Source organism: Phoxinus phoxinus, assembly GCF_949152265.1.
Source record: "Phoxinus phoxinus genome assembly, chromosome: 18".
In the NCBI taxonomy this organism is placed as follows: Eukaryota; Metazoa; Chordata; class Actinopteri; order Cypriniformes; family Leuciscidae; genus Phoxinus; species Phoxinus phoxinus.
In genome coordinates this window covers 28736198-28808286 of record NC_136893.1, presented here as the reverse complement: position 1 = coordinate 28808286, position 72089 = coordinate 28736198, and the positions used below count along the sequence as shown (strand labels likewise).

The 72089-nt window shown below is 40.3% G+C and overlaps 1 protein-coding gene across 1 annotated transcript; it reads right to left on the bottom strand.

Annotated features, from left to right (window-relative positions):
- Positions 1-21256: 21256 nt before the first annotated feature.
- On the bottom strand, positions 21257-25185 carry LOC306986306 (uncharacterized protein; the record flags this gene model as incomplete). Its single annotated transcript, XM_079589424.1, has 2 exons — positions 24731-25185; positions 21257-23812 (listed from the first exon to the last, which is right to left on the bottom strand). Exon 2 carries the CDS (start codon positions 23714-23716, stop codon positions 21257-21259), a length of 2460 nt encoding a protein of 819 aa, XP_079445550.1. The 5' UTR covers positions 23717-23812; positions 24731-25185.
- Between the last annotated feature and the right edge of the window lie 46904 nt (positions 25186-72089).

Sequence of the window (72089 nt, the reverse complement as noted above, 5' to 3'; positions counted from 1 at the left end):
GCGCTCCTCCGGCTCCTCCACCGGCCCGTCAGGCGAGGGTCTGCTGAGCGACGTCTGTGTGCCACGGGCCTGCTGTTGCTTTTGGCAACCCTCTCTAAACTCTGGCAGACCCTGTCAACGCCTGGAAGATCTGAAGAGCTGAGAGAGTGAGATACTATTTCACTTCTTGTTTTGGCTCTGTGCGCTCTCGCAAGTGGAAAGCAAGGGCTTGCCGTCCTCCCTGTGCTGAAGAGTGTCTGATCCAGCAAGATTTTCTCTTTGTCACTGCATTCATGCACAGCAATATGAAGCCCGCGCACCGCTCTGGCCACGGACCCATGCAGGACAAAGGCTTTAAAAGAGGGATAGGAGAAACTGTGCAGTGGATCATTGGGTGGACACAATGTGATTACTGTTCTTGTTCCCAATACTTTGATGCAATAACAGACATTTGGATATTTTTCACGGTGTATATCATATTTTTGGCATCGATTTTCATAGATCCTTTTTTTTTTTTTTTTTTTTTACAATTTCCTTCCACCCTCCACCCTTCTATCAGGCCCTGTTTACACGAGAACGCTCGCTGGTGAAAACGTAAAAATGTTTTATAGGATGTGCCTTTCGTTTACACGGCGACAGTGTTTTTGGGGCTTAAAAACACAAAAAAGTGAAACCACCCTCCAGAGTGGAAATCTTAAAAATGCTCCACCGTCGCGTTCCCGCCTAAAGGGGAAAAACGGTAAAAACGCAAAAGTCTGCTAGACAGTGAAGGCGTCGCGTACGTGTTTACGTCACAGGCATGCGCCAGTCCAGGAAAATAACAAAACATTATCAAACTAAAATATTGCATTCATTTTATTGACAAAAAAAAGTAAACAAAAAAAATCTGTCATTTTTGAGCGACGCACGAATAGCGCCGAGGGTTAAACAGCAGCTTTACCGTATTAAACATGACAAACTGTGTCAGCGTCTCTTTCACTTTCAGTGCTCCACATCGCCACCTAGCCGCCTGGAGTGCACACTACATCCAATCTCACACACTTTTGCGTCACCATATGCACACAGATTTCCCCCCATAACGCTCGTCTAAACGCAGAATAAAAAGTGATAACGCAACGCCACTTTTGCTTTTCTCTTCAGATCGTTTCCGTGTAAACATAGCCTGAATCTCTATCTCACTATTTTCCATCAGGATGCCTTATCCTGTCCAGTTCTTGATTTTTTATTTTCTTGTGTCAATATACTCAACACATATCTCCAAAGCCTAGTGCGCAACCTAGACAGTATCGTGGGCATCATAGACATACTTCCCCAACTCTACCAAAAGGCAGGAAGAAATGCCATGTTGTCGAGTGTCATATAAAACATTGTTCACTCACTACTTTCCTGTGATAAGGCTTTTAAACCCTTTTGCTGCATTTACAATGGCACTTCGCTTCTGACACAGATCCGAATTATCTTTGCACATGTGTAAACACAAACATCTGCACAAGATCCGATTTTTCACATCAATTCTGAGCCGCTTCCAAATGTGCTCTTAAATCAGACACATATGCGATATCTGGACATCTGATCGACGTCTAAAGGCGTTCACTCTGGGGATTTCAAGCCACCACAAGGTAAGGGCGACACATTTTCCCACAAAGTTCACTTTTTAGGGTGTGTTTACACGACAACGATATGCTTATAACGGAGAAGTTTTTCCTTTGAGTTTCCAGGTAAAGACGACTCCATTGTCAAAACGATCCCCATTCACACGGATCCGTGAAAACGACTAAAAGCGCTGTATTCTGCTGCCAGGCCAGTAGATGGCGATGAAACACTATAGACTGAACATGTGTAACGGAGTTTAAATAAATGCTGTTAAATTCATGCATTAATTGGCAAAACTCGACATTGGCTGTTGCGTCACTCGCATTTGTGTGTGTGATATTGCGGGCGGAGCTACGTCACCACCAGCAGTCTCACATCTCTCGCTGCTGGTAAGTCGCATCAATAAGAGCTGCGTCATAAAAACAGAGTTTAGATTGTTTTCAAGTGCAAGGTTGGACTTAATAAACTACACACAAGTTTACTTCATGTGTCTGTTAGTTCCTAGTTCTGTCAGTCGAGTCATATGTGTTATTTGCGATGATGAAATGGAGTGTGTGTGTGTGTATGTATTAACCTGCTTGTGAACTCTGTATCTCTCTGTTTATTTCATTTAAGAAATTCATGCAACGTGATGCACTGTCCTTTAACCAGCTATTGGTCGTGTTTGTCCCAGGTATGTTTTGTATTCGGATTTGTCATGTTCTATGTGGAAATGTATTAGCCGAGTTGGGTGTTAGCATTAACACACGTGCTACATGCTCGCACGTGCTGAACTGAGTAACTGCGCCATTTTAGGTCTGCGTTCATCTCTTTCTGTATTTCAAATATTCACTGTAAAAAAAAAAAATTACATCCCCAAGTCAAAATTTTCTAGTGACTGGTCACATCTACATTTTTCAATTAGTCTGCCATATTATTTCTCATTGAGCCAATGTTAATTGCAACAATTAATTCAATTTATTTTACAGAATTTCACTTGGGCCATTTAAAAAATGTAGATGTGACCAGTCACTAGAATATTTTGACTTGGAGAGGTTAATTTTTTTTTTACAGTGTACAAAATATGCAAAATGATGGTTGCTTAAGTTATAGTTTCTCTGTATGTGAAGTGATGAGAACAGAGACAAGATTTATATTTTATTTCTTTAATGTATGTTTTATTTAGAATTTTAATACACTATATGTTCACGATCACTTTGTAAAAATGTATATCCAGCAGAGTCTCACATCTCTCGCTGCTGAAATTCATGCAACGTGATGCACTGTCCGTTAACCAGCTATTGGTCGTGTTTGTCCCAGTCTGTCTTTCCCAGGCCCAGTAAAGGAGACCTTGAGAAACCATCCACCTGCTCTCGGTGTGATTGCGTCCACACAAACACACACAGTCACACATTTAACACCCATGTAGGCTACGTGACGTCATCGTCTTCAGAGATTCGTGTTTATGTTGTTTACACGGAGACCATTTTTAAAAACATGCACTTTGAAACCCTTTTTCAAAACTTTGTGTTTTCATGCACCCAAATGTAGTCATGCGTTTTGGCCATTCGTGTACATAAGAAGTGTTTAGACCAGAGCCGAGAGCTGAAGGTAATTTCTAGACTAATAGCTGAAAGCATGTCAGGATTAAATCTTTGTAAACCTATAAATCATGTAAAGTTTTAAACGCTAACTAAACTTTGACTTGATTGATGATGGATTCAGATGTATGGGTATGCCTGTATTTTTTATAAAATGTGCATGGTAAGTAAAATGCCATCGTTGATATATTTTATAGAAAAATAATTTATAGAGGTTTAAATTTCCCAGTCTTCTCCCTTTTGGCTGAGGTCATGGTTACGTTGGGATGCATTTAAAACTCACATGGAAGAAAAACAGACAGCTCTCTCGGTGTGACGGCCTGGTTGAGAGTTTTATATGAGAGCTGTGTGACTGGGCTGGAGAACTGGAGATCTTGGCTTCCAAAAAGCTGTCGGAAAAGCATTCGCCTGTTACTCTGTTTACATAACAGAGATTTGAGCAACTTCCTGGTTCCTTTGCTGACTCTCACACTCAGTGAGGAGTCGGACAGTATCAGAGCAGTATACAAACATCTTTCATGAAATGTTGAGGAAAGCGCAGCCTCTACTTTCATCTTTCCGTTGGCCTCGTTCATTAAATTCTCTTTCCTTGAAAAGATGGCCGCCAAGATAAGCGTTGTGATGCACCGGCTTAGCAAACAAACACATTTTACTTTTTGTGTATTGTGTTTTTATTTGTAAGTAATGCAGTGGACAGTGTGAGAGCCGAGAAATGCCAAAGACACTGGAAGGAGCTGCTGTTCACAAACAATAGTGACTTCAGCAGTATTCCCGCAGAGCTGGCAGCCAGCGGAGGCTCTGGATCACCACACCGGCCCGAAGGAGACGCAGGCGAGACGCTGGGAGAGAAAGCTAAACTGTTATTGCCTTAATGATTGGCTTTTAGATAAAGCAACATGCAGCATATCTTCAGTGTTTCTTGGTCTCGCACTATCACTGTATAACCGTATACTGTTGCTGCATCATTGGGTCTCATTCATGAAACACGAGCAGAACGAATGTTTGTGTAAATCGTGTGTAAAGTGGTTCTGGCGTAAATCTTCGGATTCATTAAAATGTTCATATTTTCCAAATGTTAGTTGGTACGAAAGAAATCTACACCTGCTCCCAGCCACGCGTACATATGCGTTTAACATCCGAACGCTTTGCTCATTAATAAGGCTGCATTTTAACTCACCGTAATCGGGGACATATTTACACAGCATTTTGAAAAAATATTATATATAGTAATTACATATGTTTTTTTTTTTTACTTTTACTATGAGAGCCAGTGATAGCATCTGCAAACTGAAGACTTTAATCAAATTATTAATTGCTTTCAATAGGGCTGGGCTATATTTTTTCAAAGTGAACTAATTCGTTTTTTGCAGTCGAGCTTCATGTCGAACCATTTTCTCTTCACTTCTGGGACTGTTCGATTAACAGATGAAACTCCAGTAACTGCGTCTGTAATATCTGCCAAGCTTCCCTTTTTTAGGACCTGATACGCCACTATGTACGCTTGAAAATAAAATGTGGCGTTTTGAATGAACTTCTGATAATAAAATATTATCTGATAATGAGAAATTTTTCTTTTCCATTTGCTTTTGAGAAGACATGTTGAAATCCTTCGTTTGGTGTCATAATATGATGCCCATATATGGTTGTCAGTCAGATTTAATGGGCGGGGTTTATGGTAATTGAGAATGAGCGTGCACGCGCGTCCCATTTACGACTGATTGGAATTCATTAACACACACACACACATTTCACTATCACATCTGACGTTTACGAAATATTTGTGAATCAGGAGAAGAGTTTTCGGGAAGGTCTCTTTACGCGCAGATCCCTCACATATTTACTCGTATATTTACGAATGTTTCATGAATGAGACCCAATGTGTGTACTGTTTACCCTTATAATATATGTTATACTGGTTTTATACTGGTTTTCTGTGAACATTTATTACAATTACAAAATATGTGTATTTTCCTACTTAGTGTCCCTTTAATATTGTTTATTCATATTCTTAATTTATCCTGTTTATCGTTGTTGTGTACGACTGTGTGCATACAATGACAACACAGATTCTTCCACGTGGACATCATTATGGTAGATATAATTACTCATCCTAATTTCTCTCTTCTTCCTCTGGTAACATTCATTCCACCAAAAACATTTAGCTTGTTTTCTTTCTAAGTTCTTTCTATTTTTTTTAAGGGAGAGATCTTGGAAAAAGGGGGTCTTGGTCTTTTCAAATCATTTATTGAAACATGCTGTTTCTAGAAACTTAAAACGTAAAATAGAAGAAAAATGGCAAGTTTAGGATATGACATGTTTTAAAGGGATAGTTCATAGTCTGTTATAATTTACTGACCTGTGTGATTTTCTGTCACATAATAAGTACGTGATCCTGTAGCGAATGCAACACTCCAACAAATGCTGGGTTGTTTCAACCCAAATTTGGGTCAAATATGGCCAAACCCATGAGTTGGGTTTAATTTTTAAATAAAATTTTAACCCAATGGTTGGGTTTGTCCATATTTGACCCAAATTTGGGTAAAAATAACTTTTTTTAGAGTGATGAGTTTATTTAAAGTACAAATAAACTCAGAAAACTCATATGGTCAGATGTTGCACCAGCAGGCGGTAGATGACAGACTTGGCAGCGACTCAACACAAGGTAAAGAGAGATAATGAGTGTCAGGTGAGGTTGGCCACTGACAGAAACACATCAAGGATGAACACACAGACCCATGAACCGTGACTTTTGCTTTCTTCTGCAGAACATACAATAGTTTTGGTGGCCATTGACTTCTATTGTATGGACACAAAAACAGACATTTCTCAAAATATATTTTATATTCCATAGAAGAAAGAAAGTGATACATGTTTGCATTTGGCATAAAGACACAAAATGTAATTACTTTTTTATGTTAACATGTTCACATAATAGTAAACTGTCAGTAAAATGAACCATATTTGTTTAATAAGTCACCAGATGAGCTACAGGAACACAATATTAATTCAGTATTAAATCAGAAGTTTCTCCTAAGGTTATTCTCTGCTGGTCTTATACGCTATACTTGTCCACATGTGTGTTTGCTTGTGCTGTATGAACGAGATGACCTCAGTGTTTACGGATGATGGGTGGAGTGATGCTGCTTCAGTTAACATGTAAACACTAGCATCTAGATAAAATCCAAAAACTCATCTCATTTCTACAACTGGAAATATTGAAAGAGAAGTGTTGTAAACGTATCTTCCGTCATGGACGATGTAGGGATAAACACTTCCACAATCCACTGGAAAGAATATACCATCCAGTCATCCGTTGACATACCCTTTCACAGTCTTGCATAATATTTAGTGCTAATAGAGCTAATATTTAGTGCTAATATGCTAATATTTATGGCAGGCTGGTAATGCTGCTTGTGGAGTTGTTGTATCGTCTCTGCGGAGATCTTTTATCTTCAGTTGATATCATCTAAGGCTGTGGCTGAAGTCAGCTGTAGTTCCTGAGTTTCTGCTCGTCTCTTTTTCTGTTCTCTTCTGTCCTTCAGTGATTCTGCTTGTTAACAGCAGGTGTTCATCACTAATGCTAAATCATCACTTAATTCATCACTGTATTATCTCATTAACTTTAATTCTGATTCAGAGTTACTTTAACACTCTTTAGAGAGGGACCAAATGTTCTCCGATCAGAGTTAATCTAACTCTGGGGATTTAGCTGTGTGGATTGTGTGCAAATTTAGACTCTTTTAAAGGTTACTTTATTTTTTTCCTAACATTCCTTCATTTTTGTACTTGATCCTCGGATCCTCAGACCAGATGGACGAGGGAGCCCAGAGGAGTCCTAGTGCAGACGGGCCGAGGTGGAGATGAGGGAACGCAGAGGCGGGGCGGAGCCGACGGGCCGAGGTGGAGATAAGGGAGCACAGAGCCGGGGCGGAGCCGACGGGCCGAGGTGGAGATGAGGGAACGCAGAGGCGGGGCGGAGCCGACGGGCCGAGGGGGAGATGAGGGAACGCAGAGCCGGGGCGGAGCCGACGGGCCGAGGTGGAGATGAGGGAGCACAGAGCCGGGGCAGAGCCGACGGGCCGAGGTGGAGATGAGGGAACGCAGAGGCGGGGCGGAGCCGACGGGCCGAGGTGGAGATGAGGGAACGCAGAGGCGGGGTGGAGCCGACGGGCCGAGGTGGACATGAGGGAGCGCAGAGCCGGGGCGGAGCCGACGGGCCGAGGTGGAGATGAGGGAACGCAGAGGCGGGGCGGAGCCGACGGGCCGAGGTGGAGATGAGGGAGCACAGAGCCGGGGCGGAGCCGACGGGCCGAGGTGGAGATGAGGGAGCGCAGAGCCGGGGCGGAGCCGACGGGCCGAGGTGGAGATGAGGGAACGCAGAGGCGGGGTGGAGCCGACGGGCCGAGGTGGACATGAGGGAGCGCAGAGCCGGGGCGGAGCCGACGGGCCGAGGTGGAGATGAGGGAACGCAGAGGCGGGGCGGAGCCGACGGGCCGAGGTGGAGATGAGGGAGCACAGAGCCGGGGCGGAGCCGACGGGCCGAGGTGGAGATGAGGGAGCGCAGAGCCGGGGCGGAGCCGACGGGCCGAGGTGGAGATGAGGGAACGCAGAGGCGGGGCGGAGCCGACGGGCCGAGGTGGAGATGAGGGAGCACAGAGCCGGGGCGGAGCCGACGGGCCGAGGTGGAGATGAGGGAGCACAGAGCCGGGGCGGAGCCGATGAGGGAGCACAGAGCCAGGGCGGAGCCGACGGGCCGAGGTGGAGATGAGGGAGCGCAGAGCCGGGGCGGAGCCGAGGAGCTAGACGACAACAGAGGTGGCGATGGATTCAGGGACGAACAGCACGGAGCTGGCGCCGGGGGCAGAGCTGAGGAGCTAGACGACAACAGAGGTGCCGATGGATTCAGGGACTGGCTGTAACCAGCAGGGGAGATGGGACCAGGAAATCAGGATCGAACATTGGCGGAAGAAGGTCATCTCTGGACAGGACCGGAGGGAGAAGACGAGGATTCGAGGATGGGGACTTGGGCTGGAACTGTATCCGGGGACCACAGATCTGTAAGGTTTAGGTCCGCTCCTGGCTCTGAGATGGACTGATCCGCATCCGTAGACTCCAGGGCTTCGATGTTATCTGGTTCAGGGATGACCTCGGTGGCTGCCATGGGGTCGCAGCCGTGTCGGAGCATCCAGATCAAATACCCTAACATGTTCCGGTTCTCGAGGAGGAGGAGACGCAGTGCTTTTGAGTGGCCGGTTATTCTGTAATGTCTTGGAGTTGCTGGAAACACGCACAAGAAGGGAATAATCAAAATGGACTTTAATAACGGACATAGGAGAACAGACTGGAGATAAACACATTACGAAATACAATAACCGACAGAGGACTGAACAGAACAGGGAGTATATATGAGGGAGATAATAGTGAACTAAATAAGACACAGCTGATAATCAGAAGTAACTGTAGAAACCAACAGGGCCATCAGAAACAAGTGTCCGGAATCTATTTGAGGGGACATCCATTTATAGTGGTGTCTGAAACCATAGTGGACGTTATTGAGTGCACTCATTCAATCCCACAATGAACCGCAATACTGAGTGTGAAACCGATGCACTCTCAACGGCTAGAGAATACCCATAATGCACTGTGGGTGATCGCCAGGAGATGGCGCCGCAGCTGAATCAAATCATCCATACATTTTCCAATCCGCGCTGGTCCAGCGTATTATAATACAGGTATAAATCCTTATTCAATTTGTTATTAAATTGTTTAATTAAGGTTTATATGCTAGTTTCCATGTCAGAGTTCAAGATTAATACTGGAGCTGACAGTTTGTACGTTTCAAATTATTATTATTAAACAGCAAGCACAAACTAAGCAAAAAAAGTTTTTTTTGCACACAAAAAGTATTCTCGTCGCTTGATAAACTTATGGTTGAGCCGCTGTAGTCACTTGGACTATTTTAAACATTGTCTTTACCAACTTTCTGGGCCGGCAAATTTCAATTACAATAGAAGCCTATGGAGGAGTGAGACACTCTCAGATTTAATCACTAATATCTTCATTTGTGTTCAGAAGATGAAGGAAAGTCTTACGGGGTTGGGGAACAACATGAGGGAGAGTAATTACTGACAGAGTTTTTATATTCTGGTGAACTAACCCTTTTAGTGACGAGAGTACCAATCACTACATTACTCAGCGTCTTTGGAGTGGCGAAAGTAAAAATCACTACATAGTCATACATTAAAGGGGTGGTAAAGTATGATTTCACTTTTCCAACTTTAGTTAGTGTGTAATGTTGCTGTTTGAGCATAAACAACATCTGCTAAGTTACAACGCTCAAAGTTCAAAGCAAAGGGAGATATTTGCTTTTAAAGAAATGCTTTTTTAAAGGGGGGGTAAAATACCAGGTTTCAGTCAATCTCATGTTAATCTTGAGTACCTATAGAGTAATAGCGCGTCCTTCATATCTCAAAAAAGTCTTTAGTTTCATCATATTTCTAAAATAAAAATACAGCTTTCCGATTTTATCCGGAAAAAGCCGAGGTCCTTGATTCTGGGCGTGGGCGGAGCTATAGAGTCAAGCGGGAGCATCCACAACATACAAACTGCATCCACTGTTCCAGTAACACTGGGTTCTTTGGGAAGCTGAACAAGGTAAACTTTCCCTCACATCCCAAAACACACTTTTTTGGAGACATTCTTGACATCAACCATTCCTATTTAGCGCTGCTGATGATGATTTCCGGTAGTAGCGCGTCGATGAGCGCGGTCTCTCCTCTGGTCGACGTGTGCGTGAACGCGCTTTTCCGAGAGCAATGCTCATATAAGGAGTTCCACTCTGGTCTACGTCATTAGATCTACGATAGAAAAAAACCAGCCGAAACGTGTTGCAACCCGGAAGTATGATTTTCAGCACAGAAATTCTCTGTTATTCGTTCAAAATAACTTTTCAAACTTTGGTCATTATTAGCATGAGAATCCATCTCTTTAACACTGTAAACAACTCTGAATATATGAAACACCATTGTACCCCCCCTTTAAGGACTACAACAAACGGCTGGTAGGGACTACACGACATTCCTCCGGGTTTAGTGACATCAGCAAGTCTAAAATGTACATAAACCCCACCCCCGGGAACACGCAGTTGAGGGAACAAGTCAAATATTTGTATTTGTAATATTTGTATAGTATTTTGTCACAGAAGTGAGTCAGCTCAAACTTTAGCATCCATCTTTTCACATGCAATCGAAAGTCACTCTGTGTGCATCTCACAACAGTTCCTATACGAGCGATTTATAGATTACCATGACAGAATATGCTAATTGAAGATAGTTAACGCCACATCAGCAACATAAATTCATCAACTAACCTTTCAGAGACGTCCTGTTGCATTCTACATGTTGTCTCTCCATCTTTGTCTGACTCCGTTTTGACATTAAAGACAGAACAGTTTCTGTCATTTTAGTGTGTCTGCATGAGGTAACACACACATGAGCTCTTGAAACCCCGCCCTCTGCAGCAGCTCATTTGCATTTAAAGGGCCAGACACAAAACGGTGCGTTTTTGCAAATCCTCAAAAAGTGACAACTTTAAAGGGATAGTTCACTTTAAAATTAAAATTCTGTCATAATTTACTCACCCTCAAGTTGTTTCAAACCTGTATTAATTTATTTCTTCTGCTGAACACAAAGAAAGATATTTTGAAGAATGTCAGTAACCAAACAGTAGTCTGTACCCATTGACTTCCATAGTATTTTTTTTTCCTACTATGGAAGTCAATGGGTACAGACTACTGTTTGGTTACTGACATTCTTCAAAATATCTTTCTTTGTGTTCAGCAGAAGAAATAAATTAATACAGGTTTGAAACAACTTGAGGGTGAGTAAATGATGACAGAATTTTAATTTTAAAGTGAACTATCCCTTTAACATGCTATATAAAAATATCTGTGGGGTATTTTGTGCTAAAACTTCACATACACACTTCTGGGGACATCAGAAATTTATTTTACATCTTGTGAAAATGGCATTTTACCACCCCTTTAATATTTTATGGAAACTAACACATTTTAACTGTCTCGGGTTGGTGTTTATCTGTTGGTGTAATATAGCAAAAAGTCATGGTTGTCTTGAGTGATTCTGAATGAACAGTGAACTGCTCAAAACATAAAAGTTTCCCTTTATTTAATTAACGTTAGAGATAAAGTCATCACACATTTCACACTGGAAGAGCACTAGATGACCTAGTTTTTCTTGAATTGCATCTCTTTCTTGTATAAGGCTGTTATTCAGTAATTCCAGCACTGTAAATTCATGTGAGGTCAAATTCCCCCAAAATAGAGTATGTATTTTTAAGTAATTTGGAAAAACCTGGGCCTTTGATTTCCTATCCCTTCCGGACACAAATCGCACTGATGCCCTGAGATTAGCAAGGGTCTTGGGACGTCTGTCTCTGAAGCCATGGGCATGTGCTCCCGTGGTGGTACTAGACATCTGTACGATTCCATCATTTTCATCTGGGAGATTTACAAGATGAGAAGGTTTATTAGTCCACTGTTGGTACCATGAAGCCTCTGAGTCTTTACATTATGAAAAGAAAACAGACACATGGAAGGCAAGGTAATCCTCTTTATTTTCATGTTCAAAGAAAACAAATAGTTTAATCTTATCGTTCCATTCTTGAAATTATTTGCGTCTTTAAAGAGGGTACACATTGACGTCACTTTCCCGCTGGATAACCCTCAGTCAGACTGAGTGCCAGAGCAAACTGTTGCTTGGCTGGCACTATCTGTGAAAACAGGAGTAAAACAAACATGTATCTGCTTAAGACAGTTCAACTCGACAGTTATCAACTTACCAAAAACCATGGACATCGAGTGGCCAGGAATCGGGTCCCCTAATGTTTATATACCTGGTTTAGATGCCAAGGAAATACACAAAAGCCTGAATATTTTATACTAGACAACACTGTAAATACAATATAACACAGACCATATACCGTATTTTCCGGACTATAAATTGAGCGTCAGCGTCAGTTCTGACAGGCCAGGTAGTCAAGACGCTGCATCACTATTTGCTAACAACACAGCCTCATCAGCTGATCTGCTCCAGCTGAGCTGCATTAGCTGGTTAACTCACCTCGAAGCTAAATGGCTCGCTCAAACAGGGCGCTCTATTTAAAGCACTTCAGTTGCATCCCGTCTACTTGCTTGCTGTTTGCTTTGCTGCTGTCAGTACGTTCAAAAACGCTCATGCTGTCGTTTCACACAAAATTACAATTGCTTCTTCAGCAAGTGATCCAGTGCTTTCGGGAGGGGTCAGATTTTGGCAGGTGCCATTCCAGTGCTGATCCGCCGGAGCCACTGTTTGTCACACAGACGGGGAAACCAACGTCTAGAGCATGGTTTGCTTCTCACTTACTTTCACTCTGACAATTTGCGGACTGCCTCAGGACCGTATACAGCTTATTCTCTGCGCATAGGTGCAGAAACTACAGCGGCAGCATCCGCTCAGTTTAACCCTCAAAACCATGGGGCGGTGGTCTTCTGGCGCTTATGAACGATACCTCCGTCCCGACATTCGGGCTTTTCTCGATGCTCAGAAGGCCATGAGCTCAGGTCCCTGATTGTTTTGCCTAATAAATAATTGCGCTCCTCTGCTAAACCTGCTTTTGCTTCTGCTGGTGACAATCGCCCCTGACGTGCTACCGGTGGCTTAAACATTTCCATTTTTTATTTATTTCAGGAGGCTGAGGTCTCGTCATGGCCGCGGGAAGTAGGGGTGCTGAGGGTGCAGCAGCACCCCCTGACGACAGCTGTCATTGGCATTTAAGATGACATGACTTAAATAACTTTCAACATGTTTTTTAAGAACACCTTTTACCTTTATCGATATCAACGGTGATTAAGGCAACCGAGATCGGTGACTTTTATTACGGTAGATAATTATTTCCAGCAATTATTTGATCGATTGACTTCCGTCGCATGATTTTTAGTATTAAATTAGGGTCGCTCAGTCGTCACTTATTACCGACACATGATTTGTTTGGGGGGAAATAGTCTTCTCCTACTCTCAATCATGTGAACATCCTTAACTCTGCTGTTGTCCTTATGACCAGAATCATATTGCAACTAATTCTAATCATATTAAAATTATTTTATTTTTATCTTCAATTCCACCCTCTGTCTATCACAGAGGATTGCCAGGTGTGGTTTTGTTTGGGGGGAATAATTTAGCTTTCCCAGTACTAAACTGTGTGAGCGTTCCCTTATGCTGCTGCTGTCCTCTGACTCTCTGCTATTTCATGGTGCTCATGAAAGGTCAGAGGACTCCCTGAACAGAGCCATACCGCCAAATTTAATTAAGAATTATCAACTTGAATTGCAATTTATTCAATAGAAATTCTTAATATTTTTTATTGTCTGTGTGTTCTTGACTGAAATTGAGCGTCAGCGTCAGTTCTGGCAGGCCAGGTAGTCAAGACGCTGCATCGCTATTTGCTAACAACACAGCCTCATCAGCTGATCTGCTCCAGCTGAGCTGCATTAGCTGGTTAACTCTCCTCGAAGCTAAATGGCTCGCTCAAACACGGCGCCCTATTTAAAGCACTTCAGTTGCATCCCGTCTACTTGCTTGCTGTTTGCTTTGCTGCTGCCCGCCACCTCCCCTGCTCCTCCTGTCGCGTATAACATGGCATTTGCTTATGTCATTGCTGCCTGCTCTGTTCATGGGGGAATTGTAAACTGTGTGAGCGTTCCCTTATGCTGCTGCTGTCCTCTGACTCTCTATTTCATGGTGCTCACGAAAGGTCAGAGGACTCCCTGAACAGAGCCATACCGCCAAATTTAATTAAGAATTATCAACTTGAATTGCAATTTATTCAATAGAAATTCTTAATAATTTTTATTGTCTGTGTGTTCTTGACTTTATGGGCCTGACAGAAGTCACACTTTTTTTCATTGTTTGGCTGGTCCTGCGACTTATAGTCAGGTGCGACTTATATATAAAAACGAATTCATACTGACTGAGATGAACCAAGAGAAAGCATTACCGTCTACAGCCGCGAGAGGGCGCTCTAGTTAGCGGAGTTGTTCAGAAGCGACACCGAGGAAGAACTCGATGGATTCAGTGTTGAGGAATGAGATCGGGAGCTTGGTGAACTTGCTGACCGGTAACTTGTTGGACTCGGTGGCTTATGTTAGTTTAGCCTATTCAGCCTCCCAGGTATATGTTCTTTATGCTATTGTGTCGCTGAATAACTGTTAATGTGTTACGCTAACACACCGGACACTATTCAGCTGTTGTTCTGTGTGCTGTTGTGCAGCTGAATAACTTGCCTTTCCAGATTAAATGTCTGTTCTTGGTCTTGGATTTTGTGCAATACATTTCTAAATAAATGCGACTTATAGTCCAGTGTGACTTCGCATTTTTTGACTGATGCGACTTATACTCCGGATCGACTTATACTCCGGAGCGACTTATACTCCGGAGCGACTTATAGTCCGGAGCGACTTATACTCCGGAGCGACTTATAGTCCGGAGCGACTTATAGTCCGGAGCGACTTATACTCCGGAGCGACTTATAGTCCGGAAAATACGGTAGTAGTCGAGTCTTCTTCTTTCTGTTTACAGATGTGACGTAACCACACAAAGATGAATTACCTCAAACTGATATTTCCTACGAAATCAGACCCGACAGCTCAAATGATCATTTTTAGAAGCGTTACATTGCCAATCAGGGTACGGTAGGAAAACAGTTTTGAAAAATAATTTCTTATGTACTTGCTAAATAACTGAGTTTTTGAATAGGGATGCACTGCGCTCGTTTACTTGTACCCGCACTCATTAAAAAGCTCCTGTACTCTTTCCCGTGTACAGTACAGTGCTGGTGACAAGAAACACCAACAACAGAGCAGAGTGCACAACGGATATATCAGAGGAGGATGTCTATGAAGCAAATGTATCAAATGACTATAATTAAACATTTCAATAATATAAGTCATAAAGAACTAATTAAATGTATGCCTGAAATTAATCTAAATGACGCTGTGTGCTGAGTGATCGATCAGCAATCCAGAGCATGTGACAGAAGTGCATGGCTTATTGTTATTTCAGGGTTTTGATCTCTCAATCGAAAGAGAGCACATCCTGTATTTAATTGTGTTATAATGACTATTTCATATTACCTCTAAACTTTGACTAGGCTAGACATGTTGCATATTAATTGCTCTAGGAACTTCAAAGTATATTTAAATTTTTTGTGTGTGTATGCTACTCCATAATGATGTTAGTTGAGGTAATTTGTAGCATAGGTAGTAGGGCCCAAACTCAAGGATTGATTCCTGACAAGACTTTATTTTGGTTTATGGCTTTAGTCAAGTCAAATCAAGTCAAGTCACCTTCATTTATAAATGCGCGTTTGAATATATATATATGTGCGCAAGCATGTAGTCCTTGTAGAAAATTATTCCTCTCCTATAGCAACGAATGAAGCTTTATTAATATAGGACCATTTAAACATTGCCACATTTTCAATAAGCAAGTGCATTTTTTAATCAGGCTTTTATGTTTAGACTCTGGGAAAGTCTCAAGCATAACTTGTCACTTGATTACTCACGTGTCTGATAATCTTCTTGCATTTGTATGCTGCTTGTTTACATTCCACATTTTATTAATTTCATGGATAAATCGATAGTGTGTATATAGTGTAACATAAACCTCTCAGCTAAACAAACAGGACCTCACCTGTGAAAACAGTGTTGTAGTTTTTGTTAAGATACTCATATTATCTGTCAGTTCTGAGTATTTATCATCTTGTAATCTATACTTTCCTGTTTTTTTTCAGGTTCAAACAGACTATAATAGATTTCTCACCTTGAGAAATATGCACAAGTGGCTCTCCGTAGGGTGATAAGATCATCACTGATGGCATGAGCCTTGTCCTGTGTGCAGCAGGGTTGCCAGATTTGGTAACCTGGCTGGAGTGCGATTTTGATGACATGGGCAATATTAATCACATGCCCCTGTTTGAGGTTTAAGGATCCAACACTTTTTAATTTCTCAAACTCTACACCGCAATTTACCAAAATGTTTAAGCTTAATATTGTCTTAGGCCCTGTTTACATGAGAACGGTCGCGGGTGAAAACGTAAAAAATATTTTATCGGATGTGCCTTTCGTTTACACGGCGACAGCGTTTTTGGGGCTTAAAAACGCAAAAAAATGAAACCACCCTCCAGAGTGGAAATCTTAAAAATGCTCCACCGTTGCGTTCCCGTCTAAAGGGTAAAAACGGTAAAAAAGTCTGCTAGACAGTGAAGGCATCGCGTACGTGTTTACGTCACAGGCATGCGCCAGTACAGGAAAATAACAAAACATTATCAAACTAAAATATAGTATTAATTTCATTGACAAAAAAAAAAATCTGTCATTTTTGAGCGACGCACGAATAGCGCCGAGGGTTAAACAGCAGCTTTACCGTATTAAACATGAAAAACTGTGTCAGCGTCTCTGTCACTTTCAGTGCTCCACATCGCCACCTAGCCGTCTGGAGTGCACACTACATTGAATCTCACACACTTTTGCGTCACCATATGCATATGATTTCCCCCCATAACGCTCGTCTAAACACAGAACAAAAAGTGATAACGCAACGCCACTTTTGCGTTTTCTCTTCAGATCGTTTCCGTGTAAACATAACCTAAGATTCACTTTTTAGTTGCACTGGTTAGCTGTAGCTACCTAATATTATCTCTCTGACAATTTACCAATCAGTCAGATTTCTTGTCTGGGAAAAAGGTGTAGGCCTATATAAAAATAACTAAATGTTGTATTATGATATATTAAGAACAAATTCAAATCCAGTGTTAACAGGAACGCAGTGGTGTTTACTTTTTCCTATAGAATGTAAGTGAATCTTTTTTAAGATCCCATTACAGTTATTTAAAATATAATTTCTTGCATAATTTGATGCATTTAATGATGCATGAAAATTGCAAATAAATTATTGTGCTATTGTTCTCTGTTGCGCATTTCTCTTGACACACATTCACATATCTGAATTTGAACTGGGACTCCCTTGCTATTATGACAAACTGTTTTGCAAGATGGAAATATACAAATAATGATATGGGGACTTTATCTCTCAAGTACCTTATCACACAATATGATTTTTTTTTCTGCACCTGATGCCATAACCAGCCCAAATAAGACTAAAACTTCTTGAAGTTTGCGTTCTTCTCAATAGGTTTGCTATGTAGTCAAGAAGTTTGATTAGACCAGTCACAAATATCTGTTTTAGCCTTGCTATGAAGCCTTGCTGTTGGGAAAATCCAATGAGCACACTTATGGATGTATTGTGCGGTTGCTATTTGGCATGAAATTTAGTTGGGCAGTGTGAGGGCGTGAGACAGAGCCTGAAAGCGTGTCTCACACCAAGTGCATGAGTGTTGGCAATCCTGGTTACAGTCAGGATGAATACGCGTACTAATAACTGATAGTCTTAGTTTTGTTTCTTGGCTCCAGAGCACCAGAAAGCACTTCTGGGTTAAATACCTTCTCGCCAAGGAAAACAAATCCCCTTTCAGGGCCTGATGGGATAGTAAAGTGTCTCTCGCATGCATACTTCAGAATCTCTCTGGAAGTAGTAGATCATGGGAACTGTTTTTTTGGGAACTGTGTTAAGCTAACATGATGATGATAACATTACTTTATGTCTTGAGTTAGTATGTGTAATGGACATAGGTCAGTAAGAGCTGTGCTTGTAAACCTCACTCCCCTGGCCTCAAGAGGTGCGCTAGCGACTGATGCTAGAAGCTGCGGTCTTTAGTGTCCTTGTTAGTGTTGCCCCCTTGGACAATAACAACGACAACTTTTTCTTTTCTGTAGATTTATTCGCCCCGGTTGTTTTCTCTTTTGTTTTCTGCGACAGATTCTGGGGCTGAAAGTTTTAACATGAACAACAACAGAACATGCGTTAACTGCGCTTCTTCTCTCCCGTTTTTACTCACTAGTCTTTTCTTCTAACAGCGCCCCCAACAGTATACATATTTTCTGAGGCTTTCTATATTTATACCCTTTACATTTATATTAGTGCAAATTATCTACAATAAACAAGGAAATGAAATAAATTAAATAACTATTTGAGGTCATTACACCCTCCCCCACTAAAAAAAATAAAATGTTACAAAACATTTTTAGTTTACTATCTCTGGGTAAATATTCAAAATTTAAGTTCCAATAACAGTGTAATGTACATGCCTTCTCACAGGTTAACAATATCTTTTACTTCCATACAACGGTGACATAATTACAATCATCTAAATTTTTAGATTTGATGCATGTTGAGAGGTGTCTTGTCTTTAGGCTCGCTGGTGGGCCCCCCAGAACATCCTGTAATGACAAGTGGACACAACCACATACACCTCCACAATGTATTTGACACATTTTAAATGTCACTTCAATAATGCATTAATCTCTTAGTGTTCCTCCAGCCTTTCAAATATACCTTAAGCTGACCAAACTATAAATCTGCTGTATAGCATTATTACGACTGTAGACTTACAATACCCTTAACTGCTTATAACTCACTTAACAAAAATATTACTTTGAACGTTCCTATTTCAAATTGCACTAGTATTACTTAGTATGAAGGATACAGATTCCGGTGATCAATGCTCAGCTGGGGTTGTACACAGCTGGTCATCACCTCAGTATTTCCACCACAAACATTCCAGTTCACTGGTCGAAGCGTGGGCTCACCCAGGGTGTCATACGTGTATAGATTCCTAGGTCGCCTGGTTCTGGCAGAAGTTCTCCTTATAGGTTCTGATGCCAAGTCACTATCTTCATGCTCGGCTTCTCCTACGGATCCTTCCTCCGGCTCCCCTTGAGGATCTCCCAACTCTTCTTCATCGGACTTCTCTGAGTCAGATAGGTTTACAGATCTGTCAACGATTTCTTCAATGTCAGGTTCCTTTACAGGTGTCCTGTTTCTCTCCTCTCTTCCAGGGTGAAATTCTGCTGCACATGGATCCAGATCTGTTCCTGCTCTCTGCATTGGAACCCACAAGTCAACCTCCTCGTCGCTGGAACTGTCGGTGCTTTCATGGTGAGTATTTCGTTGTGGTTGTGCTTCCTGATTTGACCTGTTCCTCTGACATCCTTTTCTTTCCAGACGAACATCAGCTGTCTTGGGCACATCAACCAGGTAAGGGCAAGGTAATAGAAGGTTTCGGTGCAGCACTCTTTCCTTTCCAGTCTCATCCAACGGTCCAACTACATACACCGGGCCATCTCCTCTCCTTTCTTTCACCACATACGTTTGTTTTTCCCAGAATGCTCGCAGTTTTCCTGGGCCGCCTCTTTCTGACAGGTTCCTCACCAACACATGATCACCTGGCTCCAAGACAGAACTCCATGCCTTCCGATTGTAATTTCTCTGCCCCCTTGCAGCAGCCTTCTTCATGTTCTTTTTTGCAATCTCATATGCTTCTTGCATAGACCTTTTCCACTTTTCAGCGTAGTCGGCGTGAGACCGAGTGTCCTTTACGTGCTTTGTGGGGAGCACCAGATCAATTGGAAGAACTGGCTCTCGACCAAAAAGGAGAAAGAATGGGGAAAATCCTGTTGACTCGTGCACTGTAGAATTATAGGCGTGGACAACTTTGTTAAGGTGTTCTGCCCAATTCGACTTCTTTGTCTCCTCTAAGGTCCTCAACATCCCCAACAGTGTCCTATTGAACCTCTCTGCCGGGTTAGCTTGGGGATGGTAGGGAGTTGTACGTGAATGCCTAATCCCACAGTAGCTCTGTAACTTTTGGAACAGGTTGTTCTCGAACTCCCTCCCCTGGTCATGGTGGATCTTTGCAGGAAAACCATAGCGCATGATGAAATCTTCAAAGATCTTCCGGGCTGCTGTCTTTCCAGACTTGTTTCTGGTGGCGTATGCCTGAGCAAACTTTGAAAAATGGTCTATGACCACAAGGATATACTCTGCTCCCCCTCTACTTTTCTCCAGGTGCAGGTAATCAATCGAGATCATCTCAAACGGAGCTGTTGTCTCAATGCTCTTGATTGGGGTTCTGGTGATCCGGTTTGGTTTCTTTTGTCTTAGGCATCGACACACTCTGGTGACATAATGCTCTATCTCTTCTCTCATTCTCGGCCAGAAGAAACGTGCACGAGCTGCTGCCACCATACGATCGGCACCTAGGTGGGCCATGTCCTCATGCAAGTGCTTGTATATCATACTTTTCAAGTTTTCTGGGACAACTAACTGAGTTCTGGTCATTATTTTTCTTTGCAGGATACCTTCCTCATTAATCTGCAGGTGATGCCATTCTCGTAGGAGTCGTCTCACATCTTCCGGTTCCTTCAATTTGTCTTTGTGTTTGAGATAGATTTGTTTCTGTTTCAAATCAAGTACTCGGCTGATGACTGGATCTCTCAATTGGGCGCTCCTGATATCCTGAGGTGTAAGCCGTTGACTGGTCTCTGATCCAGCATTCAGCTCCTCCGGTAAGACATCTATGTTGCAAGTGATTGCAGATATCCAGTCCACTTCTCCACGTCGTTGTGCTTTCAGAGCTTCCCCGATTGATCCCAGAACTTCTGGCTCACATTCCTGAGTACACTCTCTGACTGTGACTTCAATGGGCACTGGTCTCCGTGATAAGAAGTCTGCATCTCCATTTGCCGTTCCTGGTCTATACTTCAAAGTGAAACGGTAGTCTGCCAGCTCAGAAACCCACCGTTGCCCCGCTGCATTAAGCTTTGCCGTTTTCATGACATATGTCAATGGGTTATTATCACTGTAGACAATGAAGTGTGGCGCATGAAACAGGTAGTGACGGAAACGCTCTGTGATCGCCCATTTGAGTCCCAGGAACTCCAACTTCCCAGAATGCAGCTTGTAGTTCCTTTCGGCAGGGGTCAGAGTCCGAGACCCGTAACCAACTACTCGGAGTTTACTTCCCTGTCGTTGGTACAATACGGCTCCTAGCCCTTCTTCTGACGCATCAACATGAAGGACAAATGGTTTTTCAAAGTCTGGGTATGCCATAATGGGTGGGCTTGACAACTCCGCGATCAGCTTCTCCAGCGCTTCCTAATGTCTCCCTGTCCACTCTACTGGCTGTGATGGAGGTGCTTGCGAGGAAGAGTTCCCTCTTTTTCTGGAGCCTTTCGTCTTGCACATGCTGGGATTTGTCAATAGTTCATATAAAGGCTTGGCAATTCTGGCAAAGTCAGCAATGTATGCTCTGTAGTAACCAAGGAAACCCATGAGCTTCCTCACCTCACGAACAGTGCTAGGTGTTTCCCACTTTAGTGCTTGCACAGCTTCTTTTTCTTTGGGGTTCATGCTGTACCCATGTTCAGAGATGATGCGGCCCACATAGCAGACTTCCCGCTTAAAAAAGTCACATTTCCTTGGCCTTAGCTTGATACCACACTGATCCTGTCGCTGTAGTACTTTCTTCAAGTCCTCTAGGTGCTGGTCGAAGTCCTTGCTGAAGACTAACACGTCGTCAAGATAGGGAACACATATATCATCCCTTAACTCTCCTAGACACTCTTCCATGTACCTCTGAAAGGCGGCGGGTGCATTCGTGAGGCCAAAAGGTATGCGTACCCACTCGTAGAGCCCCCAGGGTGTTATGAATGCTGTGTATGCCCTACTGTCTTTATTCATGAAGCCCTGATGATAGGCTTTACCCTGGTCCAGCACAGTGAACCAGGAGTTCCCCCCTAGATTTTCTAGGATCTCTTGGATTCGTGGGATGGGATGCCGGTCAGGGTGTGTCTTTTCATTGAGCAGCCGGTAGTCCACACACAGACGCAAACTTCCATCCTTCTTTCTCACACACACAACCGGCGAGGAATAGGAGGATGTCGACTTTTGGATCCACCCCTGACTCAGTAAATTCTGTATGTGGGTCTTCACCTCTTGATACAGGGGTCGCGGGATTGCATTGTACGTCTTTTGTACAGGGATTTTGTCTTTCAAACAAATGTCCATTCTAAGGTCCTGAATACATCCAGTATCCCAGTCATCCTTAGCAAACACTCCACTATTTTCTCTCAACAGCTGTCTCACACGTTCCTGTTGTTCCCCAGGTAAGTGACTGAGGTCCACTGGAGGGTCCCATCCTTCACTCTCCTGAACCCTGGGCCCAGTCTCTGGAGGCAAGTCATTGTCACATTGTGATAGCTGAGATTGGGATTCAGACGGAGGTGGTGGTTTCACTTCCAGCTGATGGATGGCATCCACTGTATGCAGCCACCCCAGGACAGTCCGTGCTGTAAGTGTCACCTCTTCTTCTGTGTTATTTTCTACCATCACTGTAATGTTGTCATTATCGTTCCGAGGCATCTGAATAAGCTGTTTGTTTACCTTTATACCTGCAGGCCAGGGTACTTCTGAATTGGGCTCCAGCATCACGTGCGTTCCAAGGGTAACCGTCTTATTCAGTTTGCCACAACTGACGTTCACTCTCGCGCACCTTGGAAGAATGATGGATTTTCGTCCAAGTCTTGCAATATGACAGCCGCTGCTGTTTTTGCGTTTCTTCAGGAGTGACAGAACGGCTTTTGCTTTCCTAGGGCTAACTTCCAGAGATGAACTCAGTGTGTCCACAAGGAAACTCAAAGGAATCTGCTGGGCTGCATTAGCGTGGACCAATTCCTCAATCACATTAAAGCCGATTATTGGTTTTTCCAATTCACTAGATGCAATGAGAATTGGTGCCAGCAGGTGTGTGGCCCTTCCTTCAGTCTCAGTGTTACCAGACAGACAAAACTCCACTTCCATCCAGCCTTCATATGGGATGCTCGTCCCATTCGCCGCTGTCAGGTTGAGTTCTCCCTCCTCAAGCAGCTCTCTCACTGGTCTCACTTCTGCGTCAGGAAGATGTCTCTTCTTCCACTCCGAGCCCACAATTGAAACCTGTGACCCCGTGTCCCAAAGCACTGATGTATTAACACCTCCTAGAGAACATTGCACCAAGCATCTGCGTCCCACCAAACTGGCCGTTTTCTCCTGTTTGTTCGACCATGGTCCTTCAGATAAGCAAGCTCTTGGTAAGCTTTTGATGATGCGTGATGTAATCTCAATCTTGCTTGACGTCACATTGGTCACAGTTCGTTTCCGACAACCTGCTGCCCAATGTTCACTGCTGCCACACTTGTAGCAGTGTTCACATCTTCCCTCTGGGTTGGACTGCTCACATTGGGTACAGCGTCTGGTGTTTGCTCGAACAGGTGGATATTGATTACGAGTGAATCTCTGGTTACCGTTTCTGATTGTCTGAGGTCGTGATGTTTGAGCAAGGCTCGCTACTTGAGACGTAAGGCTCTGGATTGCCTCACAGATCACTTTGTCTCGTGCATCCAGCTTTTCCATCAGTGTGTTAGGCTTTGGAGCTTTCTCTTTTTTCATACTGACACCTTTATCTTGTTCAGCATGTGCCTGTTCCTCCTCCATAACTGTGGCCACCTTGGCTATTTTTGGTCGTGTGGTTGAGAACTTTGCTTTTCTTTCAAGCTCCAGACTATATGACATGTTCATTTTCTCCAAAAGCACTTCATCTTCCACCAGCGGGTTTTCCAGGTAGGGTTTTAGATCTGTGCGTATGGTGTCATCATGAAGGCCAGTCAGAACTGTCTGCAAAAACTGATTCTGGATTAGTTCATAATTATATCTTAATCCTGTCTTTACATTTTCAGATGCTGACAAAACCCTCTGTCTGAGATCCATGGCTCGAACTAGGAACTGGATAGGCGTTTCTTTGGGTTCTTGAACTGCACGTGTGAGTGAGTGATACAATTCAGTTGCATCCTTTTCAATAAAATGTGCTCTGAGAATTTGTTTAAGGGCAGGTAATGTTAAGTCTGTTCTACTCTCTAGGTAACTTCTCAAACTGACACCTGGAATGATGGCTTGAATGACTGCCTCAACAATTTCTCCCTCATCATAACCTCTTTTGCATGCCTTGTGGATCTGTCTGTCCAGGCTGGTAAAGTTTAATTTGTCTCTCTGGCCAGGTTCACCAATTTGTCCGATTATTTTGAGTTCTTTTTTATACACTGAATGCAGTAGTGTGACACTTTCTCCTGAAGCTGATGAATTTGGCATTTTTCTGTCTGTTCTGGCACATCGTGATTCTGTTGCAGTGATTATAACAGGCTTTTCTGATGCAATTCCACTAACGCCCACAGAGTGGTGCTCCAGGTCAACTTTTCGCTGCCCCTCGTTGCTTGCTTCAACCTCTACACTAGATGAGTTCTCGTTTTCCCCTTCGTCAACATTTCTCAAACTGTCGATTTTTTCCTTTGTATCTAGCAATATAGATAGTCCTTCATCTTCAAGTAAAACAACATCATCTCCCTCCAAATACTGCAGAATGCGTCTTCTCAGCGCGCGAGGCGTGTGTGTCTCATCCTCTCCCACATTTAGCATGAACATTTCACACAAATCTCTCAGTTGTGAAGCAGATAACTCGAGTAATTTACTCTCTATTTCATCCAGCGTAGCTTCCCACACAGGCAACATTATGGCCACTCACTGAACAGATTAACTCACGTTTGCAGTTATTTTTCCGCCGTTTCAAAGTCCACTCTCTCCGTGATTCGCGGCTCGCGCTGCACTCGCGGCTCGTTTCATCACTCGCTGGCCGCTCCGCACTTGCTGCTCTCTTCCTCCCGAAATCCGTCACAACCGAGCAGAAACACCAATTTTATGTTGCCCCCTTGGACAATAACAACGACAACTTTTTCTTTTCTGTAGATTTATTCGCCCCGGTTGTTTTCTCTTTTGTTTTCTGCGACAGATTCTGGGGCTGAAAGTTTTAACATGAACAACAACAGAACATGCGTTAACTGCGCTTCTCTCCCGTTTTTACTCACTAGTCTTTTCTTCTAACAGCGCCCCCAACAGTATACATATTTTCTGAGGCTTTCTATATTTATACCCTTTACATTTATATTAGTGCAAATTATCTACAATAAACAAGGAAATGAAATAAATTAAATAACTATTTGAGGTCATTACATTAGCGCGCCCGCCTCCCACGCCGGAGACCCCATTGAATCCCGCTTGAAATGGTGAATTTTTCACTAAATGTACTTATCTATATTCCGCTGTTTTTACTGTCCTAAAAACGGGCTGATGACTTCCTTGTTCTATGAAGTCCCTCCTTCAGAAATACGTAACGAGTTCTGATTGTGCCAGCGGTTCCTGGCTCTACGTCTCCTCGGCCCTATGGTCACGTTTCAACCTCTCTCGGCTCCTGACACCATCCTGGCTCCCCTCCATCAGCTCGACCGTGGGCATTCATCATGTCATCCTCTGGCTCCTCTCACCTTCATCTTTCCCTGGTCATCTCCTTGGGTCTCCCTTTGCCTGCTCCTCATCCTCCTCCAGAGCCCGGTCCTCCTGTCATTGCCTCCATTTGCCTGAGTTCTAGTTTATTCATTTGTTATAGTGGTTTCTTATTAGTCACACCTGTTCCCTATTTTGTTGTTGAGTATTGAAACGGAAAGAAGTGACGTGACGTGTTGCCAAATATGGTGTCCCATACCATTGAGCTCTGCATTTCACCCATCAGGTGCACACACACACACAGTTGTGAGTATTGAACACACACATACCATGAACACACACCGGGAGCAGTGGGCTCCCATTTTTGCTGTGGCGCCCGGGGAGCGATCGGGGGTTAGATGCCTGACAGAAGCGCACCTCAGCTGTGTTTAATGGGAGTAGAAGAAAGCGCAGTTCACTCCCTCCACATTTCCTTTTACATTTAAGCCTTCAGTTTTCCTCAGCTCCTTGTTCTGCGTTGTAAACATTTAAAGTGTAGTGTTCATGTTCTTGATCATCAATTAAAAGTATCTTTATTCTTCATTTTGCGTCACACATCTCTCTTTTGGACTATACATGTGAAATCAGCAGTGGTGTGCTGTCTTTCCAGTACTGATTGAGAACTGTTTGTTCCAGTAAAATGTTATCCACACACTCCTACATCTATATTCCAGTAGCAGCTTAAAATTTGCTGAGCACATATTTACGTTTTTATAGGTTGCTATAAATAAAAGTCACTGTGACTGCGTTGTCCGAAATCTGACCCGATAGCACAAATTATAAATCAATCATTATAAGCACCTTTGAGAATTAGGCTAAAGAGGTAGAACACTGTTTTTATGAACTTACTTGATCATTTATTTGTATACAGCAATCTTCCATATTGCAGACTGAACAACATAAATGACTACATCTGTTGCTGTCCTAATATTGAACATTAAGTAAAAATCACAGTTGTTCAAACAATTGAACAATGATTTTCACATTTATTGTTACTGCTTTGGACAGTTGGAGTGTCAAGGTGAATTACATGTTCAATTAGCATTGCTAGCATTCCTCTAGCTTCTACGCTCCTGTGTTGACCTCTGCTCTCCTGTCCATATCATTATTCATTACTGCTAACGTAAACGCTTAAATTATATTTCCAGCCTATAGGACAAAAGATGTGTCCCTTGGCTACACACAGTGCAGTTATTTGAGGAAATAAGTAAGTGTGTGTTGTATTTTGTGTATAGTAAATGAATGGTGTTATGGACTTTGGGTAACTTTTGGCCCATTCTCAAGAAACTGCCATTTATACAGTTATTAATTTCACTTCAAGGGGTCAGTGCTAAACTTCATCATATTTTCCCACGTGTTTGTGTGTGTTTCAATGGTTGAACATTACAGGGTTGAAGGCCAGTTCAAGGGACATTATTTACTATCAATATTACACTTTAGTTTGAAGTATCATGTGTGTTCATTACATGTTAAATCTGAAGACTATAACCTGCTTTGGCCTCACCAGTATCCTGCTCCCTTGACCTTCATTTAAGAGTTTACTTTCTCGAGTTTCCCACACGTGTACTCCAAACCACACAACCAGCCCGTGTCTCCTAAACACACCGACCTCTTGCCGCAGGATGGACACTAGTTTGGTGGAAGAGTGGAACGGGAGAAGGAGAGAATGTAATGGGGGATAGAGAGATTGTGGCACAACAGTCTTACTCTCCATGACCCCGTGAACAGTGTGAAATTGGATTAGGAGGTGTGAAATTAAGCTGTATTTACCCTGCGGCAGGACGACCGGCAAGGCAAATCATGGTTACACATATCAAATTAAGGAGCAAAAGAGAAAGCATGTAGAGTCAAATCATTCTGTACACTGGTGCAGTCAGTCATGCCTGAGAAACACTGCTGGAAACTTACACACCCAAACAAACTATTTTGTGAATATTTGCTAGATATTTGCTCTGTGTTTGTGTTGAAAAGAATATTGTGTTTGTACATAAGTCCTGGCTGTGTAAATAGGAGAAATTAAAAGTGCACCGGACCGTTCAGCCGGAACAGCACAACACCCTCGCAGCCAATCAGCAATAAGGGGAGTCCAAGTGAAAAGTCTGGAAAAGTTGCAATTACAGTGGATATACAAATGTTGTGATGTAAAAAACTTAAACAAAACTTTTGCACATTTAATGTAAGAATTACAACCTAAAAAATGCACTGAAAACCATGGTTAGTTTGTTCACATGGTTTAACTACAACCCCAGCTCTGGTCCACACGGCCCCTGTTCCCACATCACACATGCCATAAAGACCGACGGCCCTGGAGTGGCCCAGATCTGGATTAAAGACAATGGCCACACATGTGCCATACCTGGCCCGAGTCTCAGCCAATTACTAACCCATAACTGAGCCGCACCTGAGCCTGATCCACACTGTAAAAAACAAACAAAACAAAAAACAATCAGCTGCGGTTGCCAAAAAAAAAACGTAAAATATCCTAGTTTAAGTAAAATGCAAAAAACTTGAACAGTTATTTCCTGAATTAATACAACAAACAAATTCACTGTAAAATGTGATTCTCTTGCGTTTAACTATATACATGTCACAGTGTCTGGTGGTTCCCTGGGTTTAACACTAGAGGTCTCAGTTTTCACGGTGTCTAGGCATTTTCACTACATTTCCCATAATCCTGTCTGTCACGAGATTGTTCATTTCCTTCAGCTGTTTCTCGTCACCTTGTTTGCACTTGTGTATATATACCCTGTCTGTTTGTCACGGAGTCCTTTGTATATTGTCCCCACACTTCCGTTCCTGTTGTTCGTGTAATCTTATGTTATTTGGATTGCCTTTTGATTTCGACCCTTGCCTGGACTGTTGTGAGTACGGATTACCCTTAAATAAATACTGCAAATTGGATATTTTCGTCTTGTGTGTGTTCGTGACAATACATTAATAAATGTCACGGATCAGCAAATACAAGGGGGTAATCCATCCGCCGGAAACTGAAGCTTCCCCAGGGGCCGCCATTGGCTATCAAGCCATCCCCTGCTGTCTGTTAGCATCCCATTGACTCCCATTCATTTTGGCGTCACTTTGACAGCGAATAACTTTACATCTGTGGTGTTTAAAGACTCCATTTGTCCATTATTTATTCCTAAAGAAACACAATGTATAAAAGGCTCCATTACCTTGTATCTTACGTTATGGCCCCGTAGAAGCAGTTTTTGTAAAAATAGGCTAATGATTGCGTCATAACCACTCGACTCTCTGTCGCACTGTAGAGAAATTACCGTATAGACAGGCGGAGAAGCTCGCAGGCAATCGGGGGGACGTGGAGGCATAAAGTCTGATAAAGTCCAGGGAGAAGCCCACAGAGAGTGATAAAGTTGCTCCTGCTGCTAGCACATGCACAGCTAATGCTCACGCTCTCCATCTCTGCGAGATTCGGAAGGGAATGATTCAGATTTCTCTCGGCACCGCTACTAGAAGACTGACAGCTGTCAGACAGGTTCACGTCACATCTACGTCATCAAGCTCAGTTTGAGTCTGCGCAGTACGCTCAGCCATCAGGAAGTGAATGCTTCTAATTGACTTCACTTTTTTCCGTTGAAATCTATGGGGTCTCTGTGTCCATCTTATATACTGTCTATGGCAACTACACAGTTAAAGCCTCTAAAGTAAAGCAACATGTAGCATCTCTTCAGTGTTAGTCTTCTCCTGGACTAAAGCACAGGCTCTGCTCTTCAGCACAGCGGTGACCCACTAAACTCACCAGAAACCCTTTACATCCACAACAATAATAAAGTTTAATGTCACCATTATGGTGATTAGTGTTGGCTTTAGTTGGGCTCTTGACCCTTGACCTTTTAACAGTAAATCTCACTCTCAGTTCCTCACACTAAGCATCTCATCCTCAAGATTTGGATTGCAGCACAGGAATAAAGTATGGTGTGTTTTACCAGCATATTAATAAAAGTATGCCCCATGATAAACACACTTAATGAAATATATAATTATTATGGTTAAATGATAACAGAAATGTTATTTAATTCAATATTTTAAAAGGTTGTATTGTTTAAAATTAATCTTTGAAATGCCAAGTCATAACAGAATGAAGTGTCATCATTTCAAATTAAGTAAATTGTACATCAGTCAAGTCAACTGCATTAAAGTGCACTTCATGTCCCAAGGACACTCAGGATGGTGATTTGGAGCAGATTGATCTGGGACACACTCCTCGTCCTCCACCAACCGGCCCTCGTGTTGTCTGCCGTGGTCATGTTGTGCTATAATCGACACATACGGCCAGCTCTGGCTGAACGCACACATGCCATCGCCTACAGGAGGCCAGCAGTGCCAGCTTGAGGCCACATTCAGGCCAAGATCGCTTGCTGTGTGGGAGTATTTCCCATTGACGATGATCAGATCATGTTCATTATCTCTGTGAAAAAGGCTGTAACTGTAAATACTGCCATCTGGAATCTGATCAGATACATTGTAAATAATACGTTTCTTTGTCCAACTCCAAGAAATGTTTAATAGTCTGGGAAAGAGAGGTTAGTGAGCAGTTGATTTGTCTCAGGCCACATTTACACATAGCCGGGTATTTAGAGAAACGAATATTTCTCCCCCTCCGTTTTCAATAATAACATCGTGCACACAACCCGCATAAATACGCCGTCGAGCGCCTTTATAACTATGCTAAACCTATGGGCGGCAGTGTAGGGAGAAGGATAAAGCCATGCAAGCCAATCAGAATCCTCAGAATCGACAAGAGAGAACCTAAAACCCCGTTTCTCCCAGTTGACACGACAACATATAACCGGCGTTTTCAGAAATCTCCACTTTGGCCGGAGTTTTTAGAAATGATCGTTTTCTGGGATAAAAACGGCGTTTTCGTGTAAATGACAGGCCAAAACGCAGAGAAATATCTGCGTTTTCCCATCGTGTAAACGGGGCCTCAGAAGAGATGAGCTTTTTCACCCGGCAGCCATTACAAGAGAATACAGTGAAGAGGATTTACACGATTTTGAAGAGTACAACTGACATCCACAAATAAACATGTGGAAAAACGTTTTTATTCTGCCCTGGCAATGGTGTTTTGAACCAAGCATTGACAGATAGCTAACAGAAATAAAGCTCCATCACACGTTCTTCTTTGTGCTTATGTGATGCACACTTTACTTTACTTTGTAAAAGATCGTAACTACTCCAAGGATCGACAGCAACAATGACGTGCATCCAAAACACAGATCACAAACGAGTCTCTTCTTCTACTGATTTACGTGCTTCCTGTAGCGCTCTGTTAACAGCGTAATAATATTTTTTCACCACTAGGTGTCACGCACGATCTACTTACACACAAATCAAAGTAGCCTACGGCTTGTAAAGAAAACTAACACTGAACAGAACACTCCCCACCTGGTATAACTTGGGTTATACCACTATGCATTCTGATTACTTGACAAAAGTAAGACTATGTCACATATAGGTCTTAGGTATTCTCTGACAGTTCCCTGCTTAGCCGTCTTCACCATAACCTTACGAATTTTTCCATCAGATGAGGCTACAGTCTTTGTAACGAGACCAACTGGCCACTCACTGCGCTTAGCTTCCCCATCTTTCAACATGACAATGTCCCCTTCCTGAATACTTTTCCTCTCTTCCGTCCATTTCCTTCTGGGTTGCAAGGTCGACAAGTACTCCTGCTTCCATCGCTTCCAGAATGAATCCGCCAACATCTGGACTTGACGCCATTGATTTTTGTGCAGGTGACCTAACTCAAAGTTTCCTGGAGGCGCTGGAGCAACACTAGCTTTCTGAGTTAAGAGCATCGCTGGTGAGAGCACTTGAGGCATGCCTGCATCTGTCGAAATTGGGGTTAAGGGTCGGGAATTCATAATAGCCATGACTTCAGCCATTAACGTTGTTAAGACCTCATGCGTGAGTCTAGTGGGAGTTTTCATCAAGAGAGCTTCCAGAATACGTCTGGCTATCCCGATCATTCTTTCCCACACTCCTCCCATATGGGAGGAGTGTGGAGCATTAAATGTCCAAGTACAGCCCTGATTCTGCAAAAAACCTTTCAACTCTGAGTTGCTGCTCTCAATTTGTAGTTCCTTCACTGCTCCGACAAAATTCGTCCCTCTGTCTGAACGAAAATGTTTCACCGGACCTCTGACGGCCAAGAAGCGTCGCAGAGCACAAATGAAGCTTGATGTTGATAGGGACTCTATTACTTCCAAGTGAACTGCCCTGGTACTCAAGCAACTGAATATGACAGCCCATCGCTTATTCTCAGTGCTGTGCCCTCTTGTCTTGCGTGTCACCACAGTGAATGGACCGAAAACATCAAGACCTGTGTGTGTAAAAGGTGGGTCAACAGAAACTCTGTCTGAGGGCAAAGCAGACATCTTTTGACTCTCCATTCCACCTCTCAGTTTCCTGCATAACACACATTTGTGGATGACATTTGAGATAAGCCTTTTGCCGCTGACTATCCACAAACCAGCACTGCGTATCGCACCCTCAGTAAAATTACGGCCTTGATGAGCCACTTGATCGTGGTAATACTGAATTAAAAGCTCCACCACGTGATGATTGGGTGGAATTATCAAGGGATGCTTCTCTGGATCTGAGATGGCAGCAGAGTGAATGCGACCCCCAACTCGTAACAGACCTTTCTCGTCCACAAAGGGGTCAAGTCTCTGGAGTGTGCTACGCTCCGGAACTTTATTGTACCTTGTCAAGCTTTCAAATTCCTCTCTGTACACTTCTTGCTGGACAGTTTTGATTATAGTTGACTTGGCCTGTGATATCTCCACATCTAAGGTTTCGGTACATTGATGCCATTTTCGGCAAACATTGTTGGACAGAGATTTTGAGAATGATTTTGCAATGTGAGTAAGTGTAGTGACAGCCCTCACCAAGGATCTCCAGCTTGAGAAACGTTTGAATCTGCCTGAGCCTAGTGACTGCTCCGTGATGTTAGTTGCCATTGTGTTCACTTGAGAACGAATTTCAACATCCTCTTCTGCTTTGACAAGCCCATACGACTCTTCTACACTACATGCTATAGGGCCACATTCGTTCAGGAATCCTGGACCTGAGAACCAGTTGGTAAGGGGCAAGTGGGCTGCTCCCACAAGCCTTGTGGCATGATCTGCTGGGTTCTGTTCAGAACAGACGTAATGCCATTGTCTAGGTTCTGTGGTTTTCCTTATGCGTGCAACCCTATTGGCCACATACATGTAGAATCTTCGTGTCACATTGTTAATGTAACCGAGCACAATACGGCTGTCTGTGTAGAAATGGATGTTGTGAAGCTCTGTGTCAATTTCTTCTTTTATGAGTTCCATCAACTCGACAGCAAGCACCGCTGCACATAGCTCGAGGCGTGGAACAGTGTGAGCAGGAAAAGGGGCCAACTTGGATCTTCCCATTACAAACCCCACATGAGGCCGTCCCTCTAAGTCTATTACTCGTAGGTACGCTACTGCAGCAATAGCTAGAGTAGAAGCATCTGAGAAAATGCACAGCTCTCTGCGCTGAGCTCCACATACTGAGGTTGGGACATAAGCTCTTGGTATGTGCAATTGATCAAGTTCAGCTAGAGATGAAGTCCATGCTTTCCATTTTTCTATTTTGTCTAATGGAAGAATAGTGTCCCAATCCTGTTGTGTTGTGGAAAGTTCTCTCACAAGTGATTTGCCTTGCATGGTGACTGGACAGACAAACCCGAGAGGATCATACAAACTATTGACTGTGGAAAGGATACCTCTTCGAGTGAAGGGTTTGTGATCCTGAGAAGCTTTGAACGTAAAACAGTCTGCCTTGAGATCCCAACTTATGCCGAGGCTGCGTTGGAGAGGTATTGGGTCTTTTTCAAAGTCCAAGTTTTTGAGACCTTTGGCTCTCTCACAAGATGGAAAGGCTTCCATAACCGAAACACTGTTGGAGGCTACTTTATGCAGATTTATGCTTGACTTCGCCAACATGGTCTGTGTGCGCTTTAAGAGATCAATTGCTTCTCTTTCAGTAGGGACAGATGTGATGCCATCATCAACATAGAAATTGCGGAACACAAAATTCTTGGCGTCCGTTCCACACTCTGATTCCCCAAACTCTGCCGCTCTTCTTAGAGCATAAATAGCAACCGCTGGCGAAGGACTGTTGCCAAAGACATGTACAGTCATTCTGTAATCAATGATCTCCTTTTCTGCACAGTTGTCTTTGTGCCAAAGGAAACGGAGATAATTGCGATGCTGCTCTTTTACCTTGAAACAATAGAACATCTGTTCTATGTCTGCCATCACCGCTATCTTCTCCCTACGGTAGCGCAACAGTACACCCAAAAGAGCATTGTTAACCCCCTGGGGTCGGCAATCACGCCGGCGTGATTTGCGCGTTTTTTTTCACATAGCAGCTGAATAAACTTAAAATACTCCGTCATTTGTGGTCATACAGACTTAATAAAAATGAAAAAAGAATCTGTGAGATGTCTACTTTTGTATGTGTCCACTTACAATCAAAACAAAACGTTGTGCTTTTGTAAAATAAAGAAATTAAACAGGGTGTGCTTTCTGCCTCTCCGTCTCGTGAACTTTTTTTTCTTGAGCACGTCTCTAAACATTTTAAAAAACTCAGCGAATACTTGTCACACATTTGTGAGCTCTATATATTTATAATCATTTAAGTGTGTAGTTTTAAATTATCTGATTCAAAACGAAAACAAATATTCTCTGTTTAAGTAATTTGTATAAAACCAACAAGATATTCAGTTTCTCTAACCCTTCCTCATTAGTTTTAATGTGACCACACCCACACGCGCAAAACATATAGAGATGCAAATCGTCCATGTGTCGCGCGAACGCCCCCATTACCTCAACAACAAAGCGGCAAACTTTATCAGTCCTCTTCAGTCGTCGAGTTTGGAAGACATGCTGTGAGATTATTGGGTTTACATCTGAAGAAGAAGATCGCGATTTGAAGACAAGAACGATTTTAAGGTAAGAAATAATCCTGAATTATATTAGTTAGTGTTATTGTTGCATAAACTTCATATTGCCATTGAACTGTTGCTCGATGCTTCAGTGAATGTTCCCTGCACGCGCTGTGAGAGTTTGAAAACGCAGTCGCGCGACGTGCGTTTGAAAAGCAAACCATGATTTTACTCCAATCTCATTTCATAACGTCATATCGATGTAAACATTTGAAGTAACATATGATAATCAATATGTTTTTCTCTAGTGTAGTGTTACTGAAGTGTTCCTTTTTAACTATGCCTGCTATACTGTTCTTATTATTTGATTCAGCCCTGCTGCAAAAAATACTTTCTTAGTTAGTATTTTTGTTTTGTTTCCAGTCCAAATATCTAAAAATTCTTAAACCAAGAAGTGTTTACTAGAGAAGTAAAATGACATAAGAAATTCTATTTTGTTTTAAGATAAAAAGAAAGTAATTTAAGTAATTTTTGCTTAAAACGAGCAAAATTATCTGCCAATGGGGTAAGCAAAAAATTCTTGGTTTCCATTTGAATTAAGATTTTTTTTCTTGTTTTCTATTCGAATTCAGATTTTTTTGCTTACCCCATTGGCAGATAATTTTGCTCGTTTTAAGCAAAAATTACTTAAATTACTTTATTTTTATCTTAAAACAAAATAGAATTTCTTATGTCATTTTACTTCTCTAGTAAATGCTTCTTGATTTAATAATTTTTTAGATATTTGAAAAATACTAAGTAAGAAAATCATTTTTTGCAGTGCAGGTATATGCCTACAAGGCACAACAAATATATATATATGTATATATATATATATATATATATATATATATATATATATATATGTGTGTGTGTGTGTGTATTTTGTAAATTTTAAAAAGGAATTTTCACCAGAAATCTAAAATGTATTCCCACAATCATGCAGCCCTGGTTTCTTCTTGATATCAGCATGCTCACAGCTTTTTTATATATATATATATATATTTTTTAGGTAGCTACCCGTCCTGCTGACTTCAACATGAGCATGAGGAGGTAAAGTGAAAAATCAAACACCTTGGAAATGACAGGTATGCACTGTTTCAGGAAAGGAAAGGTGTGTGACTGGTTAAGTCTCTGTCTTTAGTTCAGTGTGTTAAATAATGTGCTTTTTGCCATTTGTTGTGTATCTTTGGATGATGTTGTGTTGTAAATAAATTCAAACAATCAAAAAGCCATTTTTTTTTTAAATCTCCTCATTCTTTGTGCAAGGTAATGTAATGATAGTGCCTGAGAGCTCCTAATAGGGCCATTATGGGAGGGCCTTTGTCTCTCTCAGGTGTGAAACACTCAATATTCATGGTGGTTAACGCCTCCTCGCATAAAGCTTTCTTACACAAAACATGTCATACAAATTTTAAATCAATATATTGTCTTATCTGAATGAGTATTCAGGATGATTTTCACATAGTTTTGGAGCAAATATTCTAGGCTACGTGATACAATTTTCAAAAGCCTTGCGACGAAATAATTAGTTTGTCTTTCATGACATTATTTCAGTGACTTTTTTTTTGGTCATTTTCACAAACCACGCATAAATGTTATTATCTCAAAACTACAAACTTTTACATACATGCTGCTGACATATTATTGTAGCAGAGTTTGTGCTGAATGCAGTGTAATAATACTTTAGTCATGAAAATGTCACAAGTAACAGAAATAAGCACAAATGTTAGAGCATGTCAGAACACCTCCAGGACCCAGAAAACACCTCAGACCCCTGAGGGTTAAGGTCAGGTCCACTCAGTAAAACATCATTTAGGGAGATCTCTCTACACTGGGCACTCGAATCAAAGACCACCCGAATTTTGTCAGGTTTGAGAGGGTGGTAAACTCCAAAAATTGGCAAATACCAACATTCTTCCCCCGACTGCAGGGGAGGAGCGGGTTCTGCTTGCCCATTTTCGATCACCTTCTGCATGAAGTCAAAGAAATGTGTTTTCATATTTGGCTTCTTTAGGAGAGTACGCTGTAATGAGTTCAGCCTCTGCATAGCTTGCTCTTTATTGTTTGGGAGTTGCATTCTTGGAGAACGGAATGGAAGTGGCGCCACCCAATGATTATCCTCACTAAGGTACACCTCTTTGTCCATTATGTCTAGAAAAACTCTATCCTCCACAGATAAAGCAGCTTTATCATCCTCTTGAGATCTGAAGAACACATTCTCCTTTAAGCTCTTTGTGTAGCTCTCATTGGCTTTTGAACATTGAGAACATGGTGGATCGGGCAGATATGACAAAAGAGGTGACTCACCCCGTTCTACGATGTTGATGCTTTTTATGCATGGAGAGAAGAATGATGTCCGTCCATTTGAAAGTATGTTGGTCTTGTAAGCGTTCACGCTAGACTGCCGATGAGTCCCATCGAGGCAAACTTCTCCCACTATCACCCAGCCTAAGTCCAAGCGTTGTGCATAAGGTGTGTTGTGAGGTCCGTTGTGCTGCTCACGCACTTTGTGCACACTAAGAATGTCTCTTCCCAAAAGGAGAAGGATAGGAGCGGTAGGATCTAAAGGTGGGATTTTATCTGACACAGTAGTGAGGTGAGGAAAACGCAAAGCTACCTCAGGCGTAGGAATCTCAGTTCTGTCATCCGGTAAGGTATTACACTCTATCAAGGGCGGAAGAGCAACAACGGTTTTTCCATCAAGCGACTCAATTGAGAATCCACTTATCTTTCTCCCCGCCGTGGACACTACGCCTGAACACGTTTTTAGTGTATAGGGGGAAGCACCGCTAACAATGTTGAACAGATCAAAGAACTGTGACTTTGCCAATGATCTATTACTCTGTTCGTCCAGAACAGCATAAATGCGTTTGGCTTTTTCGCGTTGATTAGAGGGATAAACGTTTACAAGACAGATCTTTGAACAAGACTTGGGTTTACTAGCATCCCCGCAAATCTCAGTACACTTGTTGTTGATCTCAGCAACGTCCTCCTCTGTATGTTTTGTGAATTTATCTGGTGGTGATGCAGACGTTTCAATGGACCACGGAGCAGGACCCGGATGCATAGCTGCAATGTGTCTGTCACTGTCACATTCTCTGCACTTAATAGATGCTCTGCAGTCTCTTGCTCCATGCTTAGTGGAAGCGCAACATCTAAAACAGATGGAGTTTTCCTTCAGATGCGCTTTCCGTTCGTCCAAGTGTTTGTTTCTGAAAGTGCGACACTTGTGAAGTGGATGAGGTTTGTTGTGTATGGTGCAAACCTTGTCTGGGTCTGTACTCTCATCAGAGTTTCTGTCTTGGTTTGGTCGTGTAGCCGTTATTTCAGTTTTTTTGACGACGACAGATGTTCTGTTATTCGACCTGACAGCTCCGTCAAATTTTGTGATGTTCAAACGGCTGGTTGAAGCAAGCGCAAAACTAGGATCGTTTCTGGTTCTTGCTTGTCTACAAACAAATTCAACAAAGAAACTGAATGGAGGAAAATACACATTATGGTCCTCCTTATACCTGGAGCCCTGTGTAATCCACTTGTCTTGCAGACTGTATGGGAGTTTTTCTACGATGGGGTTAACTCCCCTTGCTGTGTCCAAGTAAGTGAGTCCAGGTAAACGTCCACTCTCCTTTGCAGACTGCAGTTCAAGCAACAAGTCTCCAAGGTCTCTCAGACGATAGGTGTCTTTGTTTGTAATGTGAGGAAAAGCCTCAAGTCTCCTCAACATCGCCTGCTCGATGACCTCTGGACATCCATAGCAGTCTTCAAGGCGACGCCATATCATTCTTACTCCTATGGCAGGATCATTGACATGAACTGATTTAATTCGTTTGGCATGCATAGACGAATCAGAACCAAGCCATCTGATGAGAAGGTCAATCTCCTCTCTGCTTGTTATACTGAGTTCACTGGTTACTGCTCGGAAAGATGTTTTCCACGCCCAGTAATTTTCTGGACAGTCGTCAAATTGGAACAGGCCAGAACTCACCATTTCTCTCTTTAACAGATATGTGGCGAAGTCTTTCGCTTGTGGTGGTGTTGGAGTAAAGCACTCAGAAGGGACTTGAGAGGGCAGACCTGACTCACGTGGCGTTCTTACAGGATAGTTTTGACCCCTTACTTCATCAGCTCTATCAGATGGCTCAATCTTGACATTTGTACGAGGAAACAGGTCGTTGTGTTGAATTGTTTGTTCCTGACTCATAGGAATTGTTTCAGCATTCAATTCCTCCTTCACCATAGGAGGGGGAGAACTAAGTGAGCCTGCAACTTCACTCCTCGTCACATAACTTGAGTTCTCACTATCTTTTTGTAAATTAGGATTAAGATTAGGAGCATTTTGTAGCTGTGAGTGTTTCTGCACATACTCTCTGATGCGTTCAGATTTGCTTGAAATGTATGATTCTTTTTCTAGGTCGACACTTGCTCCATCTTCTCCATAAACTACTGCTTCATAAACTTCTGCTTCTGTGGATGCTGCTTCAGCTTCTTTCTGCAGTTGTAATACATATAAATCAGCCTCAACCTCTGCTTTTCTGCGTGTTGTTATGGCTAGTGTTTTCTGCTGATCCTCTTCAATTTTAGCCTTTTCTCTCATCATGATGGCTTCCTTCTCTGCATAAGAAGCTTTTACTTTGCACGCTGCTGCTTTAGCTCTTGCTGTGGTCGCAGCCGCACTAGCTGAAGATCTACTTGAACGATGTGATCTGCTTGACCGTGATTTTGCTTCTAGCGCTTGGTCAGCTTCCTCTGCTTTCCTACAAGCATGTGACTCGTCCATCTTGATATTTTAGTACTGACTGTAAGCTGGATGAAACTGTGTTTGTTTGTCTTCACCCGCCGTGCAGTCGATCTTTTACTATTCTGCCCTGGCAATGGTGTTTTGAACCAAGCATTGACAGATAGCTAACAGAAATAAAGCTCCATCACACGTTCTTCTTTGTGCTTATGTGATGCACACTTTACTTTACTTTGTAAAACTAAAGGAAACACAAAAAATACAAATTACAAAGTAATCCACAAAATGTCATGGATAATGTTCACATTTAAACATCAATTTACACATCTAAACAACTAAATAAACAACCGATATGCTTTATAATCTTAAAACATGCGCTTGAAGAAAATAAAGGGAAGAACAGCTTCACTTGTATATTAGCCGTTAGATCGCGCTAGCTTTCATTATGAAACATCAATGTCTAACTTATAATTAAACTAACACCGCACTATTACAGTTATTTTTAATATAAAATGTATAACTTACGATCGTAACTACTCCAAGGATCGACAGCAACAATGACGTGCATCCAAAACACAGATCACAAACGAGTCTCTTCTTCTACTGATTTACGTGCTTCCTGTAGCGCTCTGTTAACAGCGTAATAATATTTTTTCACCACTAGGTGTCACGCACGATCTACTTACACACAAATCAAAGTAGCCTACGGCTTGTAAAGAAAACTAACACTGAACAGAACAGTTTTATTTTTGACTGAAATTAGCGTTTTCTAAGAGGCGACTCCTTTTAGTGAATGGCCAGTGTTATAACTGGCTAATGTCACAGGACACAGTGTCAACGCCCGCTGCTATCAGGGCTGTAAATCAGTTCATCACGATACGATACGATATCGATTCTCTCAGCCAGCAATACGATATGCAATATTTTTGCTGATACCTCAAAAAATTCTGCAATACGATTACGATTCGATTCGATTCACGGCTATCGACCGATTAATCTATATTTAGATATTATGTGCCAAGTGTACACAACCAGTTACGTTTATTACCTCACAAAGGCATCCAAAAATATATAATATGAAAGTGTAATTAAACTCTTTGAAAACTGCACACCCTCTCCCAATTGGGACATTTACAGGATAACGTTATATGGACATGAACAAGAACGCAGTTATCTCTATAACAGAAGAGTTCATTTGCAAAAACAGATTACTCCGTTCTTATTCATTTCATATATTGTGTTTTTTATTATTATTGTGCATTTGAATATAAATCAAACTGCAACTGTGTTGTTTTGATTAAGTAATAATAACTAAAAAAATACAGGTAACTTATAAAATTAAGTTAATTGAAAGTAATTTTTATATATATACCGGTATATATATATATAATTTATTTGTGTGGAAGCAAATAACTCCACATTTCATGTTTCAGAGTTAAACAAAGGCAAGTAATTGCTATGATACATAATAAAACACTTGGTTGATCTTTGTAACGTTAATCTCCTCAGCTGACAGACTCCTGTAAAACTTTGTTGTTGTGATTAACGTACACTCAACACAGAGAGCTTTTCCCTCACCACTAAACGTTCTGCTTTAGCAAGACTCCGTGAAAAAGTTTCAGGCTTTATTTTCCTTTTTCTCTCCGAAGAAGATATCACGGGTTCATCAAGTTCGCTGAATCCATCCTCGATAACCTCAGCTTTAACGAAACTCCTCTCAGCTAGTGCGTCTTTTCAAAGTGACTAAGCCTTGTCACCTGACCTGAATACTGCGCACTGATTCGCTAAAACAGACTTTTCGGGTCTTGTCGTTTCTGCTGTAAAACATGACCTCGCAATGCCTTGACAGTGGACAATACCGGCGTTTGTGACAAAGGCTTCAGTCAATCTTGTCAGGCGTCTATATCAGCGGAGAGAAGTTATGCGAGGATGTGCACAGCAAAATCCCCAGTATTAAATTAACACTGCTCAGTGTTTATATGAGTCCACACTCAGAGAGTGTTAAATGAACACTGAAGCAGTGTTAAAGTTAATGAGACAATTAAGTGATTAATTGGGTTATGATTGAGCATTATTGAAGACACCTGATGATAACAAGCAGAATCACTGAAGGAGAAAATTAATGTAAAATGGTCACCATTATGCATCGGTGTTTAGTTTAGTTGGGCTCTTGACCCTTACTTGACCAACTTTAAATTTTGTTTGGCTGCTTTAATTCAGTTATTACAGTCAGATGATCAAAGAGAAAGGGTGATCTGATGGTGTTGGTTGTGTCTTAACATAATCAATAGTTAACCTGAAGCACTGCACTCATTGCGAGCATTCTTTTTTTAGTTAAGTATACCTTATTTATTATAGCAGCACTGTCCTTGTAGAGTATGCTTTTCTTTAGCATTTTTAATTAACTCCAAATGATCAAATCAATTACAAAAAAAAAAACTTCTTAAAAGTATTTCAGGTAGGCACACACAGAGATAAAAAAATAGCGTATGACTCTCAACAATGGTGACAAACAGATCATCTCTGAAAATAAGCTCATTATTTATTCATGGAGCAATGCATGATGGGAGACATGATTGAGATTTGATTGGTGGCATCCAGAATGCACTGCAAAATGCTTTATAATTTTCACCATTGTGGAAATTCACAGGCTGTTTATTGATGTCTGTGTTTAAAAAAAAAAAAACGTTTTTTATGTGTTTAAGTTTTAAGAAATTATTTGGATTGCATTGTAAAAGTTAAAAAAAATATGCTTTTCAAGGACACTGCTGCTACAATCAATAAAGTAAAAGTAACTCTATAAAGTAATTGGGTTGAACTCTATGAGTTCAGTGATTCAGGTCAAATGATTGTGAATTAATGTTGAAACACAACCAACACTATCATATCACCTTTTCTCTTTGTTCATCTGGCTGTTATAACTCACGTACAGCAGTCAAAAAAATAAAGCCAATCTAAAGTTTATGATTTAAGGGTCAAGAGCCCAACTAAAACAAACACTGACCGCTATAATGGTAACATACCAATTATGATTTTCTCCTTCAGTGATTCTGCTTGTTATCATCAGGTGTCTTCAATAATGCTCAATCATAACTCTATTAATCACTTAATTATTTAATTAACTTTAACACTGCTTCAGTGTTCATTTAACACTCTCTGAGTGTGGACTCATATAAACACTGAGCAGTGTTAATTTAACACTGGGGATTTTGCTGTGTGGAGAGTGTCAAAATAAAGGTGCCGTATATCGATATTTTATCGATGCATCGTATCGTTAGACGTTTGACCCATGTATTGTTACACCCCTACTGGCTATTGCACACGAGTGCTTGAAAACATCCTTATAAACCCGTCATTTACAGATAAAGCGTAATGACATCATTAACTTGTGGTCTGTGATGATCCAGACACAGTACAGCTTCATCTGTCAACACAAGTGTTTACAAACTCTTCATCACACTGTGCCTCGTTTACTAGACAATCCGCGGTCAAATTCTCTGAGCAAACATATAATCCTAACCCAGTTTAAACAGGACCTTCAGAGCGTTCGTTTGCATAGACTCAAGCGTGTGAGTGAGCCAGAGTGATCGGCATCGGTGTACTGTCAAGTGTAGACAGCCTCAGTGATTATAATGCGCTCTACGGGCTAATTAAGCATTTTTTGATCGGCATCGGCTATCCTAAGCCAGATCCTCTGGTTTACATCAGCTGTCACGCAAGTAGATTTTCCAACCGCCATTAAAGGAACACTCTTTTTGGGGAAATAGGCTCATTTTCCAGTTCCCCTAAAGTTAAACAGTTTTACCGGTTTCTAATCCATTCAGCCGATCTCCAGGTTTGGCGGTAGCACTTTTAGCATAGCTTAGCATAGATCATTGAATCTGATTAGCATCTCTCTCCAAAAAATGACCAAAGAGTTAGGTTACACTTTATTTCGATAGTCCACTTTAGACATTCTACTAACTCTATGTAACTTTTCAACTACAAGTCAACTAACTCTCATTAGAGTATTAGTAGACTGTTAGGTTATGGTTATGTGTGGTAATGTGTTAGGGTTCGGGTTAGGAGAATAAGTTGACTTGTAGTTGCCAAGTTACTTCACTCTAAAAAATGCTGGGTTGTTTCAACATATGACTAGGAACTATCCTCTCATTCCTGCGTAATAATCAAGAACTGGTGCCGTACAGCAGCGCAATGATATTACACAGCGCCTGAAAATAGTCCCGTAACTTCCAGCATGACCGGCACTAAGTGTGTAATATCATTGCGCTGCTGTACGGCAGCAGTTCCTGGATCATTACTCAGGAATAAGAGGATAGTTCCTAGTCATATTGGCCTAGAAAATCACAACTTTTCATTTTCTGTCGGTCTTAGTACACGATGTAACTACAGAAGAGTCCAGTTTTAAATAGGAAAAATATCGAAACTCTTTGGTCATTTTTTTGAGGGAGATGCTAATGGTCTAATCAGATTCAATCAGTGGCGATTTCTTTAAGACTGCAAGGGAAGCTCGGCTTCCCCTATAATGTCAACAATTAATGGTAAAATATATGTACTATTTTGTTAACATTTTATTGACTAAAAATGCTTTAGAACACGGTCATCTCGAAGGCGAGTTCGATCAGAATCAGCTGCTGGTCAGCTGACTCGATTTCCTTCTCATTCATTCCCGTGGCGTCACAGTGCATTTTTCTGTTGAAGCCGAGCGTCCATTGACTTCAATGGGGCTGCTTTGAACAGTTTTTTTCAGTGCTCCGAAACTAGACGGTCATTGGATAAATGCTGCGATTATGTCCCGCCCACGGACGCTCAGCGTCTCTGGGGGGAATGGAGGAGTGGGCGGGCCCGGACTCCGGGCGTCTGCGTGGTGATTGGAGGGTCTGTCATCTCCTTTTGATTGACAGAATTTCTGTCAATAGCTGAAGCTATTCGAGCACAGTGAAAAGTAAACTGAAAAACCCTTTTCTCACGCAGGGAAAAATCGCGAAGCAAAGAGGACACTGACACTGACAGACAACAAAGAGAAGGTTACTTTTGATAAGCAAATTCTCAGCTCTCCAATTCTGTAAATTGTATTACGAAATTCAAACAATAAATATCGCTTTAGCACTTGTAAATGTGACGTGACAGATCATCTCTCACTCTTTACAACTACCGGTAGTAAATAATAAATAAACACGAATCAGCATGTTGAAAGATCCAGTACAACTTACCAAACTGTATATGCCTCATACTTAATATCGAGCAATCAGTGTTTTTCAACGCGGAAAAGAGGTCAATAAAACAGCTGGAGAAAAATGTCACAACGTTTAGGTTTAAGGTACGTTACCTCAGGATCAAGAAAGCCATTTAATAACCATTGCACGTTAACGTTAGTTGGCTATAAAAATTAGCTACAGAGAGGAGTATTTTGCTAAATATGTGCACTGCATGACATATTTATATTATATTTGTATTATATTTAATTTGAGTTGTTATTTAACCTTTAATAATAATACCAGCTGACAGGGCTCTCTGTATGTTTACAGCATTAGATGAGATTTTTTTCTTGAAAAAAAAAAATGAATGTAAGTTAGGCTACCTAATATTTATTCAAATGAATCGATATTGAATCAAGATCGGAATCAAATCAAAATAATAAAATTGCATTGAAATGAAATCGTGTGCAATAATAAAATCAGTAGCCTACAGTCATTGTGCCATGTAAACATTGTAACATGTTTTTACTAAACTTAATAAAATTCTGTTTAATTGCCTAATGTTTTGACAATCACGATACACATATTTTGATGGAAGTTTTGGACCATTTTTATGATGTAGGCCGAAAATGAGCTTCCCCTCTTTGAAAGACCAGCAGTCGCCACTGGATTCAATGATCTATGTTAAGCTATGCTAAAAGTGCTACTGCCAGACCCGGATAGAAACCGGTAAAACTCAACTGTTTAGGGGAGTTAGAAAATGAGCATATTTCTAAAAAAAGTGGAGTGTTCCTTTAAAAGCTTGGGAGAGAAATCTGTTTATAGTCACAGTCACAGTTTCTTCAAGTTTGCTTTATTGTTCAGTATGACCTTTTCAATAAGGTTCAGGTACTTAATTGCCCCTCCCTATTATCCAGTACAACACATGATGTTTTATAAACAAAGTTCGGGAGGAGCACGTTCAAATAATTGATCCAATTATCTTGTCATTCCAACCAGCTGTCAACAATCAGTAATCAACATTTCTATCCAATCAGCATGAGTGGAGACCTATATACATACTCATTTGACTCAACAAACGTTACTCGGCAGTTTTTCAGCATCCCTCCACCACCCCGTCTCCTCACACTCGCCTGGTTACTTCCTAAACCAGCAATACGGGGGGAGTACTCTGGGTTCGGGCCGAATACCGAGCCCGGAGCTCTCTCCTCGGACAGCACGCCAAATATGCATACCATTTATTCCATCTGACTTATTTGTAAGTGTGAACTCGTGAAACACCGAAAACAGTTAATAAACTGCATACAATGAACCATAAACACATCATGTGTTTTCAAGGTCAAAATGTGTTTAATATTTGGATGAAAGCATTACTTCTCAGGCTTGCTCTGTCATGTCCAGTCAAATCACCAAACAGATTGTTAATCTGCAGTCAAATAGAAATCAAGAAATGCTGCAAATTTGAGAAAAGGAAGAAAATAAATTCTCTCTTTAGGACTATGTGACATGACATCACTGGATATATTCAACAGTAATGCAGATTTGTAAACGCAGATTAATGAATCAAAGCACATGGGCTTGATCAGAGTCAGGAGTCTTGCAGCCGCCACACGACATGTGACATCTATTTAAAGTCCATAGAGTTTGACTCTATTCATGAAAACTTTATATTGTTCCACACCGGCTGCAGGCCTTCAGATCCTGAGTACTGTGTGTAAGCTCGACCGCCCCAACATCTCCAGCTGTGTCAATATAACAGCACACACACATCTACTGTAGCTCTGGCTGTTCCTGTCACACACACACACACACACACACACACACACACACACACACACACACACACACACACACACACACACACACACACACACACACACACACACACACACACACACACACACACACAAACGCACATGCACGCACGTGTGTGTGTGCGTGTGTGTGTGTGTGTGTGTTTAAAGGCTTTATTCCTCTATGGATACCCATCACTCTCCTTTGTTTCTCTTTGAGATTTCTCCATCTTAGAAGAATAGTTTCCATGAATATGTAATTATTTACTTGTTCAAGATCTTCCAAACCTGATGCCGTGTTTTCCATGAACACAAAAGGAGAAATTGTTTTATGCTCCTCTTATCCACACAACAGTTTATATTAACCATGACTGTCAGACTCAAAGAAGGACAGTAACAGTTCCTGATGTCCTTCTCCTGCAGAGATCACTGGTGTCGAGAGCGGGAACACGTCACATGACTGTAATTCTGCTTCATGTAGTCCGCTTATAGACAGGATTACATTTTTGGGTGCACGACTCTTTTAAAGTCCCTATCTTTCCCTATCTTCTAATTGCATGTTGTTGATCTTATTGTGAACAACTCATGTTTGTGTATGACCTGGTAATGTTTGATCAAAATGTCATAACTGGACCTTCTGGTGAAGCAACACACTTCTCTCTGGTGACTTCAATCATTTAGCCCACCCTCACGGGACAACATATATTTCCATATATTTATGATCAAATACATCATATGATGTAAATATACTTGTAAATATATATAATAATATATTGCGTTAATATATTGTGTTATACTGTATATTACAATATATTGAATAATACATAAGAAATTGCCACTTTTCATATATATATATATATATATATATATATATATATAAACAATATATTCACACTGTAAAATGTAATTAGTTGAGTGTACTTTAAAAACATGACAACAACGATTGCACTTATTACTAACAGTTTGACTTTAAATCTGTCATACATCTACAGCAGTTATCATTGCGAATCAACAGATGTTGATGATTTATTGAAAATAATATAATTTTACAGACACCATTATGGTGATGATCTGTGTTTAGACAACAGCCCTAAAACCACATTATAGTTTCACAGTGTTTATAATACAATATCTTACTTGCATTTTATGATCTAACACACTTTTGATCAGTGATAAATCTTGGGATGAGATCTAGACATAATTGACAATACTTATGACATATCATTAATAAACACACAACAGATTTTCTCTTGGCTTTTTGATCCATAATGACTGTGCTTATAAAACAGAGTTACAGCAGCCAGAGAAAAACTACAGCTCAAGAGCAAGATCCCAACTAGAGAAAACACTGATAATCATAATGGTTATTTTCAATAAATCACCAACATGTAAACCTCTGTTAATGACACAGAGCCTGAATAACACTGTGCTGACGAGTAGAGCCGCTTCAGTCCGGTAGAAGACCAAGCGCTGATGATAAGCTCCATGTAATACATATTATTTATGACATTTTTCAGCGTATTTACAAAATATAATATATTGATCATAAATATATGGAGATATATTTTCGTCCGTAGGGGTTAGAAGGGTTTCAACATATGACAAAGATGTCTTTTGGACAGAAGGAGATATAGATCGTGCTGCATGTTATCTGGCTCATTTTTCTGAAGATCATGATCTATTAAATCACAGTTGGTTAGATGAGACACATGTGAATGCATAATATCAGGTGGTTACACTGTAAAAAAAATAAAGCTTGAACAACAAAAAAAATCTTAGTACTAATTTCCCCTAGCATTTTCTTGTTGACTCAACTTTTGTAAATAACAGTTATACGAACTGAAAATAAGTTGTCTGTGACACACAAAACAACGTTTAGTTGAGTCAACTTGACATAATTTGTTTTCTGGAGAGGTGCAACTATTCTGTAACAAATATTTTGTGGTTGAGACAATTAAAAAAATGTGTCTATTGGAAATAATTTGGTCATCACCATTTTGGTGATGAGCGTTTCCTTTGGTTGGGCAATTTGACTCTTGTATTTATTGTGAGTTTGTAGTCATTGTAACAGTGCTTAACCAAGATGATCAGAAGAAACCAAGATGATCAAGATTTCAGCCTCATAAACTAGAATAAATCTGATTTCTGACCAAAATGTGTTATTTTTTATTAATATTTTACCAGCAAAACTTTCTTGCAGCAGATCAGACATTCTGAATTCTGATTTTAAAATACGTTATAAGGGAAAAATTTATTTTGACACACACAGACATCAAGAATCGGCGTAAGAATCTCAACATGCATTGCATTTTTTTTCATATATTTTCATATTTTCATGATTATTGATGTCTGTGTGTGTTTCTAAAAAAAAATAATCCCACGTTGTAGTTAAAAATCTAAATTCAGAATATCTGATCTGTTGCATTAAAGTTTTGTTGGTAAATATAATATTCACAAATAATCACTTTCAGGAATAAGAATAGTGAACTATTCTCCTTTATGATGCTGTTCTCTAGATCAGCTGATCATTTTTGTTCATGGCTTTCTTTACCACAAATTATGTTTTGTTAAACACTGTTACAAAGACCACAAACTCACTTAAAATGCCAAAAACTCAAGGAAACACTCATCACCAAAATGGTGACCAAACATTACAACAACAAAAATCTACATCTTATTCTTAATAATCATTTTTTTAAATTTGCTCAACCACAAAATATTTGTTACAGAATAGTTGCATCTTTCCAGAAAACAAATAATGTCAAGTTGACTCAACTAAACGTTGTTTTGTGTGTCACAGACAACTTATTTTCAGTTCGTATAACTGTTATTTACAAAAGTTGAGTCAACAAGAAAAAGCTAGGGGAAATTACTTCTAAGTTTTTTGTTGTTGTACGAGATTTTTTCTGAACCAACACAACAAAATCAGTCATTTCAACTTTTTTCAAGTTGTGTTTTTTACATGGCTGACCGCTTGTGATTGGATCACTGAAAACACATTCTTCTCTCAGGTGTAAACGGGGTTAGATACTCCGTCATTCTCTCCTTTTCCCTTTAGTAGATCCCCTTCAGGAATCCTAATCCCTGGTTGAGCTGAGAAGGTCAGAACGCAGAAGCTGAACAGACGCTTACATTAGCAGTCCCCAGAGAGGTCAAAGTTTACTGTCTTTTTATGGGCTTTACTTACAGAACAATGTCCAGCGGCAGGAATGTGGAGGAAGAGGGTTGGGGAATGGGATCAGAATAAGACACAGTCCAGACTCAAATCCAAGAGTCAATGGCTCTTACAGCACATATGCATTACCCACAGGTGTGTGTGCAGTGCAGAGTAATGCATTTCATTACAATATATATATATTTATTGGGTAACACTTTACTTAAAGCGGTGTGAATAAGACTGACACGACACCTTCATAATCATGACATAACACATATCATGAATATGAAGGAGGTTTTATGCATGTTTATGACAACTGCCATTAAGTGTCATTCGCTCAATTTTGACATTTATAATGCAAATATGACATTGTTTGAGATGTTTTTATTATGACAACTTGACAACCTGTGTGTAATGACGTCACATGCTGTTTTGCGATCACATTGGTATATGGAATTGATTTGAGACATTTTAAGGTGATTCTATTTATTTTCGCACTGAATCGCACAACATTCAAGCCCACATTTGCGATCAAAGTTTTGCTAGACAAAATGCAATTCATTATTTATTCGGCAAATAACGTGTCCATCAGCGTTTATAGCATAAGCCGTATATCGATCAAGATCAAATCCGATGAGACCGAACGTATTTCATTTGAGTCGATATTCATGATATTCAATCGAATTTTACTGTTTCCATAAGGCATTTTTCATTCGATATCACTTAATTCGGATAAAAACGTGTGGATGGAAACATAGCCAGTGTCATGAATATTTTTCTTGACCTTAACTACAGTGAGGTCATTGAATTTGAACATACATTGAATTTGAATTTAAAAATATCGTAATATTAACCCATAAAGCTAAGTGGTTTCTTGACAGGTTATGATGTATTGGTTAATGTCAAGTTGTCATAACAAAAACATCTCAAACGATGTCATATTTGCATTAAAAATGTCATAATTGAGCGAAAGACACTTAATGACAGTTGTCATAAACATGATTAAAACCTCCTGCATATTCATGACATGTTCACCCCTTCAAGTAAAGTGTTGCCCAATATATATATATACATATATTTTGTGGAGAATGTAAAGTAAATATTACTGTTTCTTTATATTCCCTTACAATTTCATTAAGATCACAAAAGCACAATTATCTGCCAGGTGAAAAAAGAAAATCATAAGTATGATCATTCTGAAAAATAAAAGCACATCTCTCTTCAACAAGCTGCCTGATCTATTACACAATCCAGGCTCACTGGAAAAACGAAATCACACATTTGGCGACATTTCTAGACTGATATTATTAAGATATTGCTTTCAAAGTGAAATGTAAAGTGAGTGCCACTAAACGGCATTTAGTTTGATCCGAAACAGATCAAAGTGAATCTGGCAATGTTTTATTACGTTAAATAGAGCATGCAGCACAGTGAAGACAGTCATCAACAAGTGGAGAAAGTATCAGTTCAAAAGTTGAAGATACAGTGAGCTAATGTTGAACAACTGTAAAATATCTATAACACAAACCAAAGTATACGTGATATTTTGGTTCAGGGGTTTGTTAAAATGTCTAACTCTCATGGGCAATCATACCCAATAAAATGGTCTTTCTGCTTAATGTTAACCATGCACATTTCCCCCATCTTGACTATACTCTAAAGACACTATTATTCTTTATTACCCTTTTTTGTATCGTATTGTCTTAGAAAAATGCATTCCGATGTGCTTTTCATCTAGACCACATTATTAAGGAGACATATTAACACTGTTTTTGTCAGTGGAAACATCAGTCAATAGCACAAATCCCCTCTGAGAGAATCAAACAATAATGTTCTTGCTGCAATTTTTTTCCCAGGAAAGATTTAGTGGAATATAACAAATGACTTTCTAAATGATACCACACACTTTTTCCATTGGCTCAGCCAGAAAAAACCCAACTGCTTTTGGAACTACGGAGACGGTCAAGATCACGCTGTATCTTTTCTCAACGTTTGAACTAATGCATTGGGATGATCAAGATAGGAAATAATAAATTCCAAAACATGGAAGGAGGACGTGTTCTACTGTCTACCTAAGCAGCAACTTCATGTCAAACACACTTAATGCTCAGAGATATACAAACTCGGTCCTGGAGGGCCACTGTCCTGCAAAGTTGAGCTTCAACCCCAATTAAACACATCTAATCCAAAAATCACAACACTAGTTACCAAAAATCCAAATCACAGTCTCTGCTGCACCAAATTAATTGATATAAATACTAGTGTAGAACATTTAATAGAAACTGTGTCTATTCCTCGTTTAGTGAGATCAAATAATAAATCTACTGTAGGATCTAGGAAAAATCTAATTGTTATTAAAACAGAAAATCTCGCTATTAGTGAACAAAAACAATTTCTAAAGCTAGGTCTTCTGAACATTAGATCACTCACACCTAAAGCAGCTATTGTAAATGAAATAGTCACAGATAATAGCATCGATGTACTTTGCCTTACTGAAACCTGGCTTAAACCAAATGACTATTTCGGTCTAAATGAGTCCACTCCGCCAGGATACTGTTATAAGCATGAGCCCCGTCTGATTGGTCGTGGCGGCGGTGTTGCAACAATCTACAGAGATATTCTTAATGTTACTCAGAAAACAGGTGACAAATTTAATTTGTTTGAAGTACTTGTATTAAATGTTACGCTCTTAGATGTAAGAAAAAAAATCCCTATTATCTCTAGCCTTGGCTACCATATATAGACCGCCAGGGCCTTACGCTGATTTCCTAAAAGAGTTTGCAGATTTTCTCTCAGATCTATTGGTCAACGTCGATAAAGCATTAATTGTTGGAGATTTCAACATACACGTTGATAACACAAATGATGCGTTAGGGGCTGCGTTTACAGATTTATTCAACTCCTTTGGGGTCAAGCAAAACGTCACCGGACCAACTCATCGTCTTAATCATACACTCGATTTAATTATATCATATGGAACCGATCCAACCGATATAGATATCATTCCACAAAGTGATGGTGTCAGTGACCACTTCCTGGTAACCTGTATATTACGGACTACAGTACTATGTCATACTGCGCTGCGTTACCGACCAGGCAGAACAATCCTTCCATCCACCATAGATAATTTCTCAAATTGCTTATCTGATTTGTCTCAGTTACTGCCTGAACCCAAACAAACAGACGAATTAGAGGAAGTAACTAGCACTGTGAGCACCATTCTCTCTAGAACATTGGATATTGTTGCACCCATTAGATCAAAAAAGGTCAGAGAGAAAAGTAAAGCACCATGGTACAACAATACTACACATGTTCTAAAGAGAGAAACCCGTAAATTAGAGCGTAAATGGAAACAAACTAATTTAGAGGTCTTTAGAATCGCGTGGAAAGACAGTATGTCACGTTATAAAAAGGCCCTAAAAGCGGCAAGGGCTGAGCATCTCCGCAAACTAATAGAAAACAACCAAAATAATCCAAGATTTTTATTTACCACCGTGGCTAGACTAATAAATAAACAAACGTCACCTGACCAAAATATCCCGTTACAGTTTAGCAGTAATGATTTCATGAACTTCTTCACTGAGAAAATAGAAAGCATCAGAACCACAATTGTAAACATTCAATCTTCAATCGCGCCTTATAAATCAGCCTCAATTGACCGTTCGCAAAACTCCGCCCTCTAACGGTTCTCGTCCAATCCTAGCTCAGCAACTGTAACTAAGAAGAAGGACCTCCGTCAAACATTCCGATTTCAGCAAGATAGTGCAACGATGCGCCTATGGCAGTGGGGTCTGCACGGGCTTAAAACTTGCTGTATTTTATGATTGCTTGCAACTATATTAAAAAAAATAGGCTACATGTACAAACACCGTTTCACTACGGCACTGCGGCCCCTCATCAGTCAGCAAACAAGAGAAAAAAAAGAGAAAAAGCACGGACTTACTAATTAGGACACAACTTTGATGTGGTTGAACAGGTTGAAACACAGTCACAAATTCCTATGGAACTCAAACATTAAACTTCAAAACAAAGTTCGCGCAGTTGCACAACTATTTCCACAAATATATCCTTCTCAGTAGGCTGAGTTATGAATGAAGAGAACCGCATCTAGAGTTGATGGTTTCAGCGCGTCCTCTGATTGCAGTGTTGTGACTGAAATAGCGCGCGCGGGACGCAAAACAGTTTTGTAAAATGATATATGATCAAATAAAAATGATTGATATATAATTTTACAAAACTGTTTAGTGCATGTGCTCCCGTGCGATATTCTGTCTATACTTTCTGTCGTGCCTTGGAGGATATGTCTGCTGCATTACTCCAAAACCAATCACTTAATGGATGGAGCTCAACCGCAGGTGTCTGGTTCTCAATTGTTTGACGGGCGTAGTAACAATAACTAAGGGGCGTGGCTTTTGCGAACGGTCAATTATCACCCCGCAAGAACAATTACAGTGCTTTACAACTATAGAACAAAAAGAGTTAAATAAACTTATCACTTCATCTAAAACAACAACGTGCTTATTAGATCCTATACCAACTCAACTACTGAAAGAAGTGTTACCTATAGTGGAAGAGCCTCTTCTCAATATTATTAACTCGTCTCTATCTTTAGGTCACGTTCCAAAAACATTTAAACTGGCAGTTATAAAACCACTCATTAAGAAACCACAATTAGACCCACATAATCTAGCAAATTATAGACCCATTTCAAATCTTCCATTTATGTCTAAAATATTAGAAAATGTTTTGTCCGCTCAACTGAGCTTTTTTTTGCAAAAAAATGACATCTATGAAAAGTTTCAGTCAGGATTCAGGCCGCACAACTGCACTCGTTAAAATCACTAATGATTTACTTTTAGCTTCGGACCAAGGCTGTATCTCAATACTAGCTTTACTTGATCTTAGTGCTGCGTTCGATACTATAGATCACACAATACTCTTAGATCGACTACAAAATTATACTGGCGTTCAAGGACAAGCATTAAGCTGGTTTAGATCATACTTATCTGACCGCTACCATTTTGTCTATTTAAATGGAAAAAAATCGATCATATCTTCAATAAACTATGGAGTGCCGCAGGGATCTGTGCTAGGCCCTCTATTATTCTCAATATATATGCTGCCACTTGGAAATATTATAAGGAAACATGGAATTAGTTTCCATTGTTATGCTGATGACACTCAATTATATATTTCATCACGGCCGGATGAAAACGCTAAATTATCAAAATTGACAGAGTGTGTTAAAGATATAAAAGATTGGATGACGCGTAATTTTCTTCTATTAAATCCAGACAAGACAGAGGTACTACTCATCGGTTCAAAAAACCGCCCACAAAACCTCTCACAATACAACTTTAACACAGTAGGATGTCCTGCTACTTTATCCTCTACAGTAAAAGACCTGGGTGTTATACTAGACTGCGACCTGTCTTTTAAAAATCATATTTCATATGTTACAAAAACTGCCTTTTTCCACCTTAGAAACATTGCTAAGCTACGTAATATGCTATCAGTTTCTGATGCAGAAAAGTTAGTTCATGCATTCATGACCTCGAGACTAGATTACTGTAATGCTTTATTAGCTGGTTGTCCTGCATCCTCCATAAACAAGCTACAGTTAGTCCAAAATGCAGCCGCTAGAGTTCTTACCAGATCAAGAAAATATGATCATATAACACCGATCTTATCATCACTACATTGGTTACCTATAAAGTTCCGTATTAATTATAAGGTATTGTTACTGACTTAGCTCCTAAACGGCTTAGCTCCAGTCTATTTAACGGATCTTCTATCGCCCTATAATCCATTGCGCTCTTTAAGATCGCTAAATTCGAGGCTTTTGGTTATACCTAGGATATCTAAGTCCACCAAAGGAGGGAGAGCATTCTCACATTTAGCTCCAAAACTGTGGAATAGCCTTCCTGATACTGTTCGTTGCTCAGACTCGCTCTCCCAGTTCAAAACTAGATTAAAGACGCATCTCTTTAACTAGGCATTCATATAAATGTTTTAATCTTACAGTTAAATCCGGCCTCTAGTTCATATACCCGCCAGAGGAGAACTGGCCCCCGACTGAGCCTGGGTTCTCCCAAGTTTTTTTTTTTTCTCCATTAGGTCACCTGATGGAGTTTTAGGTCACCATTGGGTCACCTGATGGAGTTTTAGGTCACCATTAGGTCACCTGATGGAGTTTTAGGTCACCATTAGGTCACCTGATGGAGTTTTAGGTCACCATTAGGTCACCTGATGGAGTTTTAGGTCACCATTAGGTCACCTGATGGAGTTTTAGGTCACCATTAGGTCACCTGATGGAGTTTTAGGTCACCATTAGGTCACCTGATGGAGTTTTAGGTCACCATTGGGTCACCTGATGGAGTTTTAGGTCACCATTAGGTCACCTGATGGAGTTTTAGGTCACCATTAGGTCACCTGATGGAGTTTTAGGTCACCATTAGGTCACCTGATGGAGTTTTAGGTCACCATTAGGTCACCTGATGGAGTTTTAGGTCACCATTGGGTCACCTGATGGAGTTTTAGGTCACCATTGGGTTAGGTCAATGAAAGTTTTTCGTTTCCTTGCCACTGTTGCCTTTGGCTTGCTCAGTTGGGGATATTCAATTTAATGAATCAATCAATATTACTATTGATTAGCATTACCAAACATGGACGTTTTATTATTATTTTAATTTAATACTGTGAAGCTGCTTTGATACAATCTGTATTGTGAATATTCTATATATATACTATACAAATATTCTTGACTTGACTTGACTTGACTTAATCAAATAGGCATAACTTTGGTTACACTTTATTTCGATAGTCCACTTTAGACATATTACTAAATATGCTGGTGGGGAGGGTGGAGGAAAGGTCCCGTCTTGGAGGTGGTGGGGAGGGTGGAGGGAAGGACCCGTCTTGGAGGTGGTGGGGAGGGTGGAGGGAAGGACCCATCTTGGAGGTGATGGGGAGGGTGGAGGTGAATGGAGCGACAGCATCTGCGAACTTAGACGTGTGTAAGTACCAACCTTTTATTCCAAAAGTATTAGGATATGATTGGATAGATGAGAAGGTAATAAGTTACGTAACAATTGAGTCTTCCCGGCAGAACTTGCGCTAGAGGTTCATTTCAGAGGTTCTGGAGTCACCTTTTCATTACCATGAGAACTCGAAGTGCTATGGGGGAAATTAGAGGAACTTTAATGCTATAAAAGGGTTATTGTAAGATATTTTAACATTGCAGTGGTTCCTGGAAGATCCCTTATGTTAAAGCAAGCACCCGGAGGAACCCAATGGTACACTGAAAGGGTTAATCTGTTCTACTTAGAAAATGTAATTCAGCGCTAATGGCGGCGCGCGCGAGTGCAGCGGCTTACAGCTCTCTAATTTGGTGCCCAGTATGGAGTTTTTTTCTTTGTTTAATAGTTGTTTTGGAGCAATGTCAAGCAAATTATGTATATAAGCGTCACGAACTTATACACTTGGGATTACAGCTCAATGGAGTGATTACTAAAGACTACCAGAGAACTAACAACATTCCCCCGGTGATAGCGAGATCACCAGGCTCTCCCTGGATTGTTATCGGCTCTGTCAAACAGCGGAGGCGGCGCAGGGAGAGGAAGCAGAAGCGGGGCTGCAGAGCCGGATTACTGGCCAGGTTACGGAAACAACCGAACAAGCCACCGCTACCGAGCATATTTCTCTCCAATGCTAGGTCCATGGTCAACAAAATGGACGACATAGAACTACAGCTGGCGAATAACAACTGCTTGCGGGATTGCTGTGTGCTAGTGATATCAGAAACCTGGCTCCACCCGGATATCCCTGACAACACGGTACAGCTAGTGGGACGCACAATGCACCGACAGGACCGCAGCAAAGACTCCGGTAAGACAAGGGGAGGAGGACTGTGTGTATACGTGCACAATGCTTGGGGTTTGAACAGCAGAACTATACACAGCTATTGCTCCCCTGACATAGAGGCTCTGTCAGTCATGTGTAGACCATTCTATTTACCTAGAGAGCTGACGGTTGTGATTGTCACAGCTATATACATACCCCCAGATGCTAATGTTAGCTCAGCGCTAGCCCACCTGCACGTCACAATAAATAAACAGCTGAGGGCCCACCCTGACGGCGTTCACATCATAGCCGGAGATTTTAACCAGGCACGCTTAGAAACTGTACTACCAGAATTCATCCAGTATGTGAAATGTGCAACCAGATGCCAAAACACACTGGATCATGTTTATTCAAATATTAAGCATGCATATAGGGCAGTTCCCTTGCCACACTTGGGACTATCTGACCATATTTCACTGCTCCTTATTCCAGCATATAGACCCCTTAGGAAGAGAACTAGGCCTGAAGTAAAGACTATTAAAACATGGCCAGAGGGGGCTCTTGCACAGTTACAAGACTGCTTTGAGCACACTGAGTGGGATATATTTGCACAACCAGACTTGGATAAATACACCCAAACTGTGCTATTCTACATTACAGCTTGCGTGGACACTGTTACTGTGAACAAGAATATCAAAGTTTTTCCTAGCCAGAAGCCCTGGATGAATAAAACAGTACGGACACTTTTAAAAGCCAGAGATGATGCATTTAGGTCTGGGGATACAGCCAGGTACAGCTCAGCTAGAGCTGACCTGAAAAGGGCCATTAAGGATGCGAAAAGGGATTATAAAAAACAAATAGAAGATCACTTCACAGAGAACGACCCAAGGCGGACATGGCAGGGTGTAAAAAACATTATAAACTACAAGAGCAGCTACTCCACGCTCTCTAATACAGATGCCTTGCTAGCAGAGGAACTAAACAATTACTTTGCTCGCTTTGAGGTGGGAAAACAAACATCGAGTGTGCTGCTATCTCCATCTGTTTCCAGCACTCATTCACTAACAGTGCAAGAATGGGAAGTGAGGCGGGTGCTCCGATCTGTGAACCCAAGTAAGGCTGCCGGTCCAGATGGTGTACCCGGGAAAGTGCTTAAAGAATGTGCTGGCCAGCTTACTGCAGTGTTCACCAAAATCTTCAACCTGTCACTCGCCCAAGCCACCATTCCATCCTGCCTAAAAACATCAATAATCATCCCGGTTCCAAAGAAACCCTCCCCCAGCGGTCTAAATGACTACAGACCGGTGGCACTCACCTCTGTAGTTATGAAGTGCTTCGAGAGGCTGGTATTAAAACACATCAAAACCAGTCTACCATCTACCCTAGACCCATACCAGTTTGCATATAGAGCAAATAGGTCGACGGATGATGCCATCACCTTAGCCCTTCATACAGCCCTAAACCATCTAGAGCACAGTGGGACATATGTGAGGATGCTTTTTGTAGATTACAGTTCTGCATTTAATACGATCATCCCACACATCCTCACCAGTAAGCTGTCTGACCTAGGACTATCCACACAAATATGCCACTGGATTACAGATTTTTTAACTAACCGGCCCCAAAGTGTGAAGCTTGGCCCCCATAAGTCCTCCACTCTTACTCTCAGCACCGGCTCCCCTCAGGGCTGTGTGCTGAGCCCTTTGTTATACTCATTGTATACTCATGATTGTACCCCTGTGTACCCCAGCAACAGCATAATAAAGTTCGCGGATGATACAACAGTAGTCGGACTCATTTCAGGGGGTGACGAGTCGGCCTACAGAGCAGAGGTCCATAGACTGGTCACATGGTGCACAGGAAACAACTTGTCTCTCAACATTGGGAAAACCAAAGAACTGATCATAGACTTTAGGAAGTGCAGCGCTGAGCACCGACCTCTTTCCATCAATGGGTACCCGGTGGAGAGAGTGCACAATTTTAAATTCCTGGGAACCCTTATCTCGGACCGACTCACATGGACGGACAATACAGCAGCAGTGGTAAAAAAGGCACAACAGCGCCTGTATTTTCTCAGGATCCTTAAGAAAAACGAACTGTCTGAGAAACTGCTGGTAATTTTTTACCGTTCCTCCATAGAGAGCATCCTGGTGTACTGTGTAACTGTGTGGTACGCTGGATGCTCTGTAGCTGATAAAAAAAGGATACAGAGAGTAATCAACACAGCACAGAAGATCGTCGGTTGTCCTCTCCCTTCACTAGAGGAAATCGCTACTTCAAGACTGATGTCAAAAGCAACCAAAATTGCACTTGACTGTTCTCACCCTGGTCACCAGCTGTTTGAACTCTTGCCCTCAGGGAGACGTTTTAGATGTCAAAAGACAAGGACTAGTAGATTTAAGAACAGCTTCTTTCCTAAAGCAATAACAGTCCTAAATGAAACTAAACCTTTTAAGTTTTTTGATGCAGTTTGCACAGCTACTTAACATTTTAAAAGATATTTATTAGCCACTAATAAATGAATGAGTAAATTTATGTGGATTAAATTTGGGATGAATGATGAGTGAGAAGTTGAATGTACACGTGGGTGCGCGGGTATGTGTGTGTATTTGGGGGGGGGGGGTGAGTGTGTGTGTATGTGTATGACCGCAATTGTGTATGTTGTGATAGGAGTTTTTTATATTTTTAGTGTTTTATATTGATTGTAATGGAGTGTGTCATGATAGGAGTCTTATATTGTTTAAGTTATAATGGTGCACCTTATTAGAGTGGCTCTATAATTTCATTGTACACAAATGCAATGACAATAAAGACATTCATTCATTCATGTACTTTCAAATAAAGTGTTATAAAGTATAAAGTGTTATAAACCTGGACTTAATATGGGTTACAGTAAGGTTCTGGGTTACCTAGAGTAAGTAAGGAAAACAACGATTTAGGTTTTATACTTTAAAGTACCAAATTCTGTGTTGAATCTTTATAATATACTGATAACCACGGCAATACACAATCTGAGGTAATTTTTTTCTATTGAACTTTGCATTCTGGGATTGTCTTTTTCATGAAGCAATACTGTCTTAGAAGCCAAAGCGAGGCAGTGTTGAATACCTTGTGGAACAGCCTTCACACCGGGAACTAGCAGACCGCCTGTTAGCTTAATGCTCCCACATATACATGCTAATAAAGAGCTCATCCAGACCTTTCACCTTCCAATATTTCTCACAGACACATGCAATAATGTCTGTATAATATCACAAGCATGGCTAAAACATGAATGACCCCAGTGGACCAGAGGATTGGAGCATTTCCAGCAAACACAGAGTTATTCTGTGTCCGTCCCTGTGCGGGAGATTTCTCAGAGATTTTAGTGCCGCTAGCCTGAAGTGAGACACTGCAGAATCATGGGAAAGTGGCAAGACACTGTAAAGAGGATGTTTTGGAAAGACTGGAGTGCTGGAAACATCATACAGACGTCTTTCATGACAACTCGTTCTATCATCCAAGCGTTTTCATAAATGATGATGAAATTTCCCTTTGATGTTGCATTTGGAATAGTTCTGTTTACCAGTGAAGTCAATAAATGTCTTTCCAATTCTTTTCCATACAGAGTGACATAAGCCTCTAGTCTGGCTGTAACTATTAATTATAGTCCTGTTTACACTTCAAATAATCATAAATAATAGTGTATCATTTTATTAAAGTAATGCATATCTTACTTGTCCTTATGCATGCTTGAGAAAAACACTTTTGCACTATGAGTTACTCAACAGCACAGCAGCACTGTTTCAATAACAGTGATTTCAGTTCTGAGCTTAATCTTATTAGAAGATGATTTCAAACAAGTATTGTAATAAATGTTTAAGTAAAGTGCCGCTTTTTTTTATTTGTTATATGAAAGACATAAAAAACACCATAAAAGTATAGTCTACACTGTTAGACCTGACCAGGCTGTTGCCAGTAATTTACTGTTAGTTGTACAGGTATTTACTGTACAGGTATTAAATGTATTAACTAATATTTATAACGCACTGATAATGTGAGCAAAGTATTACTGTGAACTTATATCGTTTGAGACCACTAAAAAAATCAACATGCCGAATATCATCAATGTTTATAGATCTTCTCCTGGACTGAAGCACAGACTCTACTCTTCAGCACAACGGTGACCCACAAAATATATATATATTTTTTTTTTACAGGAAACTATACCTGTTTTATAACTTACTGTACAGTTTATTACTGTTAAAATACATGTTGTGGTTGTGTCTTTTTAATCTTACACTGTTAACCCTTTCAACCCCACAGGAAAATCCACACTACAACGAGTAAAAAGTAACATTGATAAGATAATTAAGTGAATATGTAAGTGATTGTTGAGCATTAGTGATGAACACCTGCTGTTAACAAGCAGAATCACTGAAGGAAAGAGAAACACACGAACAGAAAATAGAGAAACACAAGAACTACAACTGTCTTCCAGCCATTACACATTATTACACTTATTATGAATCAGTATGACTTTATTTCTGTCATACATCTACAGAAATTGTTGTTGAGATGTTTAATTGAAAATATTTGGTTTGAAGTTAACATTAGAGCAGTGTTCGCTTTAGTTGGGATGCTGACTTCAGTTGAATAATTCTAAATGAATCATTATTTGTTGAATTTATTTTAAAATATTGCTTGTAATCTGTTGCCACAATTTTATTGAGTAGATATAGTGCATTATTTGTATAGTGGGAATCACCCTTTATGTGATATGATGAACTACGTACCGGTATTTAGATTCATATCTGTGTTGGTTGGTTCTTTCCGAGCCAGTAATTAGAAAACAAACAGGTAAATAAGACAGGAGAATCATGATGACTGTAGAATGAGCAGGCAGAGGGAATACTTTATAAACCGAACTCTGTTTATTAGTCTCCTCACACAACTCCTGTATCAGGTAGCCTAGCCTCCTATCCAACACCACCACTCTTAGTGCATCTTGGTTGAACCATAAGTCATAGCAGTGTGAGGACGACAGCGCCAGCCTGAAGTGGGCGGAGCAAGGCGTTATTTGCAAACAACTTTATTTTAAATAATTTTTTTAAACGATTTAATGGAAAATATATATTTTAGATATATATATATATCAAATATTATAAAAGATACGAATTATGTTTTTTTCCTATTAACAAAATACAATATACTAGCTAGGTTTATAATATTAATAGTTTTTTAAAAGTTAAAATTATACTTTATCCATTTGTTTTGTTTTATTACAAATATTCAATAGTAATTAAATTAATTAAATAAAAATACAAAATCGAACTAAAAAATTTTTTTTTTTAAAACAAAATCAAACCAAAGAAAATAAATCTTATAAAAGTTATGCAGGCACAGATTTAACAATAATTGTCAAGTGACAAATAAATAAAATAAATAAAAACTCCATGCGTTAATCCTGAGGCGCCCTTTTTGTTAGCAGTTAGCAGTATTTTTTAAACCATCAAGATGGAACAAATTGAATAAAAGAGCCTTTCATGTTTCGGTTCTAGTTCAAAGAAGACATGGAAGTTTTCCTTTACCATGATGAAAGGCGCCTCAGGATTAACGCATGGAGTTTTAATTTATTTTATTTATTTGTCACATAACAATTATTGTTAAATGTGTTAAATGTGTGCGTGCATAACTTTTATAATTGTATTATTATTTTTTAAAACTTTATTAAAAAGAGAGATTTATTTATTAAAAGTTATAATAAGAAAGAAAGAATAATATTCTTTTTAATAAGTTCAATTCAGAATTGTTTATTTATTTATTTATTATTCAAAATAATTATGTTCTTAAGAAAACTTTTATAAGTTTTAATAACTTTTATAAGATTTATTTTATTTGCTAGCATGAGTCAAACATGTTTTTTAAACGATTTAATGGAAAATATATATTATATATATATATATATATCAAATATTATAAAAGATACAAATTATGTTTTCAGATTTATTTTCTTTGGTTTGATTTTGTTTTATTATATATTATTATTTTTTAGTTCGATTTTGTATTTTTATTTTACTTACTATTAGGCTATTTATTTGGAGCAGGTACAGCTCAGTGGGTGATGCTTTTGCTATTTCAGAGGAATTTTTTTTTTTTTTTTTAATTAATCATTTTTGTTTTTTCAGTCGATCATAGAATTATGTTGTGTATGGTCTAAACATGCTTTTCAATTAAATCAAATGTTCAAACACTCAAGCTTTGTTTTAATTTTTTTAAGATTTGTTAAATTTATATTTGTAATCATTTGACACAACAAAACAAATGGATAAAGTATAATTTTAACTTTAACTTTTAAAAAATTATTCATATTATAGGCTAGTATATTGTATTTTGTTAATAGGACAAAACATAATTCGTATCTTTTATAATATTTGATATATACATCTAAAATATATATTTCCCATTAAATCGTTAAAAAAAATTCTTTAAAATAACGTTGTTTGAAAATAACGCCTTGCTCCGCCCACTTCCGGCATCAGACTGTCAGGCTGGCGCTGTCGTCCTCACACTGCTATGACGTATGGTTCTGCGGTTGGACCTATCTCGTTGCTTCAGCCAGCACCACGCTGTGTCTTTGCGTGTCAGCTGATTGAGAGGGGCAGGTAACTCACTTAGGTTTGGTACGAACTTTCCCAGGTAATTTACCATGCCTAGAAATCGTCGTAGAGCTGTCACATCTCCGGGAACAGGCATTTCAGTGATTGCAGTGGTCTTGTCGGGATCTGCTTTCAGGCCTTCGCTGTGAACACATGACCGACATAGGTTACCTCTGTCAGCCGGAACTTGCACCTGAGGGGGTTGAGTCTCAGATTGACTTTGCGCGCACGGTCGAGCACTCTCTTTAGGTTTGCATCGTGCTCTGCTTCCGTGCGGCCTCCGGCGATTATGTCGTCGACAATGATGGCACAGGGGTACCCCGCGAATATCTGTTCCATTGTGCGCTGGAATACTTCGCTGGCTGAGTTTATTCCGAACGCCATTCTTAGGAACCTGTAGCGTCCAAAAGGTGTGCTAAATGTGGTCAACAGAGATGACTTACTGTCCAGGGATATCTGCCAAAATGAGCTTTTGGCGTCCAGTACTGAAAACAGTGTTGCATTGGCCATTTGTGCTGCAACCTCTTCATCGGATGATGCTTTAAGGCTGTGTTCAGATCTTTGGGGTCGATGCAGATCCTTATGTCCTTTGTTTGCTTCTTGTTTGTTGCTACCATGGATGACACCCATTCAGTTGGCTCTGACACTGGAGTGATGACACCCAGGTCTGCTTCTCTCTAGCTCCGCTTTCACTCTGTCCTGCATGGCTACAAGGATGTGGCGTGTTGGGCGGACGACAGGCTGCACGTCAGGGTCTATTTTCATAGAATATGTCACCGGTAGCTTGCCAAGTTCATCCTTGAATAGATCTGCATACTCTGTGAAGATCTTGTGTGGCATGTTGATATCTGTGTTCACACTGAGTTGGTGAACATCTTTGCTCAGTGTCACTATCTTCATGCGTAGGCTTGCTAGTAGGCCTAGTAGTGGCTGGACATTCCTCTCCACAATGTGGAATTGTAGTTTGTATTGCTGACCTGCAAGCTGACATTGCAGGACGACTGAGCCCAAGTTGCTGATCATGTTTCCTCCATATGCGACAAGGTTGGTGATTATTGAGCGGTCAATCGGTTCCCTGCTCTCCACATGTTTAAAAGCATCATAGGATAGAACGTTGCACTGTCCACCCGTGTCGACTTTCATCTCCACAGCTTTGCCATTGATGTGCACAGTGGCGAACGCTACATTTTTCTTGTGTACATTTGAGTCTATTGTGTCCACGACAACTGGTGTCATTCCATCAATACAGAATGAGTCATCTTCAACAGTGCTGCCCGTGGCCTGGTTCAGTTCGAGGTGGTGGACAGACTCCCTGGAGCTTTGCATCCTAGAGTATCTCTGCACTGACCTGCAGCATTTCTTATAGTGGTTCCATGTTTACATGCAAGGCATTGTTGACCAGAAGCTGGACAACTTTCTCTCTTGGCATCATGGCTGCCACCACAATTATTACAGTTGACAATAGGCTGTTCACTTCTCCCTGTCTGTGCCCTCTGTCGTGGCTCAAATCTCTGCTTCCTCCCACATTTGTACTGCAGACTCTCAACACTAGGAGGAGCATGCGACGATGACAATACCCTGGTGTGATGTTCTGTTTGTTCATAAATTTGACACAGTGAGATAGCTTTAGCTAGAGTTAGCTCACTGTCGCGCAGCATTATTTTTCTTAGATTATCATCAGTTATGCCACAGACCAGCCTGTCACGGATGAGCTCGTCTTGCAGTGTTCCGAAGTTACAGCTCTTTGCTTTTATCCTTAGATCTGTGACATATGATTCGAATGGCTCACCTTGGTTTTGGAACCGTGTATTGAACTTGTGTCTCTCCACTATGATGTTTATTCGGGGGAATTTCCTATTCAAACATTCGGGGTTCTCTTTTAACTCAGCCGGAGTGATGATGGGTCCCAGTGCGTCCTCAACGTCGGGTCCTCTCACCACGGGCGCGTAGACGAACGACCTCTCCCTTTCAATGGCCTCCGATCCTGCGAGATTGAGGAGAATGTAGGCTTGTGTGCGGGCCGGCTTGTCATCACGGGCTTGTGAGCTCCGTGATGAATGAACTGCACGATCAAAAGTGTCCGTGTTTACTTCTGACACCATGTAGAATGACCAGGCAGAGGGAATACTTTATAAACCGAACTCTGTTTATTAGTCTCCTCACACAACTCCTGTATCAGGTAGCCTAGCCTCGTATCCAACACCACCACTCTTGCGCAGGCGCCATATATATATATATATAACAAGTACGGTGGCTACCGGGGCACATTAAACTGCAAGCGAGCATTGGGTGAATGCTCTACAATTACCATGACCATTAGTGGACCATTAGTAAATGACCATTTTGTTATAGTTTTTGTTTTCAATCAAACAAATGTTCTGCAGGGAATTTCTGATTTGTTGTCCAAACTCAGCTCCACACAGCCATGAAGAAGGCATTATTACTGGAGTGTACATTACGCATCCTGTTGGCACACTTTCACACGCTACCCTTGCAGCGCTGGCATGATCTCTGCAGCTCTCCTGATGCTCTGCTGCCACTGGAATGCTTCTGAAGCTACACACCAACAGGTCTGGCTAATAACGTCTGGTTTGCTGGCTTGATCCCGCTCGGCTGATGTGCAGGTTTTATGCATTCCAGCGCTGGATTGCATGGACTCAGAAGCTTTCCAGATGTACTGGCTTGCAGTGTTGTGGAGCCACAGCTGTACCAGAGAGCAGTTCACATCGATGAGTTGGGTGGGTCTGACATTTAGCTCTCGAGCGGCTATTTAGCAGGAGCTTTTTAGACAGCGGCCTTCCCCTTCAAATAGACCTACAGGTTCAAGTTTTGGATTTAACTGATATCTGTGTGTAAATATGAATGATTCGTATGAACAGGCTCCTGTTGAATCATTTGTATTGAACAATGTGTTTCTTGATTGTGCATTGAATGAGATATTTAATGTGACATAAAATGCAGAAATCACTTTAAAAATACTTAAAATGATAGATTATAAGGCTATTTATTTTAAGTTCTGTTTGGGTTGTTGCATTGTGAATGTGATGGTTCAGTTTCTAGCATGATGGATAGCATTAACAGAACATTCACATAGTCAGTGCTGAAGTTATTGTACATCTCTGAAGACCGAATACTCCCAGAGAAACTTGCCTCGGTTTTCCATCTGTCAGTTCAACGACACAAGCTACGTTTCAAAGTAATCTATCATCAGCAAACTGAGATAAACAAGCTGCAAAACAGAACAAGGAGACTCATTAAGGCACATTTTCAAGTCTCATCATTTGGTAACACTTTACAATAAGGGCGCACTAATAAGCATTAATTCATGCTTAACTAATGCACAGATAATACTGAATTAATGTATTACTAATGATGATCTAAGCTATTCATTAATGATTGCCTCATTATCAACTAATGAAGAGTCTGTCTGGTTAATATATTAGTTCATAAATGAATTGTTATTAATTAAATATGTAATTGTGGATTAATTCCATAATCACCTATTTTATTAACTAATAGTGTTCATAAATGTGTTAATTACCACAATGAGCCTAATATGCATGAATACATTATTAATTACAACATTAGTAGAGTGTCAATTACTACAATTACTAGATGATGAGTTAATAATGATGTGTCTCAACAAGTAAAGTCACAACATAATGATTGTTAGCTAATGATTAATTAATCATTAATGACCATCACTAGAGTTTATAAAAGCTGTTTATTAAACACTGGTTTCCAAAAACATTGTAGTAATTGACACACTACTAATGCTGTAATTAATAATGTATTAATGCATATTAGTTTTCCTGTATTATCTGGAAGTTGAAATATAAGGCTTTGGCTCATTGTGGTAATTAACAAATTAATGAACACTATTAGTTAATCAAATAAGGTATTATGGAATTAATACACACTTACATATTTAATTAGTAACAATTAATTTATGAACTAATATATTAACCAGACAGACTCTTCATTAGTTGCTAATGAGGCAATCATTAATGAATAGCTTAGATAATCATTAGTAATACATTAATACATGGGTAACACTTTACAATAAGGGTGCACTAATAAGCATTAATTCATGCTTAACTAATGCACCCTTATTGTAAAGTGTTACCCATCATTTTATTATGTAACTACTGTATATTACACAATTTTGGAACTGAATTGGGATATTTATTATTTAAATATCCATAAGACATTGTTTTGTTCACTATTGATTATTGATTAGTCTAGTCCAGTTTTCAATTCAGTTTATATTATGTTGTAGCGCATTTTTCACAATACACTTCCAAATCAAATCTCAAATTAAAGGTGACAGTAAAAATAAAATATTCTCTGAGATGCTTAAGTAGGATGAAGGAGAAACCTTCAGTTCAAGCAACAAGTTTTCTGAAATACTGAATCACTATATTTAATCTAGCTTCTTTTTTTTTTTACTTTTAAAAATACGTTTTATTTATTTTTTGTCACAGTATAAATATCTTTTTTTTTTATTTATTTTTACAAATTACCATAGATTATAAAATGGGGCTGTTGAATGCTTGATTCTGATTGGTTGAGGAAAGTTCTAAGGTGTGCTATTATTTTTCAAATGAACCAAAAGCTGCAAGACCAAAACCAAAAGACAATGACCAAGCAAAGAAATACGACTAACAATAGGAAAAAATTTACAAACAATTTCCATGTTTTTGTTTGAACGTATGATTTTTGGATTAAAATATCCAAAACACACATTTTTAAAAAAATATATTTTGACTTGTGTACTTGCATTATCCCGATTGTTTCCAACAATGTTTAAATCTATAGAAATCAGCAATTTTAACCAGTGTAACGGCCCGTGTCATTGTGTCTCAATGACATCATACCCTTGACTTATGTAGAAACCATGGAAACACCAAAGACGCTTTAATATATAGTGATCAACTGTAACAAAGTTCAAATTCAGTGAAGAAGGAGGATGGACATTAAACATATGTGCTGAACTGAAGCATAATGAAAACAGGAACGTAAATTGCCCCGGGCTCTCGGCCCTGCCCTGCTTTATACCACAGTAACGTTAATAAAACTGTAATACATTAGCTCTCCCATGAACATGATTTCTGGGTCCCGTCGGATTGTTTTCCATCGGCTGAGGGAGATGAATACAACAACTCCCATTATTCCACGCTCATAAAGCTACGCCTGTGAAACTTACATACTGTGCCTTTAATTAGATGCAGGAGTGACGGCCTCGTGTTTCTTTGGAAAGGTCTCTGTTAGTTTTGTACATCTGGTACCTAAATTTTTCCCCATTCTTTCTTGCCGAATTGGACACTAACGCTGTTGTTTTTAAGTAATTTTCTAAGCATTGACTTTGTTTTTGGGGTCATTAACATGCGAACAGATCTCCATCAGTTTTCCTCTAGGATTTCCTTGTGTTTTGGATCTGTAGCTCTTATGACGTTGATATTATGAGATTGTATTCCGATTATTTGTGTATCCGATTGGAATCTGATCTAAAACTATTGACTGTCCACATTGTGTATTGCAATTATTCAGATTTGATTTGTGTCCCATTCAGCTTTTTAGTTTTCTGAAATATCTGCATTGGTTTCTATGGCAATGACGTTGCGTTGGTAGGAATACGCCAAAAACAACAACCACAACATGGAGGGGTTTTGCAATCCAGATGTTGTCTTATTTACAACATGACATGTATAGTCGCCGCGCTGGACTACTAGGGGCCATCAGCAGCTGCTTAAAGTCCTTACTGGGTCTTAAACTTACGAGGCTGGTATGTATGTCTTTATTCTGTGCTGTCGTCTCCGCTGCTTGAAAACATTTCTCTGTTATATTGTCATTTTCTGCTCATCCGGCACTTTGCAACATCACAACCTTGTTTCTGCAGCAACTTTCAGCATGTTTCCTATAACACCGTCTGACATTTATGGTTTACGTGGCATGAGAAAGTCACATAAACCACACGAAACCCGATCAGAGCAGTCAGACTGAAACATATAACCGCATATGAATGTAGCTCAAAACAGATTTGTAAAAATCACATTTCATGTGATTGGATTTCAATGAGATATGCTCAAAATTCGGATTTGGACTGATAGTCTGAACGAGGCTAAAGACTTCTCAGCCTTTGTGGCTTGTTAATTAATCCTAATCATTTTAGATCAGTTTGTAGAAATATGTTTTCTGCATTTAGTCCAATGATTAGTGTTTTTCTTTCATCAAAATGTAGCAGAAGGATCCTTGATGCAGTTCAGAAAACTGGTTAGTTTCTCTCTAAAAATGTCTATGTGATTTTATTATTCTGCTTAGCTGGATTTAGGTACTTCTAGGACTAAACCATCTGCATGGTCTCTCCCTATATATGTAATGGATGGAGTGACTGATGTTGCAGTCAACTGATAGTCTCATGGTTCATGACTATCTTCCCAACATCCACATGCTAATTTTTTATTTTTTAAAGTTCAATAACATGCATCATAAGTACTTGTTAATTTACACAAGCTTTAAACTGTAAGTCAAATTTAATTGGAATGTTTTAAGAATAACAAATATTTGGCAAGAAAAACTGAATGTAATAAAAAACAAATATAAAATTCCTGGGGTATATGGTGTTTAATGCTGAAAGGAACTTTGAAAGGGCTCTTTGTGCTTTGGAAAGATTACTGCGTCCAGCTAATCAAGTGGATTAGAAAGGCTTTGAAAACCATCTGATTTTAAATAACCATCAATGGAAAATAAACAGCATTCCACCATCCAGTAACATGTGTGCATTTGTGTGAGTGGACTCATGCTGAAAAACTGTTTTATTGAGTTGTATTTGATAAAGAGAAAAACATTGAGTACCGATGAATAGGAGATTTTATATACAGTAAGTGATTATAAAAATGATTAATCTTCTTATTCAGATTGGTAGTCTTACTCTGTAGTGTTCTTACTTGATTACATTTCTAATTTAAGAATTCATATTCTTAATTCGTCTTTGTCTCTAGGATACGTACCAAAAACCTTTAGACTGGTTATGATTAAACCGCTTGTTAAAAAAACGCAACTTGATAATGCAAAATTAGTCAATTACAGGCCGATCTCGAATCTGCCTTTTCTGTCAAAGATATTAGAAAAAGCAGTATCCTCACAACTGTGTTCCTTTCTAGCAAGAAATGATATCTGCGAGGATTTTCAGTCCGGATTTAGACCGCACCATAGTACCGAGACAGCTCTCGTTAGAGTCACAAATGATTTGCTCTTATCATCCGATCGTGGGTGTATCTCTCTATTAGTATTACTTGATCTTAGTGCTGCATTTGACACCATTGACCACAACATCCTTTTAAATAGACTCGAACATTATGTTGGCATTAGTGGAATTGCACTAGCATGGTTTAAATCATACTTATCTGACCGTTATCAGTTTGTAGCAGTAAATGAAGAGATGTCTTATCGATCACAAGTTCAGTATGGCGTACCACAAGGCTCAGTACTAGGACCGCTGCTGTTCACTCTGTATATGCTACCATTAGGAGATATAATTAGGAAACATGGAATTAGCTTTCACTGTTATGCCGACGATACTCAGCTGTATATTTCTTAAAAACCTAACGAAACCTACCAATTCACAAAATTAACAGAATGCATAGCTGATATAAAAAATTTGATGACTTGTAATTTCCTACTATTAAATTCTGGAAAAAAAAGAGATTCTAATTATTGGACAAAAAACTTCCACACGTAATAATCTAGAGTACTGTCGAACACTTGATGGCTGCTCTGTTAAGTCTTCGTCGTCGGTTAGGAACCTGGGTGTGCTCTTTGATACCAATCTTTCATTTGAAAGTCACGTGTCTAGTATATGTAAAACCGCATTTTTCCATCTTAAAAATATGGCTAAATTACGCCATATGCTCTCATTGACAAATGTGGAACAATTAGTTCACGCGTTCATGACCTCAAGGCTAGATTATTGTAATGCTCTACTGGGTGGTTGCCCTGCACGCTTAACAAACAAACTACAGCTGGTCCAAAACGCAGCAGCTCGAGTTCTTACCAGAACCAGGAAGTATGACCATATTAGCCCCGTTCTGTCAACACTGCATTGGCTGCCTTTTAAACATCGTATAAATTTGAAAATATTGCTGATCACTTACAAAGCACTAAATGGTTTAGCTCTGCAGTACTTGAGCGAGCTCTTAACGCATTATAGTCCTTCACGTCTGCGATCTCAAAACTCCGGCCAGTTAATAAT